The sequence below is a fragment of the Eurosta solidaginis genome, unplaced genomic scaffold (genome assembly GCF_040869045.1).
Source record: "Eurosta solidaginis isolate ZX-2024a unplaced genomic scaffold, ASM4086904v1 ctg00001699.1, whole genome shotgun sequence".
In the NCBI taxonomy this organism is placed as follows: Eukaryota; Metazoa; Arthropoda; class Insecta; order Diptera; family Tephritidae; genus Eurosta; species Eurosta solidaginis.
This window is the reverse complement of record NW_027137241.1, coordinates 7497-79585: the sequence shown is the minus strand read 5'-3', so window position 1 is coordinate 79585 and position 72089 is coordinate 7497. Positions and strand designations below refer to the sequence as shown.

General features: G+C 41.1%; 1 protein-coding gene and 2 pseudogenes across 8 annotated transcripts; all 3 read left to right on the top strand.

The window, feature by feature from the left end:
- Positions 1 to 33251: 33251 nt before the first annotated feature.
- LOC137236293 (signal recognition particle subunit SRP54-like) lies at positions 33252 to 55817 on the top strand. 8 transcript variants are annotated; one of them, XM_067758841.1, is made up of 5 exons: positions 33252 to 34828; positions 34922 to 34954; positions 35104 to 37317; positions 38925 to 39105; positions 54032 to 55817. In XM_067758841.1, the coding sequence occupies exon 5, from the start codon at positions 54388 to 54390 to the stop codon at positions 55498 to 55500; it is 1113 nt and encodes a 370-aa protein (XP_067614942.1). In that variant the 5' UTR covers positions 33252 to 34828; positions 34922 to 34954; positions 35104 to 37317; positions 38925 to 39105; positions 54032 to 54387; the 3' UTR covers positions 55501 to 55817. The 8 variants fall into 8 exon arrangements, with proteins under 8 accessions (XP_067614942.1, XP_067614945.1, XP_067614941.1 ...); XM_067758844.1 differs by having other exon boundaries at positions 34922 to 34959; XM_067758840.1 differs by having other exon boundaries at positions 34898 to 34954.
- LOC137236294 (protein fuzzy-like) lies at positions 37342 to 38461 on the top strand (annotated as a pseudogene).
- Positions 55818 to 56163: 346 nt separating the features above from the next.
- LOC137236292 (uncharacterized) lies at positions 56164 to 59893 on the top strand (annotated as a pseudogene).
- The last annotated feature ends 12196 nt before the right edge of the window (positions 59894 to 72089 follow it).

Below are 72089 nucleotides of genomic sequence, written 5' to 3'. Positions count from 1 at the left end.
GCGGTGATGTCAGATTTTGCTTTGACGAGGACATCAACCAGCCGGGCATCTGCACCAATCCCATTCAGGGAGCGGACGTTCCAGGTGCATGCCCTGAATTCATTGTCCTTCAAACGTTTGCCATGGTCGTCATCAATAGAGAGTGTATTTATCCGAGGCTTGTTGTTATATTTCAACAAAACTATGTCTGTGAAAAATTGCCTTCTATTTTTTGGTCCATTTATATAAAGGTAGTCCTTAAAATGTTTACACTCAGTTGAGCAGAGCTAACAGTGTATATTAACTTTGATTGGATAACGGTTGGTTGTACAGTTATAAAGGAATCGAAATAGATATAGACTTCTATATATCAAAATCATCAGTATCGAAAAAAAATTTGATTGAGCCATGTCCGTCCGTCCGTCCCTCCGTCCGTGCGTCCGCCCGTCCATCCGTCCGCCCGTTAACACGATAACTTGAGTAAAGTTTGAGGTATATTGATGAAATTTGGTATGTAGGTTCCTGGGCACTCATCTCAGGCCGCTATATAAAATTAACGATATCGGACTATAACCACGCCCACTTTTTCGATATCGAAAATTTCGAAAAATCGAAAAAGTGCGATAATTCATTACCAAATACGTATAAAGCGATGAAACTTGGTACGTGAGTTGAACTTATGACGCAGAATAGAAAACTAGTAAAATTTTGGACAATGGGCGTGGCACCGCCCACTTTTAAAAGCAGGTAATTTAGAAGTTTTGTAAGCTGTAATTTGGCAGTCGTTGAAGATATCATGATGAAATTTGGCAGGAACGTTACTCTTATTACTATATGTACGCTTAATAAAAATTAGCAAAATCGGAGAACGACCAGTTAACGTCATAAAATCTATACCCCTACCAAATTTCAAAAGGATTGGTAAATTTTTGTTCAATTTATGGCATTAAAATTATCCTAGACAAATTAAATAAAAAAGGGTGGAGCCACGCCCATTTTGAAATTTTCTTTTATTTTTGTATTTTGTTGCATCATATCATTACTGGAGTTGAATGCTGACATAATTTACTTATATACTGTAAAGATATTAACTTTTTTGTTAAAATTTTACTTAAAAAAAAAATTTTTTTTAAAGTAGGCGTGGTCCTTCTCCGATTTTGCTAAGTTTTATTAAGCGTACATGTGGTAAATAAAACGCTCCCGGTTGGTTTTGCTGGTTATTTATAAGTTTTAATTAATGTTAATAGTATTTTAGTTACATTCGCACTTAGGTTAAATTATAGGGTTTTAATTTAACGCTGCGCCCCTATCACTTATGATGCGCTTAGGATTTCCAAATATCGACGCCTGTTTTTCTAGCCTATCTATAACCTCTTCGACCCCTGTAGACTTTGTCGGGTATAACCACGTGAATTTCGAAAACCCATCCACTATCACTAGAATATGATTATATTTTTTCTTCGTTTCCGTTAACGGCCCAACGTGGTCGACGTGATAAGTCCCTAATGGCTCACACGCTCTATCAATTGGATTTAAAAGCCCTTCTTTTTTGCCTCTTTTCGCGTCAATAATTATACATCCAACGCAGCCTTTCACCACTTTCGTTACCTTCTCAATCAAGTTGGGCACGTAATAATTTTTCTCCACTAGCTCTTGTGTTTTCTTAGTCGCGAAATGATTCTGGTCGTGTGCCAATTTGATTATTTCGACCTCCATGCTGGATGGTACCACCCGTAACTCCTTAACGATATCCTTGTATAGTATACCGTTCCTTAGAAAAAAATCTTCATAACTTCCCGATTCCAAAACCTTCTTCACAGCTTTTATCCAAGCATCCTGTTCCTGTGCCTCTCTCAGTCTAAATGTTAGCGCATCTTCGACACTCATACAATATATACGGCTCAGGGCATCGACATGCCTCATGCGAGAGCCCGACCTGTGCTCTACCACGTAGTCGTACTCTTGCAAGTACATGGCCCACCGCATTACCCTATCCGGCACGTCGGTTTTCTTAACCGTCATGGTGAACGCGTTGCAATCGCTCACTATTTTGAACTTTCTGTCTTTCACATAAATATGCCATTTCTTTAAAGCCTTAATCACTGCCAAAACCTCCAGTTCAAAAGCGCTGTACTTTTCTTCCGCTACTGTGGTTTTTCTGCTCATGAATTCTACTGGGTGAAACAACCGGTCCTCTGAATCTCTTTGCAACAACACCGCTCCAAAGCCGTACTTTGATGCATCGGCGTATATCTCCGTTTCTGCCGATGGATCAAAAAGCTTTAGAGAGGGTGCTTTTATTAAAGATTTCTTCAACTCCTCTACAGCTAACAACTGTTCCGTACCCATTTTAAAATTCTCTTCCTTCCTAAGCAGATCTGACAATGGCTTCGCGATAATTGCGTAGTTTTGAATAAAACGCCTAAAGAACGATATCAATCCTAAAAAGCGCTGTATTTTCTTTCTACTTGACGGTATAGGAAAGTTTTTTACGGCTTTAGTCTTTTCCACTGACGGTAAAATTTCTCCATTTTCCACTATATACCCTAACCAGTTAATTTGCCTCCTAAGGAACTGACATTTCTCCCATTTGATTTTCAATCCGTATTCTCCAGCCCTGTCCAGCACTTTTTGTAATTTTCCTAGCGACTCTTGCTCATCTATGGCGGGAATTACAATGTCGTCCATGTATGCGATAATCGTGCCATCTTGCAACAAGTCCTGGAATACTGCGCGGATATATCTGCAGAATACAGCCGGCGAGTTGGTAATCCCGAATGGAACGAAACAAAATTCAAACTGTCCGCTATGTGTAACAAATGCGGTATACTTTCGCGAATTTGGCTCTATTGGTACGTGATAAAATCCATTTCTTAAGTCGAGTGTAGTGAAGACTTTTGCACCCTGCAACTTGTCTAACACCTCGTCGATTAACGCCATCGGAAAATTATCCCTAATAATTTTCTCATTTACCTTACGAAAATCACAACAAAATCTTTTCGTCCCATCTTTTTTCTTTGTCAACACCACCGGCGACGCATATTCCGAAGTACTACACTGTATAATTCCCTCTTTAAGCATATCTTCTACCTGCTTGTCTATATAACGCTGATCCTCATAGGGCACTCGACGTGGCCGCTGATACACGTGCCTATCATCTGTAAGGATAAGCTTCATTTGCACTGGGATACTGGTTTGTTTTCCGGGTACGTAGGCAGTAAACAGTTTCCTTACCTCTTCAGCAGTTTTTCCCTCTAGGTGCGATACGTCTATATCACATGCTTCTTTCTTTGAATCATCTCTTTCAGCCAAACACAAAACTTTGAACTCGCTAAAGAGATCCATTTCGCCATCTTTGCTGCTCCTTTCTTTTGAAACCTTACTCCGAGTTAACTTCGGCAGCCTTAGCTCATTGCTATTTGATGCACTTACCAGGGCACCATCTCTTATGGTGTCACCGCTTTTATTGTCTACTCGAACCGTCTGTGCGATTTCGCCCACTGGCATCGCTGGTGTCTTCACATCTCTGCGATCTGGCTCAACCACTCCAGATACGCCACTTGGAGAACCAGGCCGAATCACTCCGTCGTTCCCTTTTTGACCAATATTGTCAGCCATGCCTTGCGTACTCGGTTTTCGGAACTCTACTTCCCCTTTTCTAAATACTAACTCTACGTCTTTGAGCACATCACTACCTATTATAGCGGCATACGGCATGTCGCTTTCTCTCACCACGTGGAATGTTACTTCCAATTTCATTCCACCAATTTCGATTTGGGCTTCGAAGCTACCCAATGTCGTGAGTTGCCCCTTTCCTATTCCGAACAATTGACGCCTCTCCTTACTTAGCTCAATATCTCCTAGCATCATGAGCGTATCGTATCGCATTATACAAGAATCGCAGCCCGTATCTACCAACGTGCTAAAGGTGAACCCGTTCATTGTTACGTCAATAAATATAAGGTTACTTCTCGATTTGCCCTCGGCCTGTTGCCCTAACGTATTTGCGCGTTCATCTTTAACTACCGTATTTCCTGTACCCGACTTGCAATCTTTGGCATAGTGGCCCTTTTGTTTGCATTTGAAACACGTCACCTTGCTTGAATCTGAACTCTGGCATTCTCTCGCCAAGTGACCTTCCTTTTCACATTTAAAACATTTCTTATTTTGGTACCCTTTTAAGCCACCACTTTTCTCCGACCCTGTCTGAGGCGTACCCAATCTGTTTGACGACGTTTGGGAACCCCTTATTTTCTCATATACCCGTATTTGTTCTTTGAGCTCACTGAGGCTCTTTGCTTGATATAACACAGATTTGTTTAACCGCGTATCTGGCACACCCTCTACGAAATATTCCACAACACTCTTTTCATCGAGGTGGATTGGCTTCCCTATCTCTATGACTGCATATAAATACTCGTGAAGGCTTTCCTTCGTCTGCTTTCTTCTATTTCTAAGCGCGCGGTGCACCTCTGAGGCGCATAATCTTTCACCAAATTCCTCTACAAGGGCTTCTTTTAACCCACCCCAGTCTCCTCTTCCTGTCAACCCTCGAGAAAATGACCTTGCAGCACCTTTAAGTAGCTGCTTCGCATACACATACTTTTGAAGGTCATTCCAACCTACCGTGTCGGCAACCTCCTCAAATTCCATAACCCAATGGTTCACCCCACGGGTACCGTCACCTGCAAATGAGGAGACGCTATCCTCTATATCACGCAGCGTAAACATCGCCCTTTGCGCATTTAGGTTAGTAATCGTATCCCCATATACTGAGTTTGTCGACTCATTTTCATCTACCTCTTCTTCTCTTTCTTCGCCCTCAAACACTATATGCTGAAGCAAACGCAACTGCAAGTCCTTTTTTCTCCCTGATACACTCAAATTAAGCTCCCTTAGCTTCTCTTTTAACATTTCGACGGTCATTGCCTTTATGGTATCAGTATCCATCGTGCTATTTCGATTTTATTTACGCGACTCAATAGAAAAAAAAACACAAATATCGATATACTCTCCTTGCCTAAACTTCCTACTCAATTCTCCCGTCTATGCATATGCGCATGTGAACATGCACTAATATCACTACAATGTAAATAAAATCGAACTTACACACACACAAACACCAGGCAATTTTATGACACCTACTATCAATTATTCTCCGACACGCGAAAAAAAGGAATGCAAATTCGCTTTCCGATACATACAAATATATGAAGTGTATTATCTATTCTGATTACAATATTAATATTTCCAATAGCAAAAGAAAGAAAGAATTACATATTATGACTAACTACACAAAGCTACTATACCGCTGCTTCACTGCTGCCTGCTATCCGCTGCTCGTCTTGCTTTTGCCTCTGCTATCACGATAGTTTGCCTTACTTGTTATTCTTTTGTTGCTTGTTTGTTTTGTTTTATGTTGTTCGCTTACAACCCACAATATGGTACTTTCGTTTCGCTTAATTTTACCAAGCGAAATATGTGTATCTATGTACACTATATAGTTTTTGCTTTCTTTCGCTTAGTTTTTAGCGAAATATGTATGTATATGTGTTTTCGCACACGCTTGCTTGCGCCACTTTGATGTTGGACTTATCTTTGTCTCTTTTCGCATAATGCGTTATATATTAGCACTCTAACAATATTTCGCGCACTTCGACTGTTTCAGTTGCACAATTTTTCTGCTTCGTGTATTTGGTTTTGGAAACACTTGCACTCTGCTCTCTTCTTTTGGGAACACATCACTTCTTCGTGCAATGCTTTTCTGTTTCGTTTTCGCGAACTCTAATTTCGAGTCGCGTAGCTGTTGCTGCTCTTACTGATGCTTGCGCACTTGCACTCGACTATCTTCTGTTGGGAACAGTTCACGGTTCACTTCGTTCACTGCCTTTTCTGCTTCGTTTTCACGAATGCTAATTTTAGCTCGCGAAGCTGTTGCTTTTCTCGTCGCTGCTGCGCTGTTCGTTGGAGCACCCACTTTTTAGCTGCGTCAGCTGCGCAGTCCGTCGGAGCAACAAAATTTAATATTTGACGCTGAATGCGCGTACCTTTTGCAAGTACACCTTACACAATCGATTCTAGGGGATTTTCTTGTTCACTTCTCGCAATTTTTTTTTTTTTATTAGTTTGCACATTTTGATGCTTTTTTTTCGTGTGCTTATTTGGTTTTCGCACTATCATTCGATTTCCCACTTTTAAGCGTTCAATTCGGCTTACCTTAAAAATTTTCTATGCGTTTTCAATTAACGCTGACACATCTATCCCGGACGAGCCCCCATTTGTGGTAAATAAAACGCTCCCGCTTAGTTTTGCTGGTTATTTATAAGTTTTAATTAATGTTAATAGTATTTTAGTTACATTCGCACTTAGGTTAAATTATAGGGTTTTAATTTATTGGCGCTCACAGATTAACGTCTGCGAATTTACATTCCTCGTATTCAACTGAACTCAACTGTTCAAACGATGGCCGCTCTTCGATTTGGTCTATCAGACGCTTCGTTATATTTTCGACAGGTTGCCGCTTAACCCTTGGGTGAACTATTCTATAGGTTGCCAGCTGTACATTTAATTGCTAGCTATACTTAAACCTAACTCTTAACCTAAATCCCTTCCTACATACATATAGTAATAGGAGTAACGTTCCTGCCAAATTTCATCATGATACCTTCAACGACTGCCAAATCACAGCTTGCAAAATTTTAAATTACCTTCTTTAAAAGTGGGCGGTGCCACGCCCATTGTCCAAAATTTTACTAGTTTTCTATTCCGCGTCATATGTTCAACTCATCTACCAAGTTTCATCGCTTTATCTGTCTTTGGTAATGAATTATTTTTCGGTTTTTCGAAATTTTCGATATCAAAAAAGTGGGCGTGGTTATAGTCCGATATCGTTCATTTTAAATATCGTTCTGAGATATGTGCTCAGGAACCTACATACAAAATTTCATCAAGATACCTCAAAATTTACTCAAGTTATCGTGTTAACGGACGGACATGGCTCAATCAAATTCTTTTTCGATCCTGATGATATTGATATATGGAAGTCTATATCTATCTCGATTCCTTTATACCTGTACAGCCAACCGTTATCCAATCAAACTTAATATACTCTGTCAGATCTGCTCAACTGAGTATAAAATGTTTTGCAGGCGAAATCAAAAGCCCTTGGAATCTTGGAAGGATAACTGTTCGTGGAATTACATATATAAATAAATTAGCGGTACCCGAGAGATGATGCTCTGGGTCACCCTGGTCCACATTTTGGTCCATATCTCGAAAACGCCTTCACATATACAACTTAGGGCCACTCCTTTCAAAACCCTCATTAATACCTTTAATTTGATACCCATATCGCACAAACACATTCTATAGCCACCCCTGGTCCACCCTTATGGCGATGTCTCAAAAAGGCATCCACCTATAGAACTAAGGCCCACGACGTTTTAAATAATCATTAAAACCTTTCATTTGATACCTATGTCGTACAAACACATACTAGAGTCACCCCTGGTCCACCTTTATAGCGTTATCTCGAAAAGGACTCCACCTTTAGCACTAAGGCCCACTCCTTTTTCAAATATTCATTAACACCTTTCATCTGGTGCCCATATCGTACAAACACATTCTAAAGTCACCCCTGGTCCACCCCTGGTCCACCTTTATGGCGATATCCTGAAATGGCGTCCACCTATAAAACTATGGCCCACTCCTTTTTAAAATACTCATTAACACCTTTCATTTGATACCCATGTCATACAAACATATTCCAGGGTTACCCTAGGTTAATTTTGCTAAATGGTGATTTTCCCTTATTTTGTCTCCAAAGCTCTCCGCTGAGTATGTAATGTTCGGTTACACTCGAACTTAGCCTTCCTTACTTGTTATTTTACATTTTTTAGTACTGCTTACAACAAGGCAATTGCAACTTTGATTAGTAATTTAAGTAATTCCCAAGTGACAATTCTTATCTTTATTTATTTGTTCAAAATAGCAAGAATTAAGAGAATTAGTGGAATTTTCACTGACAACACTGGCGAAAACAACAGAATTCCACCTCGCATTATAACAAGAGAATTCCACCTCGTTTGTCAGCTAGTTAACTTGCACAGTTGATAATAGTGGTGAAATTCGCACACGCCTGAAAGACCAAAAGAATATTGGTGAAAGTCGCCTACGCCTAAAAGTATGCAAGGACGTGAATTGAGTTGGGCCTTCAACGAGGAGGAATTCTACAACGCTTGCAACACTAAAGAGCCTAGCCATGAAGGTATGGCCTAATCTTCTAAATAGTTCGACTTGTGCGTTACCTAGCTCAAATTTTTTGATCAAACATTACACTGTCACCGAGTTTTAAACTATATTTCAGGTTTCAAGTCTCTAGATATCCAGGAATTTAGATAAAAATCGTTTGCAAGATTCCCAGTTTAAAACAAGTTTTCTCAATATCTGGATCCATGCGCCACCTAGCGGATTTTTTTTTTTTTTTGATAAAATATTGCATTGTCACCGGGTTCTGACTTACGGTCCCAGGTTCATGCCTCTAGCTCATCAGGAAGTTACTCGAAAATCGATAGCAAGATTCCACCGTTTTTAAAGGATTTGCAGTTATCTTGACTAGCGCGCCACCTAGCGTCACTTTGTTTTCTAGAGGTTGTATTGCCGCCAAGCCTCTAACTAAGTGCCAAGTTTCAACCCTCTAGGTAACCGAGAAGTTTGTTAAAAATAGATTGAAAGATTCCCAAATTAAAACTCTTGTGCCACCTAGCGAATTTTTTTGATCAAATTTTGCATTGTCACCGGGTTCTGACCCACGGCCCAAGTTTCAAGTCTCTAGCTCACCGGCAAGTTACTCGAAAGTCGATTGCAAAATTCCCCTTATTTTTCAGGGATTTGTAGTTATCTCAATTAGTAGGCCACCTAGCGGAACCTCGTTTTCTGTAGATTGTATTCTCACCAGGCCTCTAACTAAGTGCTAAGTTACAATACTCTAGGTAACCGGGAAGTTAGTTAAAATAGATTGAAAGGTTCCCATATTAATATTAATTTTCCTAATATCTCGATCCATGCGCCACCTAGCGGAATTTTTTTTGATCAAATTTTGCATTGTCAGCGGTTTCTGACCCACGGCCCAACTTTCATGTCTCCAGCTGACCGGCAAGTTACACAAAAATCGATCGCAATATTCACCTCGTTTTTCAGGGATTTGTAGTTATCTCAATTAGTGCGCCATCTAGCGTAACTTTGTTTATTATAAATTGTATTGTCAACGCGTCTCGAACTATGTGCTAAGTTACAAGTCTCTAGGTAACCGGGAAGTTAGTTCAAAATGGATTGAAAAATTCCCAAATTAAAATAAATTTTCCTAATATCTCGATCCATGCGCCACCTAGCGGAATTTTTTGATAAAATATTGCATTGTCAGCAGGTTCTGACTTACGTCTCAAGTTTCATATCTCCAGCTCAGCGGGAAGTTACTCAAAAATCGATTGCAAGATTCCCCTCGTTTTTCAGGGATTTGTAGTTACCTCACTTATCGCGCCGGAATTTTTTTTTCTGTAAATTGTATTGTCACCGGGTCTCGAACCATGTGCTAAGTTACAAGTCTCTAGGTTACCGGGAAGTTAGTTAAAAATGGATTGAAAGATTCCAAATTAAAATTAATTTTCCTAATATCTGGATCCATTCACAACCTAGCGGAATTTTTTTGATAAAATATTGCACTGTCACCGGGTTCTGACCTACGGCCCAAGTTTCAAGTCTCCACTTCATCGGCAAGTTACTCAAAAATCGATCGCAAGATTCCCTTCGTTTTTCAGGGGTTTGTAGTTATCTCAATTAGCACGCAACCTAGGGGAACTTTGTTTTCTATAAATTATATTGTCACCTACATAGCGCGCCATCTAGCGGAATTTTGTTTTCTGTATATTGTGTTGTCACCAAGCCTCGAACTGTGTGCCAAGTTTCAAGTCTCTAGGTCACCGGGAAGTTAGCTTAACATAGATTGAAATATTCCCAAATCAATACTAATTTTCTTAATATATCGATCCATGCGCCACCTAGCGAATCACCGAGTTCTCACTCACGGCCCAGGTTTCAAGTCTCTTGTTCACCGGGAAGTTACTTAAAAATCGTTCGCAAGGTTCCCTGCGTTTTTTCTTCAGGGATTTTCGTTTATCTCGATTCGTTTGCCACCTGGCGGCATTTTGTTTCCCACGAATTGTAGTGCCATCGACTCGCAAACTATGTGCTAAGCTTCAAGTCTCTGAATAACAGAGAAGTTAGTTAAAAGTCCATCGTAAAATTTATATTTTAAAATTAATTTTCTGTATATCTCGATCCGTGCGCCACCTAGCGGATTTTTTTTCACTTGCATTGTAATGTCTCCCAGATCTGAACTATGTTCTAAGTATCAAGTGTCTAGCTCAAGGCGAAGTTACCGAAACAGACATTTCCGTGGGTCAAAAGTTCGTATGCAAATGAGAGGACAAACATGAAAGGGACTTAATATAAAGGTAAAAATATATATATATATATGTATATATTGTAACGAATTTACTTGCAAATCCTCTTATTGGCAATCCTCTGCTAAGTGCGAATCACAAAACTGCTGAATAAATAACTCCAATATTGAATAATGGAAAAATGGCCTTTATTAAAGTACTTCACAATATCACTTATACTTTGCTACTCGCTGGCTTAATAACCAAACTGATTGATAACTCAAATGAAACTCTACTATTGGCCGCCAGATCGCGTGCTTAATAAAACTGATTGATAGCTCAACTCAAACTGAATTACTTCTTACTCGCCTGCCCCGCTTTTATAGTTTACGCTGCATACTTCTAGGCTCTTCGATTTCCAGAACTTACTAGTTATTTTCGGCTACAAAATCGCCAGCCACAACTACGTGCACAGATTATTGCTCTCTCTTGTGACAACTCAGATAAGATATATGCATGTGTTTGTGCATTGCCGCTCCGCTTCTCGTATACGTACATATGTGTAGACGCAATTATTTATTCGTTTATGTAGATACATAATGACTGAATTATTGATGTGAATGTTTGTAGTTTACAGTCTCTCGCGCATACATAGGCGTATAAGTAAATGCATCTGTGTGTGACATCTCTCTGGGCTGCCTTATATATGTGTATACTTGATTTTATTATTAACGTAAATACTGCTTGGCATGGCCTTAGTGATGGGATAACTTAGTGATGCTAATATCCGTGACAATATGTTGAATTCGGTCAAGCGGCTAAGCGAGACTGACACACACCAATTCATTTTTATATATGTCTCTTGATAATATAAAAATAAAGGAGATTTTTATAAAATAATCCGTTATTATTTTCCAAAACAATAAAATCAGTGGTCACTTGCACTCAAAATTAAATATCTAATACTTTTTTTTTTTTAATTTGTATACCTTTTATGAACATGAAATGGTATATTAACTTTGATCCGATGTTTGTAGCGTTGAGAAATATAGAAGATAGACTCACCATTAAGTATACCGAATTGATCAGGGCGACGAACTGAGTTGATATAGCCATGTCTGTCTGTCCGTCCGTCTGTATGTTTGAACGCAAACTAGTTACTCAAGTTTTGAGATATATCAATGAAATTTGGCACAAGGATGTATTTTTGTATTATATTAGACATTTGTCGGATCCGGTAGGATCGGACTACTATAACCTATATCTCCCATACAACCGATCGTTCAGATATGACGAACGTGAAACTCGGTGATATATATTTTACTATATCATAGAAGACTTTCTGAAAAAATCACTTTGATCGGAGCTATATATAGTAAGTATATATTCTATACAACCGATCGTTCAGATAGAAAGATTTTTGGCCATTCCTCCCTTAGTTTCCAATATAAAAACGTGAAACTAGGTGATATATATTTTAATATATCATAGAAGATTTCCTGTAAAAATCATTTCGATCGGAGCTATATATAATATATATCCCATACATCCGATTCATATAAGGGGGTTTTTTGTCTTTTTATACCTTTCATGAAAATGAAATGGTATATTAATTTCGTCACGAAACCCAAAATTGTAAGTCCTTAAAGGAAAATAGATAGACCCACCATTAAGTATATCGAAATAATCAGAATGAAGAGCTGAGTTGATTTAGCCATGTCCGTCTGTCTGTCTGTCCGTCTAGTCCCTCAATTTTTGAGATATCTTGATAAAATTTGGTGAGCAGGTGTATTTGGGTGTCTGATTAGACACTTGACGGAAGCAGCCGGATCGGACCACTATAGCATATATCCTCCATACAACCGATTTTTCAGAAAAAAGAGGATTTTTTTAATATCTTACTCAAATTAACAGATTGAAGCTTCAAACTTCACCATATACTTTCGTATATTGCACATATTGTTGCCTGAAAAAATTTATGATATCGGTCGTATATATAGTATATATCCCCCACAACCGATTGTTCAGATAAGAAACTTTTCGTAATTACTGCCCTATTTTAAGAGCTAGAGGCTTCAAATTTCAACGAATGCTTACGTATATAGCATATATTGTTGTCTGAAAAAATCATACAGATCGGTGGTATATGTAGTATATAAATGGTGGTATATATAGTATATATATGGTATATATATATATCTTCGCAATTTTAGCCCCATTTTAACAGCTAGAAGCTTCAAATTTCACCGAACGCTTACGTATATGGCATATATTGTTGTCTCAAAAAATCGTAGAGATCGGTTGTATATATAGTATATATCTCATACAACCGATTGTTCAGATAAGAAACTTTTCGCAATTTCTACCCCATTTTAACAGCTATAAGCATCAAATTTCACTGATTGCTTAGGTATATAGTATATATTGTTGCGTCAAAAAATCATAGAGATCGGTGATATATATAATATATATATGATGGTATATATAGTATATATATAGTACATATATTTTTTTTTTTGCGATTTCGGCCCCATTTTAACTGCTAGAAGCTTCAAATTTCACCAAATGCTTACGTGTATAGCATATATTGTTGTCTGAAAAAATCATAGAGATCGGTGGTGTATATATTATATACTTCATACAAACTCTCATTTTTGCCACTTTTTTACGGATAGAAGCTTCAAAATTCATCAAGTTTCATAAAATAGTTACGTTTACTTCATATATTTTTGAAATACGTGATTCGTAGTCATAGTTTTTACATGCAGACCACAAAAAACGTAAAGCTTTGCATCCTCACACAAAGTACCTACCAATTTTTATACCTTTCATGAAAATGAAATGGTATATTAATTTCGTCACGAAACCAAAAATTGTAAGTCCTTAAAGGAAAATAGATAGACCCACCATTAAGTATACCGAAATAATCAGTTTGAAGAGCTGAGTTGATTTAGCGATGTTCGTCTGTCTGTCTGTCCGTCTGTCTGTTTGTATGCAAACTAGTCCCTCAATTTTTGGGATATCTTGATAAAACTTGGTGAGCAGGTGTATTTTGGTGTCCGATTAGACATTTGTCAGAACCGGCCGGATCGGACCACTATAGCATATATCCTCCATACAACCGATTTTTCAGAAAAAGAGGATTTTTGTAATATCTTACTCAATTTAACAGACTGAAGCTTCAAACTTCACCATATAATTTTGTATATTGCACATATTGGTGCCTGAAAAAATTGATGAGATCGGTCGTATATATAGTGTATATCCTCCACAACCGATTGTTTAGATAAGAAACTTTTCGTAATTGCTGCCCTATTTTAAGATCTAGAGGCTTCAAATTTCAGCGAATGCTTACGTATATAGCATATATTGTTGTCTGAAAAAACCATACAGATCGGTGGTGTATATAGTATATATATGGTGGTATATATAGTATATATATATAGTATATATATATATTTTCGCAATTTTAGCCCCATTTTAACAGCTAGAAGCTTCAAATTTTACCGAATGCTTACGTATATGGCATATATATTGTTGTCTGAAAAAATCATAGAGATCGGTTGTATATATAGTATATATCTCATACAACAGATTGTTCAGATAAGAAAATTTTCGCAATTTCTACCACATTTTAACAGCTATAAGCTTCAAATTTCACCGATTGCTTACGTATATAGTATATATTGTTGTGTCAAAAAATCATAGAGATCGGTGATATATATAATATATATATGATGGTATATATAGTATATATATATATTTTTTTTTTGCGATTTCGGCCCCATTTTAACAACTAGAAGCTTCAATTTTCACCAAATGCTTACGTGTATAGCATATATTGATGTCTGAAAAAATCATTGAGATCGGTGGTATATATAGTAAATATCTCATAAAACCGATTGTTCAGATAAGAAACTTTGCGCAATTTCTGTCCCATTTTAACAGCTAGAAGCTGCAAATTTCACCAAATGCTTACGTATATAGCATATATTTTTGTCTGAAAAAATCATAGAGATCGGTGGTATATATATTATATACTTCATATAAACTGTCATATTTGCCTCTTTTTTACGGATAGAAGCTTCAAAATTCATCAAATTTCATCAAATAGTTACGTTTACGTCATATATTTTTGAAATACGTGATTCGTAGTCATAGTTTTTACATTCAGACCACAAAAAACGTGAACCTTTGCATCCTCACACAAAGTACCTACTTAGATAGCTAGAAGCTTCAAATTTCACCAAATGCTTACGTGTATAGCATATATTGTTGTCTGAAAAAATCATTGAGATCGGTGGTATATATAATATATATCTCATACAACCGATTGTTCAGATAAGAAACTTTTGCGAAATTTCTGCCCCATTTTAACAGCTAGAAGCTTCAAATTTCACCAAATGCTTACGTATATAGCATATATTGTTGTCTGAAAAAATCATTGAGATCGATGGTATATATAGTATATATCTCATACAACCGATTGTTCAGATAAGTAACTTTTGCGAAATTTCTGCCCCATTTTAACAGCTAGAAGCTTCAAATTTCACCAAATGCTTACGCATATAGCATATATTGTTGTCTGAAAAAATCATTGAGATCGGTGGTATATATAGTATATATCTCATACAACCGATTGTTCAAAAATTTTAATATCTTTACTGTATATAAGTAAATTAAGTCAAAATTCAACTCCAGTAATGGTATGATGCAACAAAATACAAAAATGAAAGAAAATTTCAAAATGGGAGTGGCTACGCCCATTTTCATTTATTTTGTCTAGAATACTTTTAATGCCATAAGTCGAACAAAAATCTACCAATCCTTCTCAAATTTGGTAGGGGCATAGGTTCTATGACGGTAACTGTTCTCTGTGAAAATGGGCGAAATCGGTGGAAGCCACGCCCAGTTTTTATACACAGTCCACCGTCTGTCCTTCCGCTCGGCCGTTAACACAATAACTTTAGCAAAAACATATATATCTTTACTAAACTTAGCCCACGTACTTATCTGAGCTCACTTTATCTTGGTATAAAAAATGGTCGAAATGCGACCATAACCACGCCCACTTTATCGATATCGAAAATTACGAAAAATGAAAAAAATGCCATAATTCCATACCAAATACGAAAAAAGGGATGAAACATGGTTACTGGATTGGTTTATTGACGCAAAATATAACTTTGGAAAAAACTTTGTAAAATGGGTGTGACACCTACCATATTAAGTAGAAGAAAATGAAAAAGTCCTACAAGGCGAAATCAACAGCCCTTGGAATCTTGGCAGGAATAGTGTTAGTGGTATTGCATATATAAATAAATTAGCAGTACCCAACAGATGATTTTCTGGATCACCTGGTCCACATTTTGGTCGATATCGCGAGAACGCCTTCACATATACATCTAAGGGCCACTCGCTTTTAAAACCCTCATTAATACATTTAATTTGATATCCATATCGTACAAACACATTCTAGAGTCACCCCTGGCCCACCCTAATGGCGATATCTCGAAAAGGCGTCCACCTATAGACCTAATGCCCACTCCCTCTTAAAATGATCAGTAACACCTTCCGTTTGATACCCATATCGTACAAACATTCTAGAGTCACCCCTGGCCCACCCTAATGGCGATATCTCGAAAAGGCGTCCACCTATAGACCTAATGTCTACTCCCTCTTAAAATGCTCAGTAACACCTTTCGTTTGATACCCATATCGTACAAACATTCTAGAGTGACCGCTGGCCCACCCTAATGGCGATATCTCGAAAAGGCGTCCATCTATAGATCTAATGCCCACTCCCTCTTAAAATGCTCAGTAACACCTTTCGTTTGATACCCATATCGTACAAACATTCTAGAGTCACGCCTGGCCGACCCTAATGGCGATATCTCGAAAAGGCGTCCACCTATAGACCTAATGTCCACTCCCTCTTAAAATGCTCAGTAACACCTTTCGTTTGATACCCATATCGTACAAACATTCTAGAGTCACCCCTAGCCCACCCTAATGGCGATATCTCGAAAAGGCGTCCACCTATAGATCTAATGCCCACTCCCTCTTAAAATGCTCAGTAACACCTTTCGTTTGATACCCATATCGTACAAACATTCTAGAGTCACGCCTGGCCGACCCTAATGGCGATATCTCGAAAAGGCGTCCACCTATAGACCTAATGCCCACTCCCTCTTAAAATGCTCAGTAACACCTTTCGTTTGATACCCATATCGTACAAACATTCTAGAGTCACCCTTGGTCCACCTTTATGGCGATATCTCGAAAAGGCGTCCACCTATAGAACTAAGGATTACTCCCTTTTAAAATACTCATTACCACCTTTCATTTGATACCCATATCGTACAAACACATTCTAGAGTCACCCTGGCCCACCCTAATGGCGATATCTCGAAAAGGCGTCCACCTATAGACCTAATGCCCACTCCCTCTTAAAATGCTCAGTAACACCTTTCGTTTGATACCCATATCGTACAAACATTCTAGAGACCCTTGGTCCACCTTTATGGCGATATCTCGAAAAGGCGTCCACCTATAGAACTAAGGATTACTCCCTTTTAAAATACTCATTACCACCTTTCATTTGATATCCATATCGTACAAACACATTCTAGAGTCACCCCTGACCCACCGTAATGGCGATATCTCGAAAAGGCGTCCACCTATAGACCTAATGCCCACTCCCTCTTATAATGCTCAGTAACACCTTTCGTTTGATACCCATATCGTACAAACATTCTAGAGTCACCCCTGGCCCACCCTAATGGCGATATCTCGAAAAGGCGGCCACCTATAGACCTAATGCCCACTCCCTCTTAAAATGCTCAGTAACACCTTTCGTTTGATACCCATATCGTACAAACACATTCTAGAGTCACCCCTGGCCCGCCCTAATGACGATATTTCGAAAAGGCGTTCACCTATAGACCTCATGCCCACTCCCTCTTAAAATGCTCAGTAACACCTTTCGTTTGATACCCATATCGTACAAACTTTCTAGAGTCACACTTGGTCCACCTTTATGGCGATATCTCGAAAAGGCGTCCACCTATAGAACTAAGGATTACTCCCTTTTAAAATACTCATTACCATCTTTCATTTGATACCCATATCATACAAACACATTCTAGAGTCACCCCTGGCCCACCCTAATGGCGATATCTCGAAAAGGCGTCCACCTATAGACCTAATGCCCACTCCCTCTTAAAATGTTCAGTAACACCTTTCATTTGATTCCCATATCGTACAAACACATTCTAGAGACACCCCTGGTCCACCTTTATGGCGATATCTCGAAACGGCGTCCACCTATGGAACTAAGGATCACTCCTTTTCAAAATACTCATTAACAGCTTTCATTTGATACCCATATCGTACAAACATATTCTAGAGTCACCCCTGGTCCACCTTTATGGCGATTTCTCGAAAAGGCGTTCACCTATAGAACTAAAGCCCATTCCCTTTTAAAATACTCATTACCACCTTTCATTTGATACCCATATCGTACAACCACATTCTAGAGTCACCCCTGGTCCACCTTAATGGCGATATTACGAAAAGGCGTCCACCGATAGACCTAAGGCCCACTCCCTCTTAAAATGCTCAGTAACACCTTTCATTTGATACCCATATCGTACAAACAAATTCTAGAGTCAGCCCTGGTCCACCTTTATGGCGATATCCCTAAATAGCGTCCATCCATAGAACAATGGCCTACTATCTCTTAAAATACTCTTTAATACCTTCCATTTGATACACATGTCATACAACCACATTCCAGGGTTACCCTAGGTTCATTTTCCTACATGGTGATTTTCCTTATTTTGTCTCCATAGCTCTCAACTGAGTATGTAATGTTCGGTTACACCCGAACTTAGCCTTCCTTACCAAACAAGATAAGTCAGTTATTGCTTGTCAGGCTTTTAACTTGAACGCGAACGGACTACTAACAATTTACAAGCGACGCGTACTGAAAATATATAAAGCAAAGGCGAGCATTTGGTTCAACAAACAATGCCTGGAATTGAATGTTACTACGAAATTCGCAAAAATAACAATAAAGGCAAATACCAAATCTAGCAGGAAAACAGTTAGAAAAGCGGAAAAGGATTTTTTAAAATATGAGTTGGAAAGCTTATACTCGAAGAAGGATGAGATAAATGCCGAGTTATTATCTATCCATTTAAGATTGGCAGAACAACTACCTACGACTGTATTAATGGAATGCTTCGACCGCATTAAGACAGAGGTCGATCAGGAACTACAACAAAAATACAGGTCGCTGAACCGAAAATTGGACAAGCTGGCAGGACGACGAGAGGGTAACCAAAACCAAAACACTCACCAGTTTCATGACAAGTTCGTTAACATCACAACAGTGGCCATTACCAAGGAAGAGCCACAACTTCTCGAAAAGGGCCTGAAGCACAATATCATGGACCAGAATACAGTAAGAAAAACGGAGCAAGCGATTGTAGATGCGGAGATCGCAATATCATTGATACCACAGGAAGAACAGGAGCACGCACGACACATGTGCAGAGAAATCATAAGAAAGGAGGTGAAAGCACAGGAAGGACAAAAACCGAATACAGAGGAGAAAACAATAAAGAATCTACGGCATAAACTAAGGAAAAACAATATTGTCACAACGAAAGCGGACAAAGGAAACACCACTGTGCTAATCGAAAAAGAGAAATATATATCCAAAACCGAGGATCTCATAGAGGAAATGAAATGTCGTAGAATGAGAGAGGATCCCACAGATGAATACCAAAAACAAATCAAAGTTGCTATAAAAAATGCAACAAATATAGTAGATTCTAACATGGCACATAGATTGGTCCAAATGAACCCTTCGGCTCCTCCACTGGTTGCGCTACCAAAAATCCACAAGCCGGACACGCCAATGAGGCCCATCATTAATTTTAAATCGGCACCATGTTACAAACTGTCCAAATATTTAAAAACGATATTGATAGACACTCTGGAGCTAAGGAACGAATATGCAATAGCTAACACAACAGAACTAATAGAGAGACTCGAGACCGTAGAGCTAACAAGAAACAGCAAATTGGTATCTTTTGACATAAAAGATCTATACCCATCTATACCACTATCGGAGACTTTGGACATAGTTAGCTCAACAATAGTTCATAACACAAAAAACAAAGTAAAAAGTGTGCAAATCACAAATACGCTAAGAACCACTTTACGTCAAAACTATTTTAAATTCAACAATAAAATATATAGACAAACAAACGGTCTTGGAATGGGAAGCCCCACATCAGCAATTCTTATGGAAGTGTTCATGCAAAATCTGGAAGAAAAGTACATACAGGAGCTGAAATCCAAATTAGGCGTGTCATTTTATGCTAGATACATGGATGACATAATATGCGTTTTAACTACTAATAACGAAAAGCTCGTGGCTAGTGGCGGCCACCGTGGTGTGATGGGTAGCGTGCTCCGCCTATCACACCGTATGCCCTGGGTTCAACTCCCGGGCAAAGCAACATCAAAATTTTAGAAATAAGATTTTTCAATTAGAAGAAAATTTTTCTAAGCGGGGTCGCCCCTCGGCAGTGTTTGGCAAGCACTCCGGGTGTATTTCTGCCATGAACAGCTCTCAGTGAAAACTCATCTGCTTTGCAGATGCCGTTCGGAGTCGGCATAAAACATGTAGGTCCCGTCCGGCCAATTTGTAGGGAAAATCAAGAGGAGCACGACGCAAATTGGAAGAGAAGCTCGGCCTTAGATCTCTTCGGAGGTTATCGCGCCTTACATTTTTTTTTTTTTAACGAAGAGCTCGTACTGGAGTACCTCAAAACAGCACGGCAATATAAAATTTACAATGGAAACCGAAAAAGACGGAGGAATCAACTATCTAGACCTCACGATAAATATTGATAAAGAAGCCAAAAGATTTAACTATGACATATATAGAAAGTCAACGGCCACCGACACAATAATACACAATACCTCAAATCACCCTCAACATCATAAAAATGCAGCATTAAGGCACTTGGTACATAGACTTGAAAGAACACCTCTTACACAAGAGGCATATAAGAGAGAACTTGAGGTCATATATAATATCGCTGCAAACAACGGATATAAAAAAGCACTAGTAGATAAGCTCAGAAGGACAAATGGAGAACCAAAAAGAAATAATGAAAAAGAAAATAATAGCTGGACGACTATGACATATACTGGAAAAGCAACATATAAATTGGCAAATTTCTTTAAAAAATACAACATTAACACAGCATTCAAAACATCGAACAATCTAGGGCGAAAACTAAGAACTAACATTAACTCAGAGGATCCGTTTAGCAGCCACGGCGTATACAAGCTTACCTGCGGATGCCAGCATAGTTACATAGGACAAACAGGACGGCAAATAAGAACGAGGTTCAGAGAACATATTAGAGATTACAACAAAAAAATACGGAATCCAAACATTATACCCGAGTCTAACTTCGCGAATCACATGGTCGAGAATGAATGTTCCCCAGCAAACATCAATAAAACAGTTAGGGTTCTTCACATACAAGAAAAGGGCCGACGTCTCAACGTACTCGAAAACATGGAAATCTACAAACAGAAAACATTCGACGGTAGAATAATAAACGAACAGATAAACACCATTTCTGACACAATATTCGAGCCTTTAAAACTTGTTTACAGGAAACAACTTAATCACACAGGTACAACAGACAAACGCACAACAACAAAAAAACACAAAACAATTAACACACCAAAACAAAAAACCGACAAAGAAGGTCAAACGACTAAAATCACAGATTTCTACCTACCCCAGTCAGCCACACAAATCGATTAGTAAACCACCCTCGGTTCTGAACGAACACACAGCACATACACATAACTAAATATACACAAGCATAAATTTGACAATACCTGCTCATATACCTACGAACTATAAATACAGGACAAATGACAACAACAGATCAGAACGAAAATCGACACTGATGATGGCACAACGCCGAAACCGGTTTGTCTCAAAACCAAATTTGACAAGGGATGACGGAAAATCGTTCCAATATACATCATTTATCCACCCTGTCGGAAAATCAACCAAACAAGATAAGTCAGTTTTATATTTATCTTAAAAATCGTTTAGGTATGTAGATCTGTTCACTAGATATTTCTTATCTTATACATCCGATTATGTGGAGATTACGAACGGGATAAGATTATTGTTCAGCCCCATTCATGAAAGGTAATAAGTCTTCGGTATAGCCGAAGACAGTCCCGTCCTTACTTGTTTTTTTACCTTTATATTAAGTCGCTTTCATGTTTGTCCCCTCATTTCCATACGAATTTTTGACCCACGGAAAAGTCTTTTTCGGTAACTTCCCGTTGAGCTAGATATTTGATACATAAAACATAGTTGAGATCGGAGAGACATTACAATTAAATTTAATTTAAAATGGAAATATTGCTATCGACTTTTAACTACTTGTGGGTGATCCAGAGGCTTGAAACTTAGCACATAGTTTGAGAGTCGTTGGCACTTCAATCCTTGAGAAACAAAATGCCGGCAGGTGGCAGACGAATCGAGATAAACGAAATCCCTGACAAAACGCAGGGAATCTTGCTGCGGTTGTGAAGCTTGGGTCGTGGGTCAGAACCCGGTGACAATGCAACATTTGATCAAAAAAAAGCCGCTAGGTGGCGCATGGATCGAGATACTAGGAAAATTAATTTTAATTTGGGAATTTTCAATCCATTTTGAACTAACTTCCCGGTTACCTAGAGACTTGTAACTTAGCACATAGTTCGAGACGCGTTGACAATACAATTTATAATAAACAAAGTTACGCTAGATGGGGCACTAATTGAGATAACTACAAATCCCTGAAAAACGCGGTGAATATTGCGATCGATTTTTGAGTAACTTGCCGGTCAGCTGGAGACATGAAACTTGGGCCGTGGGTCAGAAACCGCTGACAATGCAAAATTTGATCAAAAAAAATTCCGCTAGGTGGCGCATGGATCGAGATATTAGGAAAATTAATATTAATATGGGAACCTTTCAATCTATTTTAACTAACTTCCCGGTTACCTAGAGTATTGTAACTTAGCACTTAGTTAGAGGCCTGGTGAGAATACAATCTACAGAAAACGAGGTTCCGCTAGGTGGCCTACTAATTGAGATAACTACAAATCCCTGAAAAATAAGGGGAATTTTGCAATCGACTTTCGAGTAACTTGCCGGTGAGCTAGAGACTTGAAACTTGGGCCGTGGGTCAGAACCCGGTGACAATGCAAAATTTGATCAAAAAAATTCGCTAGGTGGCACAACGAGTTTTAATTTGGGAATCTATCAATCTATTTTTAACAAACTTCTCGGTTACCTAGAGGGTTGAAACTTGGCACTTAGTTAGAGGCTTGGCGGCAATACAACCTCTAGAAAACAAAGTGACGCTAGGTGGCGCGCTAGTCAAGATAACTGCAAATCCTTTAAAAACGGTGGAATCTTGCTATCGATTTTCGAGTAACTTCCTGATGAGCTAGAGGCATGAACCTGGGACCGTAAGTCAGAACCCGGTGACAATACAATATTTTATCAAAAAAAAAAAAAAAAATCCGCTAGGTGGCGCATGGATCCAGATATTGAGAAAACTTGTTTTAAACTGGGAATCTTGCAAACGATTTTTATCTAAATTCCTGGATATCTAGAGACTTGAAACCTGAAATATAGTTTAAAACTCGGTGACAGTGTAATGTTTGATCAAAAAATTTGAGCTAGGTAACGCACAAGTCGAACTATTTAGAAGATTAGGCCATACCTTCATGGCTAGCCTCCTGAGTGTTGCAGGCGTTGTAGAATTCCACCTCGTTGAAGGCCGAACTCAAAGCATGTCCTTGCATACTTTTAGGCGTACGCGACTTTCACCACGATTCTTTTAGACTTTCAGGGTTATGCAAATTTCACCATGATTTTCAGCTGTGCAAATTAAGTAGCTGACAAACGAAGTGGAATTTTCTTGTTATGATGCGAGGTGGAATTCTGTTGTTTTCGCCAGTGTTGTCAGCGAAAATTCCACTAATTCTATTAAATCTTGCTATTTTGAACAAATAAATAAAGATAAGAATTTTCACTTAAGAATTACTTAAATTACTAATCAAAGTTGCAATTGCCTTTTTGCAGGCAGTAGTTAAAAATTGAAAATAAAAAGATGATAAAAAAATTTTAAGGACTACATTTATATAAATGGACCCAAAAATAGAAAGCAATTTTTTCTTTAATACAGACATAGTTTTGTTGAATTTTGACTAAAAAACTTTAACAATAACTCTTGTAAAAGAATTTTGGGATTTAAAATTATAAAGGTGGAGTGCGTGTTTAAATTTTAAATAATCAATTTGTTAATCCCAAGTACATGGTTTGCCTTAAATTGAAAGATTGCGCTCTACCTTTATAATTTTAAAATCCAAAATTATTTTACGAGAGCTATTGTTAAAGTTTTTTAGACAAAATTCAACAAAACTATGTCTGTATTAAATGAAAAATTGCCTTCTATTTTTTGGTCCATTTATATAAAGGTAGTCCTTAAAATTTTTTTATCATTTTTTTTTTATATTGAATTGAAAATACTGTCGGAATATAACCTGGTTTTATGAGGATCATAAGAATCCCTCAATATCATTCTCTTTATCTTATATATAACTTAACAAGGGGGCAGACACACTTACTTGTAAGAAAGTGCTGACACCACACTTCAACAAACATAAGCAAAGCCAACGTAGGTAATTGATCCGATATCATATTGCGTAAGAAGACAAAATGCAATCCATGGGAACTGCAGCATAAGCGATATGATATGCGGACAAAATGCAAGTCGTGTGATTCGCCACGCAAGCGATAAAATATTATTTTAGCCAATCGTGGGAAGTGCAGTGTCAGCAATTATGAAATCACTTAGATTAATGTAGAAGCTTAGAGCTTAGTTTAAGTTAATGATAAAGTCAGTCTGTTTTTGACATTGAACGAAAATAAATGGTAAATATTATTAAGCGGACTAAAGACTATTTTTATTTAGATCTTTACAGGTTGCAATGGGGCCGCGGGCGGCCCCAACTTTAACTTTTTGGAGCTCTAGTCCTTGGGCTCCTTAACTGGCGCCCGAGCGGGGACCCACCGTACAAACACATTCTAGAGTCACCCCTGGCCCGCCCTAATGACGATATTTCGAAAAGGCGTTCACCTATAGACCTCATGCCCACTCCCTCTTAAAATGCTCAGTAACACCTTTCGTTTGATACCCATATCGTACAAACTTTCTAGAGTCACACTTGGTCCACCTTTATGGCGATATCTCGAAAAGGCGTCCACCTATAGAACTAAGGATTACTCCCTTTTAAAATACTCATTACCATCTTTCATTTGATACCCATATCATACAAACACATTCTAGAGTCACCCCTGGCCCACCCTAATGGCGATATCTCGAAAAGGCGTCCACCTATAGACCTAATGCCCACTCCCTCTTAAAATGTTCAGTAACACCTTTCATTTGATTCCCATATCGTACAAACACATTCTAGAGACACCCCTGGTCCACCTTTATGGCGATATCTCGAAACGGCGTCCACCTATGGAACTAAGGATCACTCCTTTTCAAAATACTCATTAACAGCTTTCATTTGATACCCATATCGTACAAACATATTCTAGAGTCACCCCTGGTCCACCTTTATGGCGATTTCTCGAAAAGGCGTTCACCTATAGAACTAAAGCCCATTCCCTTTTAAAATACTCATTACCACCTTTCATTTGATACCCATATCGTACAACCACATTCTAGAGTCACCCCTGGTCCACCTTAATGGCGATATTACGAAAAGGCGTCCACCGATAGACCTAAGGCCCACTCCCTCTTAAAATGCTCAGTAACACCTTTCATTTGATACCCATATCGTACAAACAAATTCTAGAGTCAGCCCTGGTCCACCTTTATGGCGATATCCCTAAATAGCGTCCATCCATAGAACAATGGCCTACTATCTCTTAAAATACTCTTTAATACCTTCCATTTGATACACATGTCATACAACCACATTCCAGGGTTACCCTAGGTTCATTTTCCTACATGGTGATTTTCCTTATTTTGTCTCCATAGCTCTCAACTGAGTATGTAATGTTCGGTTACACCCGAACTTAGCCTTCCTTACCAAACAAGATAAGTCAGTTATTGCTTGTCAGGCTTTTAACTTGAACGCGAACGGACTACTAACAATTTACAAGCGACGCCTACTGAAAATATATAAAGCAAAGGCGAGCATTTGGTTCAACAAACAATGCCTGGAATTGAATGTTACTACGAAATTCGCAAAAATAACAATAAAGGCAAATACCAAATCTAGCAGGAAAACAGTTAGAAAAGCGGAAAAGGATTTTTTAAAATATGAGTTGGAAAGCTTATACTCGAAGAAGGATGAGATAAATGCCGAGTTATTATCTATCCATTTAAGATTGGCAGAACAACTACCTACGACTGTATTAATGGAATGCTTCGACCGCATTAAGACAGAGGTCGATCAGGAACTACAACAAAAATACAGGTCGCTGAACCGAAAATTGTACAAGCTGGCAGGACGACGAGAGGGTAACCAAAACCAAAACACTCACCAGTTTCATGACAAGTTCGTTAACATCACAACAGTGGCCATTACCAAGGAAGAGCCACAACTTCTCGAAAAGGGCCTGAAGCACAATATCATGGACCAGAATACAGTAAGAAAAACGGAGCAAGCGATTGTAGATGCGGAGATCGCAATATCATTGATACCACAGGAAGAACAGGAGCACGCACGACACATGTGCAGAGAAATCATAAGAAAGGAGGTGAAAGCACAGGAAGGACAAAAACCGAATACAGAGGAGAAAACAATAAAGAATCTACGGCATAAACTAAGGAAAAACAATATTGTCACAACGAAAGCGGACAAAGGAAACACCACTGTGCTAATCGAAAAAGAGAAATATATATCCAAAACCGAGGATCTCATAGAGGAAATGAAATGTCGTAGAATGAGAGAGGATCCCACAGATGAATACCAAAAACAAATCAAAGTTGCTATAAAAAATGCAACAAATATAGTAGATTCTAACATGGCACATAGATTGGTCCAAATGAACCCTTCGGCTCCTCCACTGGTTGCGCTACCAAAAATCCACAAGCCGGACACGCCAATGAGGCCCATCATTAATTTTAAATCGGCACCATGTTACAAACTGTCCAAATATTTAAAAACGATATTGATAGACACTCTGGAGCTAAGGAACGAATATGCAATAGCTAACACAACAGAACTAATAGAGAGACTCGAGACCGTAGAGCTAACAAGAAACAGCAAATTGGTATCTTTTGACATAAAAGATCTATACCCATCTATACCACTATCGGAGACTTTGGACATAGTTAGCTCAACAATAGTTCATAACACAAAAAACAAAGTAAAAAGTGTGCAAATCACAAATACGCTAAGAACCACTTTACGTCAAAACTATTTTAAATTCAACAATAAAATATATAGACAAACAAACGGTCTTGGAATGGGAAGCCCCACATCAGCAATTCTTATGGAAGTGTTCATGCAAAATCTGGAAGAAAAGTACATACAGGAGCTGAAATCCAAATTAGGCGTGTCATTTTATGCTAGATACATGGATGACATAATATGCGTTTTAACTACTAATAACGAAAAGCTCGTGGCTAGTGGCGGCCACCGTGGTGTGATGGGTAGCGTGCTCCGCCTATCACACCGTATGCCCTGGGTTCAACTCCCGGGCAAAGCAACATCAAAATTTTAGAAATAAGATTTTTCAATTAGAAGAAAATTTTTCTAAGCGGGGTCGCCCCTCGGCAGTGTTTGGCAAGCACTCCGGGTGTATTATTGCCATGAAAAGCTCTCAGTGAAAACTCATCTGCTTTGCAGATGCCGTTCGGAGTCGGCATAAAACATGTAGGTCCCGTCCGGCCAATTTGTAGGGAAAATCAAGAGGAGCACGACGCAAATTGGAAGAGAAGCTCGGCCTTAGATCTCTTCGGAGGTTATCGCGCCTTACATTTTTTTTTTTTTAACGAAGAGCTCGTACTGGAGTACCTCAAAACAGCACGGCAATATAAAATTTACAATGGAAACCGAAAAAGACGGAGGAATCAACTATCTAGACCTCACGATAAATATTGATAAAGAAGCCAAAAGATTTAACTATGACATATATAGAAAGTCAACGGCCACCGACACAATAATACACAATACCTCAAATCACCCTCAACATCATAAAAATGCAGCATTAAGGCACTTGGTACATAGACTTGAAAGAACACCTCTTACACAAGAGGCATATAAGAGAGAACTTGAGGTCATATATAATATCGCTGCAAACAACGGATATAAAAAAGCACTAGTAGATAAGCTCAGAAGGACAAATGGAGAACCAAAAAGAAATAATGAAAAAGAAAATAATAGCTGGACGACTATGACATATACTGGAAAAGCAACATATAAATTGGCAAATTTCTTTAAAAAATACAACATTAACACAGCATTCAAAACATCGAACAATCTAGGGCGAAAACTAAGAACTAACATTAACTCAGAGGATCCGTTTAGCAGCCACGGCGTATACAAGCTTACCTGCGGATGCCAGCATAGTTACATAGGACAAACAGGACGGCAAATAAGAACGAGGTTCAGAGAACATATTAGAGATTACAACAAAAAAATACGGAATCCAAACATTATACCCGAGTCTAACTTCGCGAATCACATGGTCGAGAATGAATGTTCCCCAGCAAACATCAATAAAACAGTTAGGGTTCTTCACATACAAGAAAAGGGCCGACGTCTCAACGTACTCGAAAACATGGAAATCTACAAACAGAAAACATTCGACGGTAGAATAATAAACGAACAGATAAACACCATTTCTGACACAATATTCGAGCCTTTAAAACTTGTTTACAGGAAACAACTTAATCACACAGGTACAACAGACAAACGCACAACAACAAATAAACACAAAACAATTAACACACCAAAACAAAAAACCGACAAAGAAGGTCAAACGACTAAAATCACAGATTTCTACCTACCCCAGTCAGCCACACAAATCGATTAGTAAACCACCCTCGGTTCTGAACGAACACACAGCACATACACATAACTAAATATACACAAGCATCAATTTGACAATACCTGCTCATATACCTACGAACTATAAATACAGGACAAATGACAACAACAGATCAGAACGAAAATCGACACTGATGATGGCACAACGCCGAAACCGGTTTGTCTCAAAACCAAATTTGACAAGGGATGACGGAAAATCGTTCCAATATACATCATTTATCCACCCTGTCGGAAAATCAACCAAACAAGATAAGTCAGTTTTATATTTATCTTAAAAATCGTTTAGGTATGTAGATCTGTTCACTAGATATTTCTTATCTTATACATCCGATTATGTGGAGATTACGAACGGGATAAGATTATTGTTCAGCCCCATTCATGAAAGGTAATAAGTCTTCGGTATAGCCGAAGACAGTCCCGTCCTTACTTGTTTTTTTACCTTTATATTAAGTCGCTTTCATGTTTGTCCCCTCATTTCCATACGAATTTTTGACCCACGGAAAAGTCTTTTTCGGTAACTTCCCGTTGAGCTAGATATTTGATACATAAAACATAGTTGAGATCGGAGAGACATTACAATTAAATTTAATTTAAAATGGAAATATTGCTATCGACTTTTAACTACTTGTGGGTGATCCAGAGGCTTGAAACTTAGCGCATAGTTTGAGAGTCGTTGGCACTTCAATCCTTGAGAAACAAAATGCCGGCAGGTGGCAGACGAATCGAGATAAACGAAATCCCTGACAAAACGCAGGGAATCTTGCTGTGGTTGTGAAGCTTGGGTCGTGGGTCAGAACCCGGTGACAATGCAACATTTGATCAAAAAAAAGCCGCTAGGTGGCGCATGGATCGAGATACTAGGAAAATTAATTTTAATTTGGGAATTTTCAATCCATTTTGAACTAACTTCCCGGTTACCTAGAGACTTGTAACTTAGCACATAGTTCGAGACGCGTTGACAATACAATTTATAATAAACAAAGTTACGCTAGATGGGGCACTAATTGAGATAACTACAAATCCCTGAAAAACGCGGTGAATATTGCGATCGATTTTTGAGTAACTTGCCGGTCAGCTGGAGACATGAAACTTGGGCCGTGGGTCAGAAACCGCTGACAATGCAAAATTTGATCAAAAAAAATTCCGCTAGGTGGCGCATGGATCGAGATATTAGGAAAATTAATATTAATATGGGAACCTTTCAATCTATTTTAACTAACTTCCCGGTTACCTAGAGTATTGTAACTTAGCACTTAGTTAGAGGCCTGGTGAGAATACAATCTACAGAAAACGAGGTTCCGCTAGGTGGCCTACTAATTGAGATAACTACAAATCCCTGAAAAATAAGGGGAATTTTGCAATCGACTTTCGAGTAACTTGCCGGTGAGCTAGAGACTTGAAACTTGGGCCGTGGGTCAGAACCCGGTGACAATGCAAAATTTGATCAAAAAAATTCGCTAGGTGGCACAACGAGTTTTAATTTGGGAATCTATCAATCTATTTTTAACAAACTTCTCGGTTACCTAGAGGGTTGAAACTTGGCACTTAGTTAGAGGCTTGGCGGCAATACAACCCCTAGAAAACAAAGTGACGCTAGGTGGCGCGCTAGTCAAGATAACTGCAAATCCTTTAAAAACGGTGGAATCTTGCTATCGATTTTCGAGTAACTTCCTGATGAGCTAGAGGCATGAACCTGGGACCGTAAGTCAGAACCCGGTGACAATACAATATTTTATCAAAAAAAAAAAAAAAAATCCGCTAGGTGGCGCATGGATCCAGATATTGAGAAAACTTGTTTTAAACTGGGAATCTTGCAAACGATTTTTATCTAAATTCCTGGATATCTAGAGACTTGAAACCTGAAATATAGTTTAAAACTCGGTGACAGTGTAATGTTTGATCAAAAAATTTGAGCTAGGTAACGCACAAGTCGAACTATTTAGAAGATTAGGCCATACCTTCATGGCTAGCCTCCTGAGTGTTGCAGGCGTTGTAGAATTCCACCTCGTTGAAGGCCGAACTCAAAGCATGTCCTTGCATACTTTTAGGCGTACGCGACTTTCACCACGATTCTTTTAGACTTTCAGGGCTATGCAAATTTCACCATGATTTTCAGCTGTGCAAATTAAGTAGCTGACAAACGAAGTGGAATTTTCTTGTTATGATGCGAGGTGGAATTCTGTTGTTTTCGCCAGTGTTGTCAGCGAAAATTCCACTAATTCTATTAAATCTTGCTATTTTGAACAAATAAATAAAGATAAGAATTTTCACTTAAGAATTACTTAAATTACTAATCAAAGTTGCAATTGCCTTTTTGCAGGCAGTAGTTAAAAATTGAAAATAAAAAGATGATAAAAAAATTTTAAGGACTACATTTATATAAATGGACCCAAAAATAGAAAGCAATTTTTTCTTTAATACAGACATAGTTTTGTTGAATTTTGACTAAAAAACTTTAACAATAACTGTTCGGCCTGAGTGCGTCGTAAACCGGCAGTGGGTAGGCGCACAAGGGTCGATCTTGGAGTGGATGGTGCGCTCAAAAGAAATAAATAAGAACACAAAGAGGAATTTCCTCGTTATAATATAATATTTAATTTAGAGTGAAGGAAAATATACACTGTGGTTACAATATTACCTTGGTGTTTTAAGTGACGATGGTGATCCTTGCGATGTGTGCTGGTTGGCGGTCAATCGAGAAAGAGACCGGTTATCCCGTTGAGGACAACCGCTAAGCCGCGAAAAAGTCCTCTGGTATTAAGGAGGGGAAAAAAAGCCACACACACAACAGCCCCCACATATACGTGCATGGGTGCTGACAACCCGCACACACACGTGCATGCGTATGAAACGCATGCATGTGCATGCATGCACACAAATGCGGCGTGAGTGTGGGTAGCTGGAAATATTATTAAAACGTTAGGGAGGGGCGCCGTCAATCAGATAAAAGTTAGGCATTGGGCCTAAACATGCCGCCCCCCTTGCGGTACGCAACATCACAGTCCGCCAAGGATCACCGACCGTGAAGAAGAGAAAAAAAGTAAAAAACTTATAATTAATTATATCTAACTTAACATAATGCCGGACAGTCCGCCGGCTTGGCGGCACGCAAAATGGTGGGAGCTTGGTTGCTGCTGCCTCGGTCATTCACCAATTTTCCCGTTATGGTGTAAGGCGTGAGCCAGGTTTGCCTAGAGCTAGGGATTGCGAAAAGAAGTAAGAAGATATACGTGTTCATATTTCTTGCCGTTTATTACCAATTCGTTGGAAATTCTATGCTTGTGAATTTTGTATGAAGAAAATTCAAAAAAAAAAGAACTTATTGTAATGATACAAGATTTTAAACGCACACCTCCATTGTGAATTCAATAAAAAATAAAAAAAGTGTAAAAATTCATGGATTTCGGTCGTTACCGAACATTTTCATGTTAGGCCTTGGTTGTGCCCGAGAGTACCCAACCGAAGATGGTACTCTGAGCCAGCAAAGGGCCAAACGTGGTGGGCAGAATCCCTGGTAGCATTATTTCGGCATATACGTCTGTCCCTAGTACGAGGCGGATCGGGGCAGATGAATAAAACTGTAGATCCGCCAGACGGAGATGTGCGTACGGGGATGCGATGGCGCTGTCGACGCTGGTCGTGGGGGCCATTCGCCGAAAATTGGACACGACCGCCGCATGGGTTACAATTCGTTTATTTTGGCCGTGTCTTCCTCGTATGCGTAGTAGGCATCCTGCTTGTCCGCCAATGGTGCTGGTAGGGAGTTGGAGCTCCCGGGCTAGCTCATCTGCGATAACGGTGGTGGGGGAGCATCCGTCAATCAAGGCACGGACGAGGTGTAGCCGCCCCCCAGCTTCTATCTTCACGACCGCGGTGGGTGTGATCGCTACCGTTGGTATCATGGTGGCGGTGGCTGCTGAATGCTGGGCTACAAGCCCTGACCGGAAGGCGGACACGGTGGTGAGCTGCAGCGTGTTGCCTCCGTGGCTGCGATCTTGTGGCTGATGTCGTTGATGCAGGCGAAGAGGCCTTGTCTCCGCTCTGCGGTCGCGCGGATGTCGTCTCCGTTGGGGGTTCCTGGGTTGCCGGCGAAGAGACCGGGTCTCCGCTCGGCCGTTATATGTATGGCGCTGTGCTGTCGCTGTCCCTTGTTGGAGCCGCTTCCTCTCGTGCTGCAGAAGTGGTCGAAATGATTTGGCTGTAGATGGTATGGTCGGGCGAAGAGACCGCGTCTCCGCTCCGGTTCGGCTGGCATCTCGGTTTTGGTGTGGACGAAGAGGTCCAGTCTCCGTTCCAGCGTCCGACGCATATAACGATATGGAGTCGTCTATCCGCTCTCGGGGTGAATCTAGCTCCTCTTCCACTTGGACGCTCCATGGCTTGGAGCGGGCTTCTTGTAATAGCTGCTCCTCTTCGTCGATCGAGGCGATGTGCAGCATCGTGTGGTGCTTCTCGCCGCACCGTTTGCATCGCCCTTGGCTCGGGCACGCGTTAGAGCGGTGATCAGGTGCCAGACAATTTCCGCAGTAGCTTTCGCGAATGGTTACGTAGAGGCGCTCTTCTGGCCTTTTCGCCCGAAAGGCTGGGCACAAGCGGATAGGGTGTCGCTCAAGACACACTCAGCATTCCGACGAATAACGCGCTGCGTTCGTGGCAGCATTACGTTTTAAAGCGGCAAAACGACCCATTTTTCTGAAAGGAGTGAAATAGGTTTCAATGGGTCGGGTCATTGTCAAAGTGCAGGGGCGAGTGGTCCCTAATTGTATTGTTGAGATTTGGGATATTTTAGTAGCGCTTGCGTAGGGGGCAAACATCTGTAGCAGTATAAAAATATTTGTATTTGGCGCACATCATGTGCATGGCCTCTTTCAACCCACGTTATGTGCCTGGGTCTTTAGTGCCTTATTTCGTTTATTTTGTGTCACCCGCTAGCGTTTTAGTTAGCCACGGGCACACTAGTGCTGCAGAAAAATGAGCATTTACGATTTTTCGGTTCGCACATTCTGGTACCGAACCGGGTAGAAAGTGTATAGCGTGGGTTCTTTTGAGTCGCTGTTATTAGTGTTGTTGATGCTAAAAATCAACAACTTCCCTGCCCGCCACACAAAAAAAAAATGTTTGGACAGCAAATTGTATGCGATGTAAAGAAAAAATAAAAAAATCTTCGTTTTGGACGAAGAGAAAAATTTGTGGAATGAAGCATTTTTTTTTTTTTTTTTGTATTGCCCTTCACTTATTTCTTCAACTTTTCCCCAAGTACGCTTGTAGTCATGTTTTATTGATGGCCTTTATCAAACGGCACGGTTCCCGAAGGGTATTTGGCTCCGTTACCGGTTCCTCAGACTCGGGTTTTTGGGTACCCGTTTGCATCTTTTTATGCATCCCTAATATAATGCACATTTAAAACTCGGCATGTATGTGTACATACGTTGGTATAAGTATATGGACCGTCAGTGCACGGACTTTACCGCATTGGTAGTTTGACCAACCTTTTTGACCCATTTTTCATTTTCTACTACTTCTGCTACCAAAACTTAGATTCTACCAATATTTCAGTATTTTCGCACTGAAAACGTATACTGCGATAATTTTAAAGTATTGAATTGCAGAGCCCACCCAACTAACATTAGGAGGCGATACTGACCAAATCAGTAAATTTTGAAAAATTTGTGAAGAACTTGAACAGGAAATAAATTTTTTTTTTGAGTAGATAAATATAGTCTGAGTACGCGAATATTTTCTGCGCTATTTTTTTCTTCCAGTTTTTTTTTTTTTTTTTTTTTTTTAATAATTTGACCGAAAATAAAAGGTTCTACGTAAACGATTACATGCCGAATTGGTTATTTTGTGGCAGTATTTTGGTACTTTGGAATATTGTTGCGGTTGTCAGACGTTTTGGTATGTGATTTATTTTGAGAGTTGTTTGTTTTACAATGAATTGGCAACTTTTTGGTTACCAATATAAACCGTAGTTATTGTTTTCATTAAACTTCTACTGCTATTTTCATTTCCTGTTTACCAACATTTTTGCCTTTTTTTAAAAAAGGTCCGTGCACTGGTAGATATTTACTAGCAACAAGGGAAAGAAAAAAAACTGTGCACATTCATACACACCCTTGTATAGAATGTAAATTCCTCTGAATTGAAGCCAACGGGATTAATCGAAAGATTTGTTCCGTTGATTCATTCTTTCATTTTTTACACATGACGGAGTAAGGTTGGTAAGTAAACTGTAATATTTTCTTTCTATTATTATAAAAATAAAATCATTTTTTTTTCTTTTTCATTAGTAATTACTTTTATTTTATTTTCAGGTGGAGAATGGGCATGGGGCATGGAGCGCTTGGGTAAGGTTGTTTTGTATCGGATTTTGTTCTAATTTTAGATGGCGGCATCTCAAAAGGGGTGCTCCAACTGCGGCGTCGGCCGCGCTGTCAGTTGTCACACTTTTGCGATGTCCACTTATACATTTATTAATGGATTTTTTTCTTTGCAGGTTTTGGTTGCAAAAATTCATCACGGCTGCATCTCTTTGAAATGCTATCACTGGCAATAAAATCGTTGGCACAACAGCAGCAGTTAGCTCCTTTGAAGAAACATTATTTTCTGTTTCATATTGGAATTTATGCCTTATGTTTTTCAAATGCTTTCGCTATTGGTAGAAATACGCGACGGCAGCGGCACTATACCCGAGCCATACTGGGCACATTTTCCTTGCCCGAATACACAGTTTGGCGTAACCCACTGAACTTATATCGTGGAGCTGAATACCAACGACCCTTTTTCTTTTTTTTTTTTTTTTGTGATATTTTTGGGTCGCTACGACGAAATCAAAGGTATACGATATCGCTCTCGTAGTTGACTTGGGGAAATAGAAACCTAATTTCTTAATTTTGACACTAATGGCTATAACAATATTCCTGGTACTCGTGTCGGCTACGGTGCTGTTTGCCATATTTTTGCTAAGCCTTCGTAGTTGGCTGCAGCGCTGTCAAACAAAACTTAAAGATTCATGTGATGGGCCTGTGAATATAGGAATATTTCATCCATATTGCAATGCTGGGGGCGGTGGCGAGCGAGTTTTGTGGTGTGCTGTTCGAGCACCTACAGGCGAAATACGACAATATATATATATTATGTATTGACAAACAAAATAAAGCTTCGTTTATCTGAAACGTCTAGTGGAAGCTAAATTGTATCTGTATTTCACCTGATATTTATATAGACACCACAGGTTATACTTTCACGTTGACTTTGTTCCGTTTTATTGGTAACCGCAAGATCGGGTGCTGTGTGTATTATCCCACAATAAGTATGGTTTTGTTGCGGCGTGTTCAATGACGTGAATATTGTCATAGCAATCAAGCCTGCGTGGTTAGAAGCCCATTCATCACCTGGCTCAAGGTTATATACTATCGAATTTTTGCAAATATATACAATGGGCTGGACGATGCTCCGATACGATAATGGTAAAATCCACATGGACTGAAAATCACATACGCGATGTATGGGGCGTACCTTTTAAGACTCATCGTGTGTATCCACCATGTGAAGTAATGAAAGTCCAGATAAGATTGTAATCATATCTATAGGTCAATTCCGGCCAGAAAAGGTCACCCTCTTCAGTTGCAAGCTATGTTAGGAAGCTCGGTGGAATTTAACGTAAAGGTTAATTTTCAAGAGCTTCTTCAGTTGTATCAAAAACGCAGGAATAGGAATTCACACAATGTGGAATGAACATTTTTGAATTGGCATTGTTGAATGTATGACCGCTGGTATAATAATGGTTGTGCATCGATCAGGAGGACCCTTATTAGATATTATTGAGACGTCTTTGTGGTACATAGCTGTTGCTGTCAGGAATTTGCACTTCCACATGTTCGGATTTGGGATTAAATTTTCTCGGTGGGATGGGATACCGATTTGAGGTTTTGATACGAATATGCTGTGCAATGATTTTAATTCAACGTGATGTGGTATGTGTTTCTAATGAATTTGATACCGGTGCACGTGTTGGCTTTAATGACTACACGCCGCTGAAGTATATTGAAATGATGGGTATGCTAAAGGTGGAGGTGCTTTATCGGCAGTAGCAGGTGAGCATATTGATGACCTGGACCCGTTCAAACAAAAACCATTCATTAGTAAACTACTTGGTATGGGCGATATCGAGGGCCTCATTGATAAGGTCAACGCACTAAAACAGGATGGAAATGAAGAGCTACTGGAAACGATTAAGCATGGTCAATTTACAATACGTGATATGTATGAACAAGTTCAAAACATCATGAAAATTGGTCTACTCTCTCAAATAATGGGCACGATTCCTGGTTTCTCACAAGGTTCCTTGACCAAAGTCGGTGAACAAGAATCAATGGCACGCATTAAACGTATGATGACCATGATGGATGGTATGTCGGATGGAGAACTAGATAGTCGTGATGGTGTCAAGGTGTTCACCAAACAGCCGACGAGTTATGTACGAGTGGCTCAAGGTGCAGGTGTTCTCGAAAAGGAGGTGCGCGATCTTATTGCCCACTATACCAAATTCGCAGCAGTGGTGAAAACAATGGGCGGCGTTAAGGGCTTATTCAGGCAGGGCGACATGACGAAGAACGTTAATCCCACACAAATGGCAAACTTAAATCCACAAATGGCGAGGATGATCGATCCACGTATGTTGCAGCAACTGGGCGGAGCGGAGTTGGTGGTAAGTGAAACGCTTGGTTGAAGTATGCAAGTGTGAGGTTTTAGCAAAAACGAAAGAGCCTTTCATGTGCAGCATTATGTTAGGCACCTATTTGTCTCACTGTTAAAAACCTGTAAACTTAGTTTCTGTTCTTTTAAATTTTTATTCACAATTTTGTAAACTTTAAACAACTTAATACATTGAAAATTTAGTCGAAATTAGGACTGCATCCACGTATTCAATGCTAACAAATAATTATAAAATAACAAGTTTGAGGACAGTGAAAAATATTATGTAGTATAAAAGTGTTCCTTTGGTAGATGCCGCTTTGGAAGTTTGTACAACGCGCATGTTAGATTTTACGGATTGTACATTGTCGGTGGAAAATCAACCATTGGGTCAGCGCTTAAACGACTTTAGTGGACTTTGTGGTTCCCTCTTTTTTTCCTCTCGTTGTTGGTAATAGTGCTGCGGTTGGTACCGAAGGTTGGTGGGATTTGGATCCCATAGACCGGGAATTACTTCTGTTGCTAGTGAGTTCGTCACTTACATTACAAAATGATGGTCCAGTTTATTTGCCGAAACGAGATGCAATGCTATCATATAGATTTGTACCAATTCCATTGGCTCCAACAAATGTGATATGGTAAGATGTGGAGCAGTTCCAAGTCTTCATGAGTTGCGTGATATGGCTCATAGCGTATTTTTTAGTTGAAAATCAACTACAGAATGTGGAACGGTGCATGGCTCGGAGTTTATCAGAGCATTTTGGAATTGACCAATGTGTTCTGGCTATGATTGTGGCAAACATAAACGTAAAGAAATGTGTTTTTTCACGCAATTTAAACCAATCTTCAGGAGGTAAAAGAACATTAGGTGGTGGGCTTTTGCGAATAGATTTATTAAAAAGATTTTTCATCAAACATTACAAAATAATAGGACGCTGAATAGTAGCGAATATCAGGAGGTACAATTAAGATCACGTTATATGGAACCATGGGACCAGTATTGGTGTTTGGAATATCATAAGTGTTATGCACACTATGACCAATTTGGGAATGCAATATTCATATTATTTATGTCCTCAATACCGACGCCTGCGATGAGATTTATTTGACAAAGGCTTTTATATTCCATTTGAAAAGATAAAACAATCGATTGGTAAAGTTTTCTATACATTTCCTTTGACGGCACAGAAATAATTTTTTCTCATAGCCTTATATTAAGTTGTATTGGATATTCATTTAATAGAAACGGCCGCTTAAAAAATAGTAAACCTAGCACAACATAAATCATTGCATATTAGTTTATTTAGTATTACAAGATTTTGAACTTGAGCGTACAGAGAACTTGAATGTAGACCTGACCGAGAGTATAATAGCTTACGGTTAGTAGAATTTGTAACCTAAAATATATATCGTCGGTGAAAGCTCGGACCAAGACTGTCGCCTCCAAGACTGTCGGCTTACTACCGGGCTATGGGATTATTTTCACTTTTTGTTATTAAGGCCCATCTATGGTAGAAAACTTTTATATGTGGTTCGAGCTTTCATAGACGATATGAACCGTATTTATATCAATGAATATGTGTGATGGAAAACCTCATATTTCATTTTCCATAAATTTAGGTGTCGTGTGCTTCACAATAAAAGACGTTACGCTTATATGCATCCACAATTCATTGCGGACGTTATGAAACCAGTGAAACCTGATGAAATTATGGATCAGGAAGTACCGAACTTATCTGGTGGTGGAACGAGTTCACATCCAGTCACAGCACGCAACTATCAATCAACGAACAAAAAGAGGGTGAGTTTAGAACTTGACTTGCTACTAATGTAGATGCTCACATCGTCCGATATGTATAAGCATCTAGGTTTGCATTTTAACTTGTTTTATAATTTGTTGCCAGTCCTTCTTTCACAAAAGTTTTTGTTTTTGCTAATTTTTCGATTTTTTCATTGGAAAACTCGAAATTTATGAGTAGAAGAAATTCTGTTTTTCTTTTTTTTTTTCAAAAGGTTTTGGGTGATGGGATGAATTTTCGTAAATTCTGTTGGCCGAGTGCCTTTGAACGAGTGCATATGCATTATGTGGCAGATCATGGATCTGCGTTAGGGTTCTGGTGTCCTCGCTCTGGGGAGTGAGTGAATTGGGGTTTGATTTTGGACATTGAAAATAAGTATTTTGTGGCAGATGCGGATCTGCATTAGGGTTGTTGGTTGGCCTCGTTCCGGGTGAACGAGAGCTGGGGTTGAATTTTCTGACAGGAGGTATGTGGAGGAACGGACGGATTGTTAGGAGGAACTCGTGGTCCTCCTACACTCGATTTCCGTAGGGAGAAGGATCAGTTTGACCAAAGGTCGTCTGACTTGACCCTTCTCGGTTATGAGGTCGACTACACGTACTCGGTTATCTTCGCCGGGGTGTACGTTGACGACTCTACCTAACCTCCATTCGTTGGGAGATAAGTTGTCCTCTTTGAGGACGGCGAGATCTCCCACTTGTATGTTTTCTTTGGGATGCTTCCACTTCACTCGTTTTTGAAGTTCGGATAGATATTCCACCTTCCATCTCTTGCAGAAAGTATGATGGAGGGCTTTGAGTTTCTGCCACCGATTTATCATCGAGGCAGAGCTCTCACTAGCATCTGGTTCTGGCGGAGCCAGTAGGTGGCTGCCCGTTAGGAAATGTCCTGGGGTTAGTGGTTCCAGATCCGTTGGGTCATTCGACCCTGGGCTGAGTGGGCGCGAGTTGAGGCACGCCTCAATCCTGCACAAAATGGTTTGGAACTCCTCCATGGTGTACTTATGGGGAGATGCGATCTTCTTGAAGTGGCTTTTGAAGCTCTTCACCCCCGCCTCCCACAAGCCGCCCATATGTGGAGCGCCAGCGGGAATAAAATGCCAAGTTAATGCTTGATGGCTATACTTGGAGACTGTTTTGTCTCGGCTCTCTGCCAGGAAGGCTTTGAATTCCGATCGTAGAGATCTGGAAGCTCCGACAAAGTTCGTACCATTGTCGGAGTAGATGTTCTTCGGACATCCTCTTCTCGCGATAAAACGCGAAAAGGCCGCGAGGAAGCCTGGGGTACTAAGGTCACTAGTGGCTTCTAAGTGGATGGCCTTAGTGGAAAAACAGACGAACAGGCATACGTAGCCTTTTGACAGTCGACATCCCCTACCGCGGTAGCTTTTGATGTCGAAAGGCCCCGCAAAGTCTACCCCGGTATTGGTGAACGCGCGGGTAAAAGTAGTCCGCTCGCAGGGAAGGGTCCCCATAAGTTGGGACTGTGCCTGCTTTCGGTGAATAATGCAGGTTTTGCAATTGTGGATGATGGCTCTGATCATGGTCTTGACATTCGGTATCCAGTATTGGGTTCGGATAAGACGGAGCATGAGCTGGTTCTCGCCATGAAGGGAGTCATGATGAGCCATCATAACTGTAAGGCGAGACAGCCTACAATTGTACGGCAAGATGATCGGATGACGCTCATTGTATGACATGTCCTTTGAAGCCCCTAGACGCCCCCCTGTTCTAATAATATCATCTTTGTCGATATATGGATTTAGGGACAGTATTTCACTCTTGCGATCGATAGGTTCCCTATTTCTTAATTTTAAATATTCTGTCCCGTAAAATTGTTTCTGGCAGACTCGTATTAATGCTTGAGTCGTTGCCTTAATCTCATCGGCTGAGATTATGCACGACTTTTCTTGGAACACTGCTTTGGTTTTAGGATGCGTTCTTTTATAGAATCTCCTAACATAAGATAAGACTCTCAAAGCTCGTGGCAAATCTGAAAATCGTTCAAGAATATCTGTATGATCTACCCTTGTCGTGGCATACGATTGTGCCCTCTTTTCCTCAACGGACGTGTTGTAATCGGCATCTTGTGCTGGCCAGTGAGAATTGTCTTCTTGTAGCCAAGAAGGACCCTGCCACCACAACGAATTGTTGACCAAATCTGACGCTAGTTGTCCTCTGCTCCCTAAATCCGCTGGGTTAGATTCCGAGTCAACGTGAAGCCAGTCCTTGTTACCGACCATATCGAGGATCTTGGTGATTCGATGTGCGACGAAGGTTGACCAAGTACAGGGCGGCTTGCGTATCCATGCGAGTACGATGGTTGAATCCGTCCAGAGGTGAACTTTTACTGGTCCCAAATGAATATTTCGGAATATTGATTCCATGATTTCTGCGAGCAGCACGGCGCCGCAAAGTTCTAAACGTGGTAGTGAGATGGTTTTCACTGGGGCTACTCGGGTTTTGGCTAGCAAGAGATTTGTGAAAATTTTATCGTCCCTTTTTACGCGCATGTAGATTGCTGCTGCATATGCCTTTTCCGATGCATCGCAAAAACCATGTATTTCGATGTCGTCCTCGGGCGTAAAATTTACCCATCGCGGTATCCTAATGTTATCTATTTCGTTATAGTGTTGGGTGAAAGTTTCCCACCGTTCTAAGGTAGTTGGGGAGACAGGTTCATCCCACCCGGTGCCCTCTAACCAGATGTTCTGCATTAGTATTTTTGCTACTATGACCATTGGTGCAAGCCAGCCTAAAGGGTCGAAAAGTTTGGCTATAGCGGATAGGATTGCGCGTTTGGTGATGTTCTCGCCATTCTCTAAAACTCCTGCGGTGAAGTAAAACATGTCTGAATGCGCGTTCCATCGTATTCCGAGTGCCTTCACCGAGCTAGCCTCTTCAAACGCTAGGAAGTCCTCGCTGAGCAAATCCGTTTTGGGGATGTCCTGAAGGATTTCCTCACAATTGGATGTCCACTTGCGCAATGGAAAGCCAGCTGAGTGTAATGCTTCGCGAATCTCGTTCCTTGCTTTGATGGTTGACGCTATTGTATGTCCTCCAGATAAAACGTCGTCGACATACATACTTTCTCGTAATATACCCGATGCTATTGGGTGCGTATTTTCTACATCATCAGCCAATTGTAGAAGTGACCGTATCGCGAGGTAGGGGGCGCAGTTTACACCAAAGGTGACAGTCTTTAGTTCGTAAAGACTGATGGGTTCGTTGGGGGATGTTCGATGGACAATCCGTTGAAATTTGGTGTGATTTTCGTTCACCCAAATTTGCCTATACATCTTTTCGATGTCACTATTAAAGACAAAGCGATACAGTCGCCAACGTAAAATTAAAATAGGCAAGTCTGCTTGGAGTACTGGACCTGGGTGGAGTATGTCGTTTAGACTAATGCCATTTGCTGTAGGACTTGACGCGTTGAAGACGACGCGCACCTTGGTAGTGGTACTTTCCGCCTTTACAACGGCGTGGTGGGGCAGGAAATAATTATCCGAATCGTCGGATGGTACATTATTTTTAATTTTTCTCATATGTCCAAGCGTTTCGTATTCGGATAACACCTGAACATACTCTTTCCCTAACTCTTGGTTTTTCAGTAATCGCCCCTCATTTCTGAAGAATTGTGAACATGCGCGCTTTAGAGACGGTCCTAATGCAATCTTCTCAGGGTAATCCTGCCTGAATGGTAGCGAGACTGTATATCTTCCACTTTCATCACGTTTTGTTGTGTCCTTAAATAATTGTTCACAATACCTTTCTTCTTCATTAAGCATTTTGTTTTTGGGAACATTTTCTACCTCCCAGAAAGCTTTTAATTGGTTGTCCAACGCAACCTCGTTGTAGAATGACATGATGCTCTTCGTTGGACTCGGTGATTCGGTGCGACCGGTTAGTATCCAACCGAACACTGTCTCTTGGGCCAAAAGTGTATTTAGTACATTCTTTTTCAGACCGCTCAGTATAATTTGGGGATATATGTCTCCTCCAAGTATGAGGTCTACATCTTCGTTGATGTAGAACCTCTTGTCTGCCAAAACCAAGTCTGGGAATGCCTGCATAGTCATGACGTTGATATGGCAGGATGGAAGATTCCCAGTGAGTTTGGCTAGGACTAGAACGGGTGTAGTCAGGCTGAAGCAGGCATCCACTGGTGAACGTAATTCAATTTTGGATGCTTCTTTCACCTGAGCCGACACCGAATTTGTGATGCCTGAAACTTGGGCATGCATTTTTCTCGCTGGCAAATTGATTCTGCGTTTCAGTCTTTCAGTTATAAAGGAACATTCAGACCCTGAATCAATTAATGCCCGTGCGGAGAAGTCGGTACCATTATGGCGAATGTGTACGCGAGCAGTTCCTAATAGCACGCCTGTGCTGGAATTGGCATGACAGGATTTTACATTCTGGTTCGCAGATTGTCGCGCCTGTGCCGAAGTTGTTGGGCTATTATCCGCATCTTTGAAAGGATTGCGTACAGCCGTGTGCTGAGATGTATCCGCATGCAGGAGCGTGTGGTGACGAGAGTGGCATTTGGAACAGTTGTAGGAACTGGTGCACTTCGTCACGGTGTGTCCTGGGGATAAGCAATTCAGGCAGCCACTTGTGGATTTTATAAATTTAATCCTTTCTATTGGGGTTAAGTCGCAGAAGCGTGAACAGTTGCGTAATCTGTGTTCAGGGGATTTACACATTTTACAAATTGATTTTATTGTTTGCTTGGATACTTTCGTTTGAAAAGCACCAAGTCTTTTCGTAGGGGTTTCCGTTGATTGTCGCGACGCGTTTGGTTTTTGCACTTTCGAAGTGGCATGCCCTGTAAAACCAGACACTGTTTCAAGTGTCTGAAACCGATTAGACAGGAATTTATCCATATCCTCCCACTTGGATATGTCCATTTTATGGTCTATACTTTGCTCCCAAAGAGCCAGCGTGCTCTCTGGTAACTTGGTTGAGCATAGATAGGTCAGGATTGCATCCCAATTGGAAGTGTCAATTTTGTGGCATTTGAGGGACGAAATACAATTATTTATATCATTTTGCAGCTTTTTTATTGAACTGCCACACTCACTTTCTACCTTTTTTAAGTTAAATAAAATTTGTAGTTGTGTGTTAACTAAGATACGTTTGTTTTCGTATCTTTCACACAAGTTTTTCCAGGCCATCTCGAAACCTTCATTTGTGAGAGGGCATTTTTTTACGATATCTTTTGCTTCGCCCTGCGTTTTGTTGTTGAGATGGAATAACTTTTCCACCCCTTTCAAACTAGAATTGTTTATATAAATTGCCGTGAAAAGGTCGCGAAAAGTTGGCCAAGACAGATAATCCCCTTTAAAAACTTCCGTGTCGCAAGCAGGGAGGCGAATTTTATGCCCATGAGGTTCTTGCTCAGGGTTGACGTTCTTTTCATCCTTCTTGTATTTTTCTGCCTCAGCAGATATAGACGCTGAACATCGCACGTAGATTGCGTATGCTGCCTTTTGTTTCTTTCTGATCGCCATAACGTCATCCGCTGACACCTCATCAGATCCCAATAGCGAATCAAACGCAGACTTTACCTTCTTCCACAAGAGCCGCAACTCTTCCTGCTGTATTGCAAGGGTGTGTTTGCTATGGTCGCTCTCCGGAATAAGGCTGTAATCTTTATCAAACTCTGCGATTGATTCTGCTAAACGGATGTAGGTTTCCATTGTTTTATTTACATTTATTAACGAGAAAATTGCCGAATAGAGAAATAGAACGCTTTAGAGTAAAAAATACCTGCCCAGTAAATAAACACTATTGAGACTCAACGCTTTATTATTTATTTTTATATTGCAGACTTTTTGTCTTGGTAGCGACAACGAAAAGGGTTTATTTTATGGACTTTTTGTCACAGCAGCGACAACCAAAAGGGTTTATTTTTGAACTTTTCTGTCTCAGTAGCAACAACAAAAGGGGGGACCACTCGCCACGTCCACAGATAAATGAGTGTATTGTGAACAAATGACAAAGTGCGTGCGATATTGCTAATGAAAATCGAAAAATAACCAGAAAAAAAGTGAAGAAAGAAATAAATTTTTTACAAGAAGTGAGCGCCTGAATTAATTTAATTGGAATTAATGTGTTTGTGATGTGCCAAAAAAACAACAACAAACTTATTCGGTATTGTGCGGAAAGTGAGGTTAGGTTAACCTCTTCCTTGTGTTGTGTCTGGAAAACCTTACCACTGGTGGGGGGATAGACCAGATAATCACAAGGATCGAAATAAACTTAATAAACCAAGTGAGTTAATTTTTGAAATTGGAAAGAAAAAATTGGTGCTCACTAAATAACTTCACTTTTTCACTTCTTTTTTGATTTTAATTTTTTCGCGCACTACACGGGTCTTTTTTTTGTTTTTTTTTTATTTATTTTGCAAAAAAAAAAATAACACTCAAAAAAAAGTGGCAAGAAATATAACACTTACTTCTTATTGGTTTTTGTGCCAGAAAATTTGATTGTGCTGTGCTGTGGTTGGCGAATATGCTGTGGCTCTGGTCACCTATGTACAATAAACTCCAACTTTTTCCTTGTCAATTTTCGGCTGCTAATATCGTGTTGTATAATATGTAACTTCCAAACTTCTTTGTTATGTTCTGCTGGGATATGCTTCGGCCAATAAATTTTTTGTAGGCAAAATTGGCAAATTTTATAGTACGCAAATGTGCTGTGTTGTGGACTGTATATATAAAGAGGCGCTTTTAGTTCCTGGTGAGGAGGACCAATGTTCGGCCTGAGTGCGTCGTAAACCGGCAGTGGGTAGGCGCACAAGGGTCGATCTTGGAGTGGATGGTGCGCTCAAAAGAAATAAATAAGAACACAAAGAGGAATTTCCTCGTTATAATATAATATTTAATTTAGAGTGAAGGAAAATATACACTGTGGTTACAATATTACCTTGGTGTTTTAAGTGACGATGGTGATCCTTGCGATGTGTGCTGGTTGGCGGTCAATCGAGAAAGAGACCGGTTATCCCGTTGAGGACAACCGCTAAGCCGCGAAAAAGTCCTCTGGTATTAAGGAGGGGAAAAAAAGCCACACACACAACAGCCCCCACATATACGTGCATGGGTGCTGACAACCCGCACACACACGTGCATGCGTATGAAACGCATGCATGTGCATGCATGCACACAAATGCGGCGTGAGTGTGGGTAGCTGGAAATATTATTAAAACGTTAGGGAGGGGCGCCGTCAATCAGATAAAAGTTAGGCATTGGGCCTAAACAATAACTCTTGTAAAAGAATTTTGGGATTTAAAATTATAAAGGTGGAGTGCGTGTTTAAATTTTAAATAATCAATTTGTTAATCCCAAGTACATGGTTTGCCTTAAATTGAAAGATTGCGCTCTACCTTTATAATTTTAAAATCCAAAATTATTTTACGAGAGCTATTGTTAAAGTTTTTTAGACAAAATTCAACAAAACTATGTCTGTATTAAATGAAAAATTGCCTTCTATTTTTTGGTCCATTTATATAAAGGTAGTCCTTAAAATTTTTTTATCATTTTTTTTTTATATTGAATTGAAAATACTGTCGGAATATAACCTGGTTTTATGAGGATCATAAGAATCCCTCAATATCATTCTCTTTATCTTATATATAACTTAACAAGGGGGCAGACACACTTACTTGTAAGAAAGTGCTGACACCACACTTCAACAAACATAAGCAAAGCCAACGTAGGTAATTGATCCGATATCATATTGCGTAAGAAGACAAAATGCAATCCATGGGAACTGCAGCATAAGCGATATGATATGCGGACAAAATGCAAGTCGTGTGATTCGCCACGCAAGCGATAAAATATTATTTTAGCCAATCGTGGGAAGTGCAGTGTCAGCAATTATGAAATCACTTAGATTAATGTAGAAGCTTAGAGCTTAGTTTAAGTTAATGATAAAGTCAGTCTGTTTTTGACATTGAACGAAAATAAATCGTAAATATTATTAAGCGGACTAAAGACTATTTTTATTTAGATCTTTACAGGTTGCAATGGGGCCGCGGGCGGCCCCAACTTTAACTTTTTGGAGCCCTAGTCCTTGGGCTCCTTAACTGGCGCCCGAGCAGGGACCCACCGGTAAGTGGGTCCTTCAAGAAGGACCTCCTTAAATGTGAGGTCCATAGTGATTAGTGACAAAGTGATAGTGATAGTGGAGTGCTAAGAAAAAAAATAATAGAAATTTTACCGATAAAAGAATAAAAAAATATATAGAGAGGCAAGACCTCAGCTTAGATAATTTAAGGCTTGTACAGCCAATAACGAAAATACCAAAACCGAGATTCACCTTCGAGGGGCCCCTCCGGTTATAACGATAGCTTAACTCTGCGATTCCCTTCGGAACCCTCCAGGGTATAAAAGCTCCTCTCCCCAGGAGAGGTAAAACGAATAATAAAAAAAACAAGTGAATAACAAAAAGTTGAGTGAAAAGTGATGCTACACGCAATAAATTACTACGTCCAATCCTAAAAGCCCTCAAAGGGCTATACAGGAATAATATCAAAAGAAGCGAGCCTGTGACCCCTAAGATCCTCTGGCGCGCGAATAAAATTCAACACGAAAATTGAAACATTTTATAAGTGAATTATCCTACGGCCCCACTATTGCTATTCCAAGTGCACGTATAATCACACTTTCTGGGTGAGCCCGTATACCTATACTTCTAGGACGGACCTCACCATACCAAAGGCCGAAAAATTGTTAACGATTCCTGTGACCGTGTCATGTACACACACATTTTTTTTTTTTTTGCAATATGCAACTTGCCGCTCCCTTCAGGATACGGCAAAAATTTCCTTCTGAAAAAGTTAACCCGAGCGTACACATAAGAACACACTTGGGCCGGCTTTAAAAGTTAACCCGAGCGTACACATAAGAACACACTTGGGCCGGCTTATCCTTTTGTGGAGTTTCCAGGGTACACATCAGCTCACACTGGAAACGGCCACTCGTTACTTGCGATGCTTTCAGCGTACCCATAAGAACACGCTAAAGATTTTCAATATGTCCAGAGCGTTGTGGAGCAACTGTGCCTTAGTAGGTTGCCTTCAATCTGATTGTCGACGACTAAAAAGGAATGACACAGCCTCCCCTGACCAAAACCATAATTATTTAAAGACTAATGTACTGTGAAACGCCAACTTGGTACATGTCGCCGTTGCCATAAGAACACGGTAAAAGTTTCGCAAATGTAACTAAAGTCCTTTTTTTCTTGGCAGAAAACTGTCAAAGTGTAAGGACAACCTTAAAACTAAAACAAAAACAAACAAATCGTCTGTGCTATAAGGACTATCCCGTCAGGTGATCGCGAACACCAGTAAGTAACACACAAAAATAAAAACAATTTTTAAAGCCACCGTGTGCCAAATTAAAATTTAAAAATATATTTTTTAATCTCAAACTAAATTTTTTTTTTTAATCTGAAATGGACGCTTTAGCCACGAAAGTTAATGAACTTAATGGGGGCATCAGTGCTCTCCTCGAGCAGATTAGGCGGCTTGAGACACGCCTTGGGGGTATCGAAAGCAACGGTGTTGCTCTGAACTCTAGGCTAGGGGAAATTGAATGCAATAACGCGAGTTTAGAACAAAATCTTGCCAGAATCGATGAGCGATTGGGACGAGTAGAACAGGGTGGCGCAGCCACAGGGGGTATTGGCAGCGGTTCGAACACCACTGTCGCAGCAAGACCTAAAGGATATTGGCAGACTTCCCGATGCGTGAAGGAGCTGCAAGTTTTTGAAGGCAGCCTTTTTTAATACATCTCATGGGTTCACAGCGTTGAAGGAATTCTGTCGGACTACGATATCGTCAAGGAAAGGCCCCTGTATCGTGCCATCCTGCAACATATTAGGCAGAAAATCCGTGGCTTTGCCGATGCCAGCACTGGTAGCGTATAATGTTTTCGATAACGATTGGGTAGAAATAAAAAGGGTATTATCGCTGCATTACGCAGACAAAAGGGACATTAGGACTTTAGAGCACCAACTGAATCAGCTAGCTCAGACAGGTTCAAAACTAGATGATTTCTACGCAACGGTCAATCATCAGTTGTCTCTAATAGTGAACAAAATCAAGTGCGATGACTATAGCCAGGAAACCGTGTCGGTCCTTGTGGAAACATACCGTAACAGGGCACTCGATGTTTTCATACGGGGTCTCAGTCCAGAATTGTCGCGTATGCTTATAGTGCAGAAGCCAAAAACACTGCCAGAAGCGTACTCGGCCTGCCTTGACATCCAGAACCTAACGTTAAGGAACACAATAGTCCATGCAAACACTCCAAATAGAGTAGTTTTCCCCACCAATACCCTGTCGCAAGTTACTCAGAGACCACCGTTACCTCCTCGTTCACGGTCTACATACAACTGGACGAATCGGAACAATACTCAAGGGAATAGCCGGTCATCCTACAACAGATTCCAAGGCAATCAAGGGACGAACACCGCACCTCCTGGTAGACCCGCAGCTCCAAAACCTGCGGAAAGAATGGATGTCGACGACAGAGTTCAAACCAGACAGGTGAACTACATGAACCGACCGACGAATAACAACGCCTTTAAAAGGGGACCTACATCATCGATTGAAAAGATGCCCAAACAGCAGAGGCTCTACAACATGGAGGCCAACAGCGCAGATGTAGAAAGCGGACCTTCGGCGTATGCTGAATCGACAGAAGACAACTTCCAGCAGGTAAATTTTATGGCGGACGGGCCACCAGCCTATTTCATATGAGGACTACCGCGCTATCCAGTATACCCTACCTCACTTGTTTGACACCAAACAAAGTAGCCCTAAAGTTCTTAGTTGACACAGGGGCAAATAAAAATTTTATAAGACCTGAATTGGCAACTAATACAGTCCCAGTCAATCCACATTTCTCAGTAACCACCGTAGCAGGACCTGTAGTAATAAACAAAAAAATCAGTGGGAGATTTTTCCAAAATGCTGGTAACGAAGCTATGGTGACCTTTTACGCACTTCCTGGTTTAAGCTCGTTTGATGGGATAATAGGCGATGACACCCTCAAAGAACTGGGTGCCGTAATAGACAGGAAAAAACATGTCCTTACAATAGATCCCAATATAAGAATTCCGCTCAAAAACAAAGTCGTAGGAAGCCAAAATTTTTTCGAAACTGACGATATACCCGACGCAATTCTCCCAACCCTAAAAGCCATGCTAGAAAAATATTCTCATTTGTTCGGTCCACTTAACATCAAAACAAATATTAAAACCACAGTTCGAGCTGAGATAAAGACTACCACGAATGAGCCCATATACATGAAAAGTTACCCATATCCTGCAAACATGAGGGAAGAGGTAGAAAAACAAATTACTGAGTTGCTTGAAGAAGGAATTATACGACCATCCAAAAGCCCGTACAATTCTCCTATTTGGGTAGTTCCGAAAAAACCCAAACCCTCTGGTGAAAAGCAGTATAGAATGGTAGTGGACTTCAAATGTCTGAATGCAGTCACCGTGCCGGACGCCTATTCTATTCCAGATATTAATGCAACGCTGACCAGTTTAGGGAACGCAAAATATTTCACAACCATAGATCTGACCTCAGGCTTTCATCAAATCACAATGAAAGAAACAGATATACCCAAAACGGCGTTTTCAACCATGAATGGAAAGTACGAATTCCTGAGATTACCTTTTGGGTTAAAAAACGCTCCGGCTATATTCCAGCGAATGATTGATGACGTCCTTAAAGAGTATACAGGGAGGATATGCTATGTGTATATCGACGACATTATTGTCTTTGGAAAAAGTACCGACGAACATTTAGTAAATTTAGAGATAGTGTTTAAACGGCTTGCGGATGCTAATTTGAGAGTTAATTTGGAAAAAACGAAGTTTATGAGAACGGAAGTAGAATTTCTGTGATATGTAATAACATCCCACGGGATGAATGTAGATCCTTCATAGGTCCAAGCTATAGAGAACCTCTCACCCCCAGAAACGCTTAAGGAACTAACAAGCTTTTTGGGAATGACGTCGTATTACCGAAAGTGTTTTCGAGATTACGCTAAATTTGCTAAACCCTTGACCAATCTTACACGCGGTGAGAATTCGCAGGTCAAGGCAAACCAATCTAGAAGAGTGCGTATCAGAATGAATTTCGAGGCCCTTCAGGCCTTCGATACCCTAAAAAAACTACTCGTTTCCTCAGATATTCTCGCATTCCCGACGCCTCAAACTATGCCATTGGTGGGGTGCTATCCCAAGGAGAAAAAGGGAAAGATCGACCCATTGCCTACATCTCAAGATCTTTAAGTAGAACAGAGCAAAACTATGCCACAAACGAGAAGGAAATGTTGGCTATAGTTTGGGCCCTAGACAACTTGAGATCCTACCTCTATGGGGCGAAAAAAGTTAGAATTTTCATTGACCACCAGCCTCTCACTTTTGCGTTAGGAAGTCGAAACTATAACGCCAAGTTGAAGAGGTAGAAGGCTAGAATAGAAGAGTATAACCACGAATTGATTTACACTCCTGGTAAATCAAATGTCGTGGCGGATGCTCTCTCCAGAATTCCATGCCAGGCAAACCATTTGACAGTACCGTCGGAACCCAACGATGCACCAACAGAAGCTAGAAGTGACGAGAGGACAGCTCACAGTGCTGAACAGGATTCTTCCGACCTTATTCCACACGTAGAAGTCGCTTTGAACGTTTTTCGAAACCAAATAATTTTTACGGAGGGGAATGCAATGTCTTGTGCTGAAAACCCACATCCAGGATTCACTCGTCATTATGTGAGACTAGATATAATTGAAAAGGCCAGCTTAACAGAAGCCTTGAAGGAACGCCTAAACCCAGCATTCATAAATGGAATAAAGATTTCAGAAAGTTACTTGCAACTCCTTCAAGAAGTATATATAGAATATTTCCTTTTATACAAAATTAGGATAACTCAGAGGGTGGTCGAGGATGTGGCCAACGAGGATAGGATTTGCGGTATAATAGAGACAGAACATAGGAGGGCCCATAGAAACTCAAAAGAAAATAGGGAACAAATCTTGGAAAAGTATTATTTTCCCAAAATGGCTAGTAAGATAAAAAATTTCACTTCTAACTGTGAAACCTGCCTTGCTAACAAATATGATAGGCATCCGGCAGTACCACCGATAAAAGAGACTCCAGTGCCGAAATATCCATGCGAAATAGTGAATGTGGACATTTTTGAAATTCAAGGGGAGAAATTTTTATCTTGCATAGACAAATTTTCAAAATTTGCCAAGCTTTTTCACATTAAAAATAAAGCATCCGTCACTCTCCGCGCTAAGCTAGCCAAAGTAATACACTATTTCACAACTCCTAAAATGATAGTCACCGACAATGAGAGTAAATCCCCTCCCTTGGTATGTAACTACATAAGAGGTTTGGGAATCGAACTATATCAGACTCCAATTCAAAGAAGTGAAGTAAACGGCCAGATCGAAAAATTCCACTCTACCATTATTGAGATTTATCGGTGCCCCCGGAAAGAAATTAATAACGCTAGACCAAAGGAATTGGTGTATATTGCTGTCGATCGTTACAACACAACAATACACTCTGTAACGAAGAGCAAGCCTAGCGACATATTTTTTAACACAACCGAAAGAATTAACTACCAAGGCCTAACCAACTTCAAAAGTAGGGTCCACAAGGAGATCAAGGAACAAATCAAGAGAAACCAGGAGCTAAGTAATCTCCAATTGAATAAAAAAAGGAAAGGAGCTAAAGAATTTAGGCCAGGAGATGAGATTTATGTCAGGGATAAACAGATAAAATCAAAACAAAAGGCACTTTACAAAAAGGAAACGGTTGGTAAGGACAATACAGTGACATTGCTCACAGACACTGGCAAAAGGATTCATAAAGCGCAGATAAAAAATACGCCAACATAAGATATAAAAAAAATATATAATATGGTCACCACGGGAAGTCAACAACAAAAAGATGTCCCAATAAGGGACCACAAAGATTTGAAATTCTATAGCATAGACGACGCAAAAAGGCGTCCGCCAAATTTCAAGATCAAAGATCTTTTCTATAACAAACCACATAAGCGATTAAAGAAGCAACATAAAATATTGCAAACAAAAAAAAAACACAAAACAAAAATACAAAAATACAAAAAAAAAAAACAGAGGAAACGATTTTTCGTTTAAAAAATTTTAATGAAGCAATATCTGCCCACAAGAAATTAATTACACGCTTAATAAAAGAGGCAAAATAAAAAATAATTTTTTTTTTCTTAAGAAGAAATCTTCCCACAACAAAAAACTAATTATGCGCTTACTAAAAAAGACAAATTAGACAAAACAAAAAAAAAAAAAAATAAAAAAATATAAAAAATTTTAAAGAAGGGAGTAGAGAAGAAACATTTCAGTAATTCTTAGAAATATTATCCTCTTTCCTCAGCTTCTTTACCAAGAGTTTTTGTAAGGCGGCAGGATTCAAGGGTAGTAACCTTTAACGCTACCTTTCAAACAAAAGTAAAGAATTACAAACTACCTCCCTTTCATATCCATGCTCTTGGATCCTGTGGACCTTCCAAGTACCACGATGGGTAGCCGGGGACGGTGGTAGGATATAGGAATACATTTAAACCCAACAAAAACACATAAATAAATTGCAGTTCAATTCAAAAAAGCACACAAAAAATTTAATTTCTCCCTTAGTGTGGAAAGATTTTTTTTATTATACAATAGAATGTTCTTTAAATAGTAATAATAAAAGAAAAAAAACAAAAGAAAACAAGATTTACATTATGTAACCATTTATTGTTAGTTCACCGTCCCTGGGATAAATAATAAAAGTGCCTAAAAACAAAAAATGGTCAATACTAATCTTACCAACACTAATGAGTTTTTTTTCTCTCCATAATGGACTACAGTTTATTTTTAATATCTGGCGTGTACGGCCTCAACATCTACAATTATGGCTCTCCACTGGTAACTATTGAGCACGGGCGTGGTTGGCTCCTGAACGGACACTTCAGTTTAGTCCATCTGGTCGACCTAAACTACTTCAACACGGCTTTGGTCAAATTGATGGAGTCAACAGAGCACGATTACAAGCAGAGCTGTGCGGACTGTGTTACAATTCCACCTAAATCAAACTAAGCAGCGTCTCGACGAACTACAAATAAGCAAATCACGAAGGGTACGTTCCATTGACTGGATTGGTTCTGCATGGAAGTGGATAGCTGGTTCTCCAGATGCAGCGGATTGGGACTATATTCTTCGAAGCATGAATGACGTGATAATAAACAACAATCACCAGTACCGGGTCAACGAAAAACTATTCAACGGTACCCGCGAGGCAATCGAGAAAGCAAACGAAGCGATGCTCCACATTAACGCTATAAGCAAAAACATTAGCGAGGAGAATATCGAACTTCTTTACCTAAGCAAAGTCCTTATCTTGAAGGAACAGGTGTCAGAAGTCGTCCAAGCGTGCCAAATGGCGAAATCTGGCGTAATCAACACAAATCTTCTTGATCGAGACGAGATTGGAAGGCTCATAATTGAGGAAGATTCCCTACCATATCAGAACACCATTGAAGCCATAGAGTATGGGTCGGCCTCCGTGTATTCAAACGGTAGCACACTTTTGTACGTACTCTCAATGCCAAAGGTAAAACCAGATGGCTACCGACTCCTAATAACACGGGCCGCTGTTATAAAAGGACAACACGTTGACCTCAGCTATAAAAAAATGCTAATAAACGAAGTTGAAACGTTCTGGGTGAACGAGGATTGGCCTTCGATCAGCAATACAACAATTTGTTCTCCCAAATCCCTGACTAAACTTCGGGAAAACGGGTGCCTAGCTAGGCTACTTAAAGGTGGCGATGCCAAATGCCGCTTTGAACCAGACAACACCAAAACCGTCGAGATGATCACAGACTCAACAATATTTGTTACAAACTTTGAAGGCCTATTACAAGGGAGGAACTACTCCACAACCCTAAATGGAACGTACGTCATTATTTTGAACAACGAAACAGTCACGGTGGGAAATCAAACATTCACCAGCAGATCAGTACCCACAGCGCAGGCCCTGACACCGCCCTTGGTAAACATCACGATCGAAGGATTAAAATTGAACCTTAACTATATTCACGGCCTGAGCATGGAAAATATTAATCAGCTTAAACAACTTGGCAATAATTTTCACTTTTCACTAATTTTTGACGCTCTTGCCTTGGCCATTCTGGCAGCCGTATGCTACATTATCTGGAGAAAACTCACTACTAAAATCAACTTTCCTAGACTAAATCAGACCAAAGATCAGGACCAGCCAAGCCATGCAAAGGATCCTTCTGAAAAAGGAGCTCATCTGCGGGACGCAGATGTTTAAAGGGGTGGTACTTAACAAGGGGGCAGACACACTTACTTGTAAGAATGTGCTGACACCACACTTCAGCAAACACAAGCAAAGCCAAGGTAGGTAATTGATCCGATATCATATTGCGTAAGCAGACAAAATGCAATCCATGGGAACTGCAGCGTAAGCGATATGATATGCGGACAAAATGCAAGTCGTGTGATTCGCCACGCAAGCGATAAAATATTATTTTGGCCAATCGTGGGAAGTGCAGTGTCAGCAATTATGAAATCACTTAGACTAATGTAGAAGCTTAGAGCTTAGTTTAAGTTAATGATAAAGTCGGTCTGTTTTTGACATTGAACGGAAATAAATGGTAAAATGGCGGACTAAAGACTATTTTTATTTGGATCTTTACAGGTTGCAATGGGGCCGCGTGGTGGCCCCCAACTTTAACTTTTTGGAGCCCTAGTCCTTGGGCTCCTTAACTTATATATATATATTTTTTTTTTTTTTCAACTTTTATACATTTTTTATGTAACATTCGTAATAAACCAATCTTAAATAATTATCGCCAATATTACGGTTCATTGTGCAAAATTTAAAAGACAAACAAAATAAACAAACTAAAGGATTGCATAGCGTCTCTTCTAGTCCAAGAAAATCTTCGCAATCGCAATAGTGAACGCCACCAAAATGTTTTTCGCCATACGCCAATACCTCGATAAAAGCGAAACTGCGGTTGAGCTCCAGCCAATGACCATGAAGGAAGCTAAGCGCAGTCAACCAAATATTTACCAATGTCTTATGAATGAACTACACTTTGAAGGATATACGGTTTGTGTCAAATATTTTGAGTATTTAGTATGTGAAGGAGATGAATGGATTCGCGATAAATTCATAACAAAACGTATGCAAGACAATAAGGATATATTGATAATGGTTTTCGATACTTGTAAGGCTGCTGAACATGTGTCAAGATGAAAAAATTATCTCATCAGAAAATCATGCTATGAGTTCCTATATCAGAGCTTGCATATAATTTTCTCATTAGCAGATGAATAATAATGGCTAAAGAGGAGTATGTTCGAAATTATAATGGAGGTCGCTGATACTAATGGACGTAACGATAGTTTATGCTGTGAAATTCGTGCCAAGATCTATACACATTATGTGTTTAGACAATTGAAAAGTAGTAAGAATTATATTTCGAAATTGTAAAATTTCACTTTATTGTGCAATTCCAGATAATTTTGGAACCTTAGTTGACATATTTATATGAGGTTCGGGTAGAAAACTATGCAGCTTTGGAAAATCGCCGAATTTTGCTTGATGATTTCAATACTGGTTTTGCAGTCTCTCTAACTTAATTTCATTTATTGGGCAAAAAAGTTTTTTAGCTGTGGGCGATGCAAGGCGATATACATACAAATATATATTTTCCGATGTCATACTACGACGGACAAACGGATTCAGATTTCTAGGCACACTTTCTTCAATAGTCTTGGATATGCTAAGTATTTCACTCTTTCAATCCTGGCCAAGTTCATAAGGAAAAGCAAGTGTTTTGATGAGGTTCAATAGAACTAGGATATTCCCTGCGACAATCAATCTGTTAGCAGAAGTTACTAGTACCGAAGCATACCACATTCATATCCGACAAAAGACTGCTGCAATCTGTACCACTTCCCTAAAAGCACAAAGGGGTTTAGATAATTTTTTTAAATAATGAAGCTGTAAAAAAGTAGGTGTCCTTTTTTATTCCCTGCGAGTGTAGTTTTATCCTTTATTCTAGGCTAAATATATTGGAGTAAAGTCTGGATCCTCTGACTCGGATTCAGTACATAGAAATACTTACATACTTAAGCGCATAGTGACGCTGTGAGACAGCATAATATATAAAGTCTGAAAATGTCCACAGAGTCATGTATCTACCTAAGCATTTTTCTATATGCTGTATACGTGGTCTGCCTGTGAGAAGTTTATATATGCAGCATACGCTAAAAGTATCATCCAGCAAATTAAGAGAGGATTGGGTAACATAAGGTATACGGCCAAAAGTACAAATGACTTCAAACGGCTTTAAGATCAATTGGCATTTTGACATCTTCAAACGTTCATAAGGTCAGCTGGCTATGACCTTTCTAGTCAAATAAAGCAATTTAATATAATTCTCTTATTGAATATTTATATAGTTCTTTTTATCCTTTTCACAGAGGCCTTCATTGGAATAGTTTTTTAATCGATTTCTCACTACATAGATTGGGAACAAAGTATAGGAAAAGGAGGACCGTATCTGAAAACTTGAAAAAAATGAAATTTCTTTTCCATTCGACTGAGCTAAAATAATGCGAAAATAATAACACGAGGACGAGCGAAACAAAATTATTGATCTATGGCCACTTGAGCATAAAAGAGTTGACATTTTGACCATTACGGAAAGTAAGAATGTTCATAATGTCTACATCGTTACCATTTAAAATTTTAAGTTTTGCCCATTTGATATGACCATAACTTCAATTGAATTTGTGGCCATTTTAAGAGGCCGTAACGTCAACTAACGTTATAACCCACTTACATTACCTCTCTCATTTAGATAGGATAGTAGTTCTAATTCTGTCCCATTGCTTTCAACTGACACTTTTAACGTTTTGATGTTCTACGAAATTTCAATGATCACCTTTCGCAGACCTGTCGAATGTAGTTTAAACTGTTTTGGTCGTAGGTGGTTAAAACGAGTAGCTAGCTTTCATTAATTAATGTTTATACATATTTATGGCTCGGACCTATGTGCTATTTTAAAAGAGTTGCCACTAAACTGCCCACCCGTGACGCTATGCATTCTATTAGCAACAGTTCAGAGGGTGTCATAAAACGTGTGTGGAAAACCGTTACTTTGCATTGTCATCTACAATTTTTTATGCAGCGTTAGTACATGTTTTTGTATAGAATCATCTCAGAAGGCTATCTTAATCCTAAGGGTATTATTTTTTGTTCTTCTAGGATTTTTTTTATTACTGTTTAAGAACATTTTATAAATAACTTTTGTATTACTCTATATCAAATACCTCACCGATTCCGGCTATCCTCGGGATCATTCCCGATCTAGCTAGGAATTATTTTGGAATTTTTGAGCTGATAATTAACCAATAATCATTTGGTGACACATCTGTAATACCCCACAAATTGCAATAAAAATTAAGAACTATCCGAAGAAAAGTAGAAAGTATTTCGATAACAAACTGAAAACAAACGAAGATATTAGGTTGAACTGACCAGCCCTTGAGTAACTCGGATAGATACTATGAGTTCATAGTATTACCAGAAGTTTGCTTAACCATCAATTAAAAAATTATACAAAAACCCGGAGGTATGTAAGAAAATTATTCCTTCCTCATGACAAATACTTTCTTGGACATATGCTACACACTGCTTCTAGATCTGATAGCTGGTCCCTCATAAAAGCGGGATTCTTAGCCTACCGAACGGATGATACGAACATAATGTGTGTTCAATGATTTAAAAATATGCGCGCCAGAAGTCGATAGTAGCTTCTGTCTATTGATAAGAATAATTATACTCATTTGAGCAGAGCTCACAGAGTATATTAATTTTGTTCGCATAACGGTTCCCCGTAACGGCATAAACTAATCGAGATATATATAAACTTCTATGTACCAAAATTACCTGGGCGAGAAAATATATTCGTTTAGCCATGTCCGTCCGTCCGCCCGTCCGTAAACAAGAAAACTTGAGTAAATTTTTAGGTATCTTAATGAAATTTGGTATGTAAGTTCTTGGACACTAAGACATCTCAGATCGCTATTCAAAATGAACGAAATCGGACTATAACCACGACCACTTTTTTGGTATCGAAAATTTCGAAAAACCAAAAAAGTGCGATAATTCATTACCATAAACGGATTAAGCAACGAAACTTGGTAGGTGGGTTGACTTTATGACGCAGAATAGAATATTAGTAAAATTTTGGACAACGGGCGTAGCACCGCCCACTTTTAAAAGAGGGTAACTTAAAAGTTTTGCAAGCTGCTTTTTGGCAGCTGAGTATGTAATGTTCGATTACACCCGAACTTAGCCTTCCTTACTTATTTTTCTTTTTTGTTGTGTCCCCTTTTCGTTATTAAAACATATTTAAAATTTATTTTATCATTTTCTTGAAATGTTTTCTCCAGAAGCATGTCAAGTGCGTCATTGTGTCGCTGGTCTTAGATACTTTCTCTAACTTTGTCGTGGTCAAAACTGGCGCACCGATAATATTACAAATATCTTTGATGAACATAAATTGCATGAATTTGTCGGTATATCGTTTGCCAAACTTCTACCATGTCCACAATGATAGATTTACGAACTGGCCCAAAATTGGGGATTAAGCAAGCTAATAGATCGATTAAATGTATTGCTGAAGGTAAAAAAAGAAATTTCCATATTTATGATGTAACTAGCCTTTACCCGCGGCCCCGTCCGCAAGGAGAAAATAAAATATATGTGCTATTCACGTTAGCCTGCTTATCAAGTTGTCTGTTTAAAAATTTTTTCTGTCAATGTATTTTATTTTTTAATACAGTAAAAAAAAAGAACTAACTGAGCTGATGGGCACGCTTACATGAATAGTACAATACACTTTTTTCGAATTAAAAAAAATACATTTTGTTTCTAATTATTAAATTAATTGATATGACAGGGGTGAAAGAATTACTACTCATAGAACAAAGGAGTGAAACTACAATTAGCTAAAACCAAAAAGAAGTTTTTAAATGAAAGCAGTGTTGCTTTTTCGGGTATTTAGTTGGTTAAAATATTACAAAAATTTTAATTATAGTTGTAATAGTTCGTTACAGGATTCATTTAAAAATAGAACGAAAAAGCTGTGATATATTAAAGATAAAACATACCGAATTTTAATTACGAATAATTTGCCGTAAATCCACGGCCATGTGTGCTGAATCACCGGTTTCGAAGAGACCTAAAATGATCCCGGAAGTGTCCCTAAATGACACCAAATAGTCACGAAATGATGCCGACGGGATCCTGGACAAATCTCGAAAACTATCCAGAAATGATGCCGGAAGGGTCCCAAAATAATCCCGAAGTAGTCACGAAAAGTCCCGAAATGACCCTGACGGGATCCCGGACGGATCCCGAAAACATACAGATTTGATTCCTGAACGGTCCGCAAATGATCCCGATATAGTCCGAAAAAACTCTGACGGGATCCCGGACAAATCCCGAAAATCGCCCAGAAATTATCCCGGAGGAGTCCCAAAATGATTCCGAAATAGTAGTCACGAAAAAGGCCCGAAATAACCCTGACGGGATCCCGAAAACCATCCAGAAATGACTCTGGAGGGATCCCCAAATGATCCCGGAAAAGTCCACAAACCATCCAGAATTGATCTCTGAAGGTTCCGCAAATGATCCCGAAATAGTCCCGAAAGTCACGAAAAACTCAGACCCATCCCGAAAATCATGAAGAAATTATCCTGGAAGGGTCCCAAAATTACCCCGAAATAACTCCGACGGGATCCCGGACAGATCCCGAAAATCACCCAGAAATTATGCCGGAGGGGTCCCAAAATGATTCCGAAATAGTCCCGAAAAAGTCCCGAAATGACCTTGAGGGGGTCCCAGACCGATACCGAAAACCATCCAGAATTGATCTCTAAAGGGTCCGCAATTTATCCCAGATAAAGTCGCGAAAAAACTACGAAGGGATCCCGAACAGATCCGGAAAATCATAGAGAAATTATCCCGGAAGGGTCCCAAAATAGTCCCGAAAAGGCGCGAAATAACCCTGACGGGATCCCGGACGGATCCCGAAAACCACCCAGAAATGATCTTTAAGGGCAACTGACCCCGAAATAGTCGCGAAAAAGTCCCGAAATTACCCCGACGGGATCCTGAAAACCATCCAGAAATTATCCCTGAAGGATCCCCAAATGATCCAAGAACAGTCTCGAAATTCCCTGACATTTTCCCGAAAAAGTAAAAAAATAAACCCGACGGGATCTCGGACGGATCCCGAAAACGATCCAGAACTGATGCCGGAAGGGACCCCAAATGATCCCGAAAAATTCCCGAAATTCCCCCGATGGGATCCCGGACGGATCCCGGACCATCCAGAAATGATGCCGGTTGGTACCCCAAATTGATCCCGAAATAGGCCAGAAACGACCCCGTCGGGATCCCGGGCGGATCCAAAAATTATACAGAAATGATGCTGGAAGGTGAAATGATCCCCTTAAAGAAAGATGAAAAATGAAATGATCCCCTTATAGTTCCGAAATGATCCTGACGGGATTCCCGACGGATCCCGGAAACTATCCAGAAATGATGCCGGAAAGGTTCCCAAGTTATCCCCAAATAGTCCCGAAATTACCCTGACGGTATCCCGGACGGATCACGAAAACCATCCGGAAATGATGGCGAAAGGGTCCCCAAATGATCTCGCAAAAGTCCCAAAATGACCCCGACAGGATCCCGGACGGATCTCGTAAACCATCCAGAAATGATGCCGGAAGAGACCCCAAATGATCTCGCAAAAGGCCCAAAATGACCACGACAGGATCCCGGACGGATCCCGTATACCATCTAGAAAAGTGGCCGGAAGATACCCCAAATGATCCCGAAAAAGTCCTGAAATGATCCAGACGGGATCCCGGACGAATCCCGAAAACTATCCATCTAGGTAACCCAAATGATCCCGAAATAGTCCCGAAATGACCCCGCCGGGATCACGGGCGGATCCCGAAAAAGTCCTGAAATGACCCCGACGGGATCCCGTACGGATCCCGAAAATCATCCAGAAATGATGAAGGTAGGTACCCAAATGATCCCGAAATAGTCCCGGAATGATCCCGACGGGATCCCGGACGGATCCCGAAAACCAACCAGAAATGATGCCGGTAGGTACCGCAAATGGTCCCCGATATGACCCCGTCGGGATCCCGCACGGATCTCTAAAACTATCCAGAAATGATGCCGGAAAGGTCCCCAAATAACCCCCATAATAGTCCCGAAATTACGCCGACGGAATCCCGGACGGATCCGGAAACCATCCAGAAATGATGCCGGAGGAGACCCCAAATGATGCCGCTAAAGTCCCAAAATGACCCCGACAGGGTCCCGGACGGATCCCGTAAACCATCCAGAAATGATGCCGGTAGGTACCCCAAATCGTCCCGATATGACCCCGTCGGGATCCCGAACGGGTCCCTAAAACTATCCAGAAATGATGCCGAAAGGGTCCCCAAATGATCCTGTATTAGTCGAGAAAAAGTTCCGAAATGACTCCGACGGGATCCCGGATGGATCCCGAAAACCATCTAGAAATGATGCCGGAAGAGACCCCAAATGATCCCGCAAAGGTCCCAAAATGACCCCGACAGGATCCCGGACGGATCCCGAAAAGCATCCAGAAATGATGCCGGAGGAGATCCCAAATGATCCCGCTAAAGTCCCAAAATGACCCCGACAGGGTCCCGGACGGATCGCGTAAACCATCCAGAAATGATGCCGGAAGAGACCCCAAATGATCTCGCAAAAGTCCCAAAATGACCCCGACAGGATCCCGGACGGATCTCGTAAACCATCCAGAAATGATGCCGGAAGAGACCCCAAATGATCCCGAAAAAGTCCCAAAATGACCCCGATAGGATCCCGGACGGATCCCGAAAACCATCCAGAAATGATGCCGGGAGAGACCCCAAATGATCCCGCAAAAGTCCCAAAATGACCCCGACAGGATCCCGGACGGATCCCGTAAACCATCCAGAAATGATGCCGGAAGAGAACCCAAATGATCTCGCAAAAGGCCCAAAATGACCCCGACAGGATCCCGGACGGATCCCGTAAACCATCCAGAAATGATGCCGGAAGAGACCCCAAATGATCCCGCAAAAGTCCCAAAATGACCCCGACAGGATCCCGGACGGATCCCGAAAACCATACAGAAATGATGCCGGAAGAGACCCCAAATGATCCCGCAAAAGTCTCAAAATGACCCCGACAGGATCCCGGACGGATCCTGTAAACCATCCAGAAATGATGCCGGAAGAGACCCCAATGATCCCGCAAAAGTCCCAAAATTACCCCGACAGGATCCCGGACGGATCCCGAAAACCATCCAGAAATGATGCCGGAATTGACCCCAAATTGTCCCGAAATGACACCGACGGGATCCCGGACGGATCTCGTAAACCATCCAGAAATGATGCCGGAAGAGACCCCAAATGATCCCGCAAAAGTCCCAAAATGACCCCGACAGGATCCCGGACGGATCCCGTAAACCATCCAGAAATGATGCAGGAAGAGACCCCAAATGATCCCGCAAAAGTCCCAAAATGACCCCGACAGGATCCCGGACGGATCCAGAAAACCATACAGAAATGATGCCGGAAGAGACCCCAAATGATCCCGCAAAAGTCTCATAATGACCCCGACAGGATCCCGGACGGATCCCGTAAACCATCCAGAAATGATGCCGGAAGAGACCCCAAATGATCTCGCAAAAGTCCCAAAATGACCCCGACAGGATCCCGGACGGATCTCGTAAACCATCCAGAAATGATGCCGGAAGAGACCCCAAATGATCCTGTATTAGTCGAGAAAAAGTTCCGAAATGACTCCGACGGGATCCCGGATGGATCCCGAAAACCATCTAGAAATGATGCCGGAAGAGACCCCAAATGATCCCGCAAAGGTCCCAAAATGACCCCGACAGGATCCCGGACGGATCCCGAAAAGCATCCAGAAATGATGCCGGAGGAGATCCCAAATGATCCCGCTAAAGTCCCAAAATGACCCCGACAGGGTCCCGGACGGATCGCGTAAACCATCCAGAAATGATGCCGGAAGAGACCCCAAATGATCTCGCAAAAGTCCCAAAATGACCCCGACAGGATCCCGGACGGATCCCGTAAACCATCCAGAAATGATGCCGGAAGAGAACCCAAATGATCTCGCAAAAGGCCCAAAATGACCCCGACAGGATCCCGGACGGATCCCGTAAACCATCCAGAAATGATGCCGGAAGAGACCCCAAATGATCCCGCAAAAGTCCCAAAATGACCCCGACAGGATCCCGGACGGATCCCGAAAACCATACAGAAATGATGCCGGAAGAGACCCCAAATGATCCCGCAAAAGCCTCAAAATGACCCCGACAGGATCCCGGACGGATCCTGTAAACCATCCAGAAATGATGCCGGAAGAGACCCCAATGATCCCGCAAAAGTCCCAAAATGACCCCGACAGGATCCCGGACGGATCCCGTAAACCATCCAGAAATGATGCCGGAAGAGACCCCAAATGATCCCGCTAAAGTCCCAAAATGACCCCGACAGGGTCCCGGACGGATCGCGTAAAGCATCCAGAAACGATGCCGGAAGAGACCCCAAATGATCTCGCGAAAGTCCCAAAATGACCCCGACAGGATCCCGGACGGATCTCGTAAACCATCCAGAAATGATGCCGGAAGAGACCCCAAATGATCTCGCGAAAGTCCCAAAATGAGACCGACGGGATCCCGGACGGATACCGAAAACCATCCAGAAATGATGCCGGCAGGTACCCCAAATTATCCCGAAATAGTCCCGAAATGTCCCTGACGGGATCGCGGACGAATTCCGAAAACCATCCAGAAATGATGCCGATAAGGTCCCCAAACGATCCTGTATTAGTCGAGAAAAAATTCCGAAATGACTCCGACGGGATCCCGGACGGATCCCGAAAACCATCTAGAATTGATACCGGAAGGTACCCCAAATGATGCCGAAATAGTCCCGAAATGACATCGACGGGATCCCGGACGGATCCCGAAAATCATCCAGAAATGATGCCGGAGCAGACCCCAAATGATCCCGCTAAAGACCCAAAATGACCCCGACATGGTCCCGGACGGATCCCGTAAACCATCCAGAAATGATGCCGGAAGAGACCCCAAATGATCCCGCTAAAGTCCCAAAATGACCCCGACAGGGTCCCGGACGGATCGCGTAAAGCATCCAGAAATGATGCCGGAAGAGACCCCAAATGATCTCGCGAAAGTCCCAAAATGACCCCGACAGGATCCCGGACGGATCTCGTAAACCATTCAGAAATGATGCCGGAAGAGACCCCAAATGATCCCGCAAATGTTCTAAAATGACCCCGACAGGATCCCGGACGGATCCCGAAAACCATACAGAAATTATGCCGGAAGAGACCCCAAATGATCCCGCAAATGTCCTAAAATGACCCCGACAGGATCCCGGACGGATCCCGTAAACCATCCAGAAATGATGCCGGAAGAGACCCCAAATGATCCCGCAAATGTCCTAAAATGACCCCGACAGGATCCCGGACGGATCCCGAAAACCATACAGAAATTATGCCGGAAGAGACCCCAAATGATCCCGCAAAAGTCTCAAAATAACCCCGACAGGATCCCGGACGGATCCCGTAAACCATCCAGAAATGATGCCGGAAGAGACCCCAAATGATCTCGCAAAAGTCCCAAAATGACCCCGACAGGATCCCGGACGGATCTCGTAAACCATCCAGAAATGATGCCGGAAGAGACCCCAAATGATCCCGCAAAAGTCCCAAAATGACCCCGACAGGATCCCGGACGGATCCTGAAACCCATCCAGAAATGATGCCGGGAGAGACCCCAAATGATCCCGCAAAAGTCCCAAAATGACCCCGACAGGATCCCGGACGGATACCGTAAACCATCCAGAAATGATGCCGGAAGAGAACCCAAATGATCCCGCAAAAGGCCCAAAATGACCCCGACAGGATCCCGGACGGATCCCGTAAACCATCCAGAAATGATGCCGGAAGAGACCCCAAATGATCCCGCAAATGTCCTAAAATGACCCCGACAGGATCCCGGACGGATCCCGAAAACCATACAGAAATTATGCCGGAAGAGACCCCAAATGATCCCGCAAAAGTCTCAAAATGACTCCGACAGGATCCCGGACGGATCCTGTAAACCATCCAGAAATGATGCCGGAAGAGACCCCAAATGATCCCGCAAAAGACCCAAAATGACCCCGACAGGATCCCGGACGGATCCCGAAAACCATCCAGAAATGATGCCGGAAGAGACCCCAAATGATCCCGCAAAAGTCCCCAAAATGACCCTGACAGGATCCCGGACGGATCCCGAAAACCATCCAGAAATGATGCCGGAATTGACCCCAAATTGTCCCGAAATGACACCGACGGGATCCCGGACGGATACCGAAAACCATCTAGAATTGATACCGGAAGGTACCCCAAATGATGCCGAAATAGTCCCGAAATGACATCGACGGGATCCCGGACGGATCCCGAAAACCATCCAGAAATGATGCCGGAGGAGACCCCAAATGATCCCGCTAAAGACCCAAAATGACCCCGACAGGGTCCCGGATGGATCCCGTAAACCATCCAGAAATGATGCCGGAAGAGACCCCAAATGATCCCGCAAAAGTCCCAAAATGACCCCGACAGGATCCCGGACGGATCCCGTAAACCATCCAGAAATGATGCCGGAAGAGACCCCAAATGATCCCGCAAAAGTCCCAAAATGACCCCGACAGGATCCCGGACGGATCCCGTAAACCATCCAGAAATGATGCCGGAAGAGACCACAAATGATCCCGCAAAAGTCCCAAAATGACCGCGACAAGATCCCGGACGGATCCCGTAAACCATCCAGAAATGATGCCGGAAGAGACCCCAAATGATCCCGCAAAAGTCCCAAAATGACCCCGACAGGTTCCCGGACGGATCCCGTAAACCATCAAGAAATGATGCCGGAGGAGACCCCAAATGATCCCGCAAAAGTCTCAAAATGACCCCGACAGGATCCCGGACGGATCCCGAAAACCATCCAGAAATGATGCTGGAAGAGACCCCAAATGATCCCGCAAAAGTCCCAAAATGACCGCGACAGGATCCCGGGCGGATCCCGTAAACCATCCAGAAATGATGCCGGAGGAGACCCCAAATGATCCCGCAAAGGTCCCAAAATGACACCGACAGGATCCCGGACGGATCCCGTAAACCATCTAGAAATGATGCCGGAAGAGACCCCAAATGATCTCGCAAAAGTCCCAAAATGACCCCGACAGGATCCCGGACGGATCTCGTAAACCATCCAGAAATGATGCCGGAAGAGACCCCAAATGATCCCGCAAAAGTCCCAAAATGACCCCGACAGGATCCCGGACGGATCCTGAAAACCATCCAGAAATGATGCCGGGAGAGACCCCAAATGATCCCGCAAAAGTCCCAAAATGACCCCGACAGGATCCCGGACGGATCCCGTAAACCATCCAGAAATGATGCCGGAAGAGAACCCAAATGATCCCGCAAAAGGCCCAAAATGACCCCGACAGGATCCCGGACGGATCCCGTAAACCATCCAGAAATGATGCCGGAAGAGACCCCAAATGATCCCGCAAAAGTCCCAAATGACCCCGACAGGATCCCGGACGGATCCCGAAAACCATCCAGAAATGATGCCGGAAGAGACCCCAAATGATCCCGCAAAAGTCCCAAAATGACCCCGACAGGATCCCGGACGGATCCCGAAAACCATCCAGAAATGATGCTGGAATTGACCCCAAATGGTCCCGAAATGACACCGACGGGATCCCGGACGGATACCGAAAACCATCCAGAAATGATGCCGGCAGGTACCCCAAATTATCCCGAAATAGTCCCGAAATGACCCTGACGGGATCGCGGACGGATTCCGAAAACCATCCAGAAATGATGCCGATAAGGTCCCCAAATGATCCTGTATTAGTCGAGAAAAAATTCCGAAATGACTCCGACGGGATCCCGGACGGATCCCGAAAACCATCTAGAATTGATACCGGAAGGTACCCCAAATGATGCCGAAATAGTCCCGAAATGACATCGACGGGATCCCGGACGGATCCCGAAAACCATCCAGAAATGATGCCGGAGGAGACCCCAAATGATCCCGCTAAAGACCCAAAATGACCCCGACAGGGTCCCGGACGGATCCCGTAAACCATCCAGAAATGATGCCGGAAGAGACCCCAAATGATCCCGCAAAAGTCCAAAATGACCCCGACAGGATCCCGGACGGATCCCGTAAACCATCCAGAAATGATGTCGGAAGAGACCCCAAATGATCCCGCAAAAGTCCCAAAATGACCCCGACAGGACCCCGGACGGATCCCGAAAACCATCCAGAAATGATGCCGGGAGAGACCCCAAATGATCCCGCAAAAGTCCCAAAATGACTCTGACAGGATCCCGGACGGATCCCGTAAAGCATCCAGAAATGATGCCGGAAGAGACCCCAAATGATCCCGCAAAAGTCCCAAAATGACCCCGACAGGATCCCGGACGGATCCCGTAAACCATCCAGAAATGATGTCGGAAGAGACCCCAAATGATCCCGCAAAAGTCCCAAAATGACCCCGACAGGACCCCGGACGGATCCCGAAAACCATCCAGAAATGATGCCGGGAGAGACCCCAAATGATCCCGCAAAAGTCCCAAAATTACTCTGACAGGATCCCGGACGGATCCCGTAAAGCATCCAGAAATGATGCCGGAAGAGACCCCAAATGATCCCGCAAAAGTCCAAAATGACCCCGACAGGATCCCGGACGGATCCCGTAAACCATCCAGAAATGATGTCGGAAGAGACCCCAAATGATCCCGCAAAAGTCCCAAAATGACCCCGACAGGACCCCGGACGGATCCCGAAAACCATCCAGAAATGATGCCGGGAGAGACCCCAAATGATCCCGCAAAAGTCCCAAAATGACGCCGACGGGATCCCGGACGGATCCCTAAAACCATCCAGGAATGATTACGGAAAGGACCCAAACTGACCCCGAAAAAGTCCCGTAATGATCCCGGAAACCATCAAGAATTTATCTCTCGAAGGTACGCAAATGATCCCGAAAGTACCCCGACGGGATCCCGGACGGATCCAGAAAACCGTCCAGAAATGATGCCGGAAGGGTCCCCAAATGATCGCGAAATAGTCCCGAAATGATTCCGGAATAGTCCCGAAAATGTCCCAAAATAACCCCGACGGGATCCCGGACGGATCCCGAAAACTACACAGAAATGATCTTGGAAGGGTCCCAAAATGATCCCGAAATAGTCCCGAAAAAGTCCCGAAATTACCCCGGCGTAATCCCGGACCGATCCCGAAAACCATCCAGAAATGATCCCGGAGGGTCTCGATATGACCCTTACGGGATTACAAATAAGGTGAAGCTAATTATAAAACCATGTTAATAAGGCAGCAGGCGCATTGGAGCGAATAAAAAGTTACATAGAAACATACAGGTAAAGCTAATAAAAGCGTGCTAATAAAAACAATTGATGGAGGGCGGATGGCGGGAGTAGAGGAGAGGACCACTGATCGTTCCTCGAAAATTGTCTAGATCTCGTTCTGTATGTACCAGATACCAAAAACTATTGATTTAGGAGAAAATTTATATTGAGTTATAACAATTTATAGATTTTACATCAGAGGGGGTGATAAAGGGGGGTGGGCGGGCGGAGGATGTCACTGCTTACTTTGTAAGCCCTCGACTTATTTGACCCCATGAGTCTGTGATATTGGTGAAGGTGTGTAAAAATTATTGAAAAATACTTTCTCGAAGGGGTCGTGGGACCCCCACCCCTCTTTCCATGTTCGAAAAAAATTTCGCTAGTAGACTACTGTCTGTGTCCCAAATTTCATCAAAATCCGTGTAGCCATTCTGGCGTGATTCAGTCGCAAAGACGAAAAAATATAATAATTAAATTATAACTGTTCCTAGGGGGCGGGGACCACGCCCCTTTTCAAAAATATATAGTTAGTAGATCCTTCTAGACTATTGGCTATATGTGTGCAAAATTTCATCCAAATCGGTCCAGCCGTTCTTGCGTGATTGAGTCACAAAGACAAACGTCTGGACAAACATCCAAACATCCAAACATCCAAACATCCAAACATCTTCACATCCAAACTTTGCCATTTATAATATACTAGCCTTTACCCGCGGCCCCGTCCGCAAGGAGAAAATAAAATATATGTGCTATTCACGTTAGCCTGTTTATAAAGTTGTCTGTTTAAACATTTTTTCTGTCAATGTATTTTATTTTTTAATACAGAAAAAAAAAAGAACTAACTGAGCTGATGGGCACGCTTACATTAATAGTACAATACACTTTTTTCGAATTAAAAAAAATACATTTTGTTTCTAAGTTAAAGTAATTGATATTACAGGGGTGAAAGAATTACTACTCATAGAACAAAGGAGTGAAACTACAATTAGCTAAAACCAAAAAGAAGTTTTTAAATAAAAGCAGTGTTGCTTTTTCGGGTATTTAGTTTGTTAAAATATTACAAAAATTTTAATTATAGTTGTAATAGTTCGTTACAGGATTCATTTAAAAATAGAACGAAAAAGCTGTGATATATTAAAGATAAAACATACCGAATTTTAATTACGAATAATTTGCCGTAAATCCACGGCCATGTGTGCTGAATTACCGGTTTCGAAGAGACCTAAAATGATCCCGGAAGTGTCCCTAAATGACACCAAATAGTCACGAAATGATGCCGACGGGATCCTGGACAAATCTCGAAAACTATCCAGAAATGATGCCGGAAGGGTCCCAAAATAATCCCGAAGTAGTCACGAAAAGTCCCGAAATGACCCTGACGGGATCCCGGACGGATCCCGAAAACCATCCAGATTTGATTCCTGAACGGTCCGTAAATGATCCCGATATAGTCCGAAAAAGTCCCGAAAAAACTCTGACGGGATCCCGGACAAATCCCGAAAATCGCCCAGAAATTCTCCCGGAGGAGTCCCAAAATGATTCCGAAATAGTAGTCACGAAAAAGGCCCGAAATGACCCTGACGGGATCCCGAAAACCCTCCATAAATGACTCTGGAGGGATCCCAAAATGATCCCGGAAAAGTCCACAAACCATCCAGAATTGATCTCTGAAGGTTCCGCAAATGATCCCGAAATAGTCCCGAAAGTCACGAAAAACTCAGACCCATCCCGAAAATCATGAAGAAATTATCCTGGAAGGGTCCCAAAATTACCCCGAAATAACTCCGACGGGATCCCGGACAGATCCCGAAAATCATCCAGAACTGAGCTCTGAAACGTCCGCAAATAATCCAGAAATAGTCCGGAAAAAGTCCCGAAAAAACTCCGTCGGGAACCCGGACAGATCCCGAAAATCACCCAGAAATTATGCCGGAGGGGTCCCAAAATGATTCCGAAATAGTCCCGAAAAAGTCCCGAAATGACCTTGAGGGGATCCCAGACCGATACCGAAAACCATCCAGAATTGATCTCTAAAGGGTCCGCAATTTATCCCAGATAAAGTTGCGAAAAAACTACGAAGGGATCCCGAACAGATCCCGAAAATCATAGAGAAATTATCCCGGAAGGGTCCCAAAATGATCCCGAAATAGTCCCGAAAAGGCGCGAAATAACCCTGACGGGATCCCGGACGGATCCTCCAGAAATGAATCTGGAGGGATCCCCAAATGATCCCGGAAAAGTCCACAAACCATCCAGAATTGATCTCTGAAGGTTCCGCAAATGATCCCGAAATAGTCCCG

Excerpts from the sequence above, each read along its gene's own strand:
- LOC137236293 (XM_067758841.1), top strand. The coding sequence starts at position 54,388 with ATGAATGACGTGATAATAAACAACAATCACCAGTACCGGGTCAACGAA.